Here is a 62626-nt window from a genome sequence, read left to right as displayed (position 1 = left end):
TGTTGGATGTTACAGCAACGCCAGGGCTGCTTGCCAGTGGGGCTGGTGGAGGCAGGTTGGCTGAGCCTGTGAGAAAGAGCAAAGCCTGGAAGTCACATCCCGAGCTGGGGCCGTCAGGCGCTTGGAGGACTGAGGAGGAGGAGGAGGAGGAGGGCGAGGTGCAGGGGAGGAAGGGCTGTGAATGTCCCCACCGTGCACTGCGGGGCTTTCGGGGTCAGGCTCTGTCCTCACCTTTGGTGCCGGAGCTTTGGGGGGAGCGGAAGAGCTGCACGAGCCGGGTCAGGGCTGATCTCCAGCTCACAGAGCGGCGCCACAGAGCTGACAGGGCCATGGTCAGTCACGCTCGGTGGCCGGTCGCTTCTGTTGACTGGACACAGGTCTGGATGCTCCTCTTGGAGCGTCTCCAGGGATGGAATGTTGGGCCTCCCATTGTGCCATAGAGACAGCAGTAATGCTGGGGCTTCCCTGAGGTGCTGTTCAAGGCACGAACCCCACTCTGACACGAACAAGTGCCAGAGCAGAATTACCGTTTATTCAAACGCTCCTTGAGCTCTGGCAGCCTTGGGGCCGTGACCACTGCCCTGGGCAGCCCGTTCCAGTGCCCGACCACCCTCCGGCGAAAGCACCAGGGCAGTTGAAGTCTCCACGAGAAGCAGGGACTGTGACCTGGAGGCTGCTTCAAGCTGCCTGTAGAGGTCTCCTCCCCATCTTGCTCCTGCTCAGGAGGCCTGGAGCAAACCCCCACAGCAGTGTGCCCATTCCCAGCCTGCCCGCCCTTTGATCCTGACCCATCAACTCCTGAGTGGCTCGCCATCCCCCCCAAGACAGAGGTCGAGACCTTCCGAGTGTCACCTCCCCGAGATCTACGGATGTCGTCTCCCTGGGCTCCTGTGAGGCCCCGCATGTGGTTGCCAGCGCATTCTTCCCTCTCCCTTATGGGCCCTGTCCAATGCAGCCCCAGGGCAGCCCGGAGGAGCCCTGTCTGGGGCTGCGCTGGGGTGACCGGGGACACGGTGGGCTCACTGGGAGCAGCCTTCCAAAGCCCCAGAGCGGCAGGATGGTGCCCAGGCTCTGCTCAGGGCTGCTTTGGGCGTGGGGCCGTCTGCGCGAGTCCTGCACGGGACCCATGTGTCCTGGCTGCCACGCCAAAGGGCTGCTTCCCCAGGCGAAGGGGACAGGGGAGTGACCCTGCGTGAGAGCCTGCACCTCTGGCAGTGACTCAGGCCCGGGGTGCCCTTTGGGTGCCCTTGGTGCCCTTTGGGCCTTGCTGGATTTGCTTGCTGCCATTTGCTGGGGCCACCCTGCACTCCCTCCCCATTGCAGGCAGACACAGGCAGGTGTTGGAATAAAATCTTTTCTTCCGTAACCAGAAGAAAACTGTTAACTATATCTACGGAACGGCGGAGGGGGTCAGACAGAAATGCACACAAATCAACAGGATTGGCAAAAATGTCCGCTTTATTAGAGGACAGACAGCTCATATGCTGCCTGCGACACACAGACATGTGGTTCTTCCCCAGGTTACATTGGATACATAAGGCAAACATACTGTGGTGTACAGTACTAATTGGATATCAGCAGGTGTCCATAAGCCTTGTTTTCCTGCCAGAACAACTCCTCCTTCACCTTGGCACAAGGCCTGCGCCATAGAAGTGGCGCAGTATTTTTTACTCTCTGCACCCAGCCATGCCAAGGGGAAGGTCTCAGAAATGCAACTGAAATTGTTCACACAATTTCTGTCCACCGACATCTACGTCTACATCTATCTCTACATCTTCCCTACATCTCTATCTACATCTTCCCCACATAAACACCCTCCCTCCCTCCCGCTGGGATAGATCCCCAAACGATCTATCCCTCCAACTGGCATAGATCCCCAAACGATCTATGCCTCAACCTGGGATAGGTCCCCAAACGACCTATCCCTCAAACAGGGATAGGTCCCCAAACGACCTATCCCTTTAACAGGCCTAAGCCAATCTTCCTGCCCCAGCCCCGGCTGCGGGAGCCTTGATCTTGATGGCAGGCCCTGGCTCAGAGCCCCCCTTCCTCTTCGCCCCGCGCCTTTCCAGCTTGGTGTCTCCGCGGTCCGTGGGCGCGGGGACGCTGCTGCCACCATCCTGGCTGGTCCCTGCAGCCCCCGGGGAGGAAGCCAAGTGCCCCTGAGTCCCCTGCGGCAGGACCTTCCCACTCAGCAGAGCGTGGCTGGTTGGAGTCACCCCAGGCTCCCTGGTGGCTTGGAGCTGGGGTGCGGCTGAGTGGCTGGCGGTGGTGTGCCTGGGCGGGGAGGTGTCCTCCTCCATGGCGACATCGCTGGCCAGCGAGAGGTCGCAGCCTCGGGGGGCGTCCTCCTCCATGGGGACGTCGCTGGCCAGCGAGAGGTCGCAGCCGCGGGCGGTGTCCTCCTCCATGGGGACGTCGGTGGCCAGTGAGAGGTCGCAGCCGCGGGGGGCGTCCTCCTCCATGGAGACGTCACTGGCCAGGCTGATGTTAAGTGCCGGGGTGACGTCCACATCCATGGGGGTGCTCCCGTCTGGGGGGCTGCCACTGCCCAGGGGTGTCCCGGAGGGGTTGGCTGAGCTGGCAGGGCTGCGCTGGCTGTGCCGCGCTGCTGGGACCGGGGCCACTGCTCTCCCCTGATGGTGGTAGGGCTGCAGTTGACCCTGGGGGGCACGTTGGTCTGCCCCAGCCAGGGGCTTCCCACTGCCCTGGGGCCCCCCCCGGGCAGTGTTGGATGGAACAGCAACGCCAGGGCTGCTTGCCAGTGGGGCTGGTGGAGGCAGGTTGGCTGAGCCTGTGAGAAAGAGCAAAGCCTGGAAGTCACATCCCGAGCTGGGGCCGTCAGGCGCTTGGAGGACTGAGGAGGAGGAGGAGGAGGAGGGCGAGGTGCAGGGGAGGAAGGGCTGTGAATGTCCCCACCGTGCACTGCGGGGCTTTCGGGGTCAGGCTCTGTCCTCACCTTTGGTGCCGGAGCTTTGGGGGGAGCGGAAGAGCTGCACGAGCCGGGTCAGGGCTGATCTCCAGCTCACAGAGCGGCGCCACAGAGCTGACAGGGCCATGGTCAGTCACGCTCGGTGGCCGGTCGCTTCTGTTGACTGGACACAGGTCTGGATGCTCCTCTTGGAGCGTCTCCAGGGATGGAATGTTGGGCCTCCCATTGTGCCATAGAGACAGCAGTAATGCTGGGGCTTCCCTGAGGTGCTGTTCAAGGCACGAACCCCACTCTGACACGAACAAGTGCCAGAGCAGAATTACCGTTTATTCAAACTGCCCAGGTTTAAATACCACACCTGAACATGTCACGTGACCCTCTAACCAATGACAATCAAATATTGTCTGAGAACCCGGGAGACCACAACTCCCATGGTTCATTGCTACATTCTTCCTGCCACATCTCCCTCCTCTTTTTATTAACAAGTTGAGAAACACTATGTTTTTAACATTCTTATTAGAACCAATCTTATTTCAACTAATTATAAAAAACAGGGCCTATCGTCACAAGGCCTTTATTGAACTGTTGACAACTTTATTGGTTCGTGCAATATTCAAGCAATCTCAAATTACCCAGGGTTTGTAGGTGTGGATAACCTTTTATCTGAGGGTGACTTTGTGTAATGGCATCATCTTTATTTAAAAGGGAAATGTGTTGGGTTGTAGATGTTGTGTCTGAGGTGGTGTTGTCTGAAGTAGTGTTTAAGATGTCTTGCTATAAAGTGTACTTGCTTTCACACACATATACATGCTTCCACTCAACTTTCTCATTCATACTCCGGTGGCCACCGTTTCATTCTCTCCTTACAATGCACTCTTAAACCCTTTATTGTGTTTGACTCATGGAGTTTTGGTTCTGTATTGGTTACTGTTTATGTGTTTCTTTTGGTTCTGCCTTGGTTACTGTTTATATGTTTCTTTTGGTTCTGTTGTATCATTTACTGCTTCTTTGTGATTATCCCTGTTTTAAGGAAATGTTAATGTAGATTTACACACATAGGGAACAGACCCATATCTCTTTTCCCCTTTTTTTTTTTTTTTTTTTTCTCCCCACTGTGTGATGTGTTTACTATTGTTGGTCGTGTTTCTTCTAATCCAAATCCTTCACTTATTTCTTCTGGTGGTTGCTCCTGTTGTGGTGGAGGGCTAATATAAGGCCTGACACATCTAGAAGGGACCCATTGTAATTTGGTACCCTTGGATACACAGGCATATCCCCTTCCCCATGTTATGAGATCTACTGGTCCTGACCATTGCCCAGATATTAGATCTTTGATCATAACTGGTGGTTTGGAAGATGAAAGTATTTGAGTTTTATCTTGGCGTTCATACTTGCTATGGTCTGTATCATCACAGTTTAAGAAATTTAGAACATATGACGCTTTCCGTAAGCGTTCCTGGGGGCTATATACCGACTCCCCTCTTTTTTGTCTTTGAAGCATTTCTTTTAGTGTACGGTGAGCTCTTTCTACAATCGCTTGTCCTGTGGGTGAATGCGGTATACCTATGGAATGGAGTATTCCCCAATCTGTGAGAAATGTTTTGATTTTTTCAGAACAATAAGCAGGGCCATTGTCGGTTTTTATGGTTTTTGGAATTCCTAGGATTGCGAAACAACTGAGCCAGTGTCTGATAACGTCTTTGGCTTTTTCTCCCGTGTGTGCTGTTGCATTAATGTATCTGGAATACATGTCTACTGTAACATGGACATATTTTAGTTTACCGAATTCAGCTATATGTGTAAGGTCTGTCTGCCAGATTTCATTGGCTGTTATGCCCCTGGGATTAACCCCTTCCTTAGCTGGCATGGGGGTAATTCGCTGGCAGTCAGAGCATGACATAATTATGTCTCTGGTCTGGTTTATTGTAATTTGGAATTGTCTCTTTAATGAACGTGCATTTTGGTGGAAGAACTGGTGTGAGACTTTAGCCTGTTCCAGAATTTTGGGAACTGTAGTTGCCATAGCAGTTGCATCAGCTTTTTGATTGCCCTCTGCTATGGGTCCTGGAAGTTCTGTGTGTGACCGAGTGTGCATTATGTAAAAATCAAATTTTCTGTGGTTGATAAGAAACCATATGGTACGAATTTCTGTAAATAAGTGAGGATTAGTGACATCTCGAAGGAAGGAGGCTTCGAGACGTGAGACCAACCCTGCTGCATAGTGAGAATCTGTGACAACATTCATAGGTTGATCATGGAACAATTCAAATGCCATGCGGATAGCTGCTAGTTCTAAAACCTGTACAGAACCTTGGTCCAAGGTTTGTACCTTATTGTCCCATTGTCCTGTGGCAGGGTTCTTCCATGTCACGATGGCTTTTTTCGATCGTCCAGATGCATCAGTGAAGACTGTGACTCCATTTACTGGTCGTAGTTTGCAGCGACGCGTGGCCATCAGGGGTAGATTTCCTATTTCCGCCCAGAGTTTATGTTTCGGGAAGTGAATGGAAATATTACCGTGGAAGTCCGCTAATGCAGTCTGAAACCCAGCGTCCTCTGCAAGAAGCCAGTCTAAGTTGTCTTTTGTGGCTGGAATGTAGATCGTCTCAGGATCCCTTCCATCCATCTCCTGCAGATGTCCTCTACCTTTCATAATGAGCTTAGCAAGCATGTCATTAACGGTCCAAACAGTCTTAGGTGGAGAGTGGGGAAGAAATAACCATTCTAGAATTCTCAAAGGGTCAGATTCTGCCTGATCCCATTGGAAAAGGACAGCAAAAGGTTGGAACTTGCTGGATATGATGGCGAGGCGAATGTGCAGGTCAGGGGGTTGTCGTCTGCTTTGCCTGTTTTCGACAGCTTGGGAGCATACTTCCAGAGCTTGTTTTGCTTCTGGGGTTAGGGATCGAATAGATGTGAGAGTTGGGTCGCCTTTAAGTAGCTCGAAGAGGGGGTGCAATTCCTCTGTTGTGATGCCCAAGACAGGCCTCAGCCAGTTAATGGCTCCTAAAAGCCCTTGCAAATCATTCAGGGTCATAGTGTCCGTTACTTTGAAAGTCACTGGTTGTGGCATGATTTCCTGTTGAGTGATCCTCCATCCGAGGTAGGTCCAAGGTTGGGTGCGTTGAATTTTTTCTGGGGCAAGCTGCAGACCTGCTTTTTGGATGGCGTCAGTTAAGGCAGTCAAGGTGGATTGTAGTTCAGTCCCGTGTTTTGCTGCTATCAGGATGTTTGATATTCCTGTCTTTGCCTCCCATTCTAATTGTTCAATTTGGGTATAGGTCAATTTATGCATGTTTGTGTTTTGAGTAGATCTAGAGGTGTGTATTGCTGTATGTTGCAACTTTGTGGAGCATCTTTGGGCTTGTGTTGTATGAAGGTTTTGTTTGTTTTGCTTTCTCAAGGCTCTTGCAGTGACTGTGTATAAAGAGTTATGTGTTTCTGCAGTTGAAATTGTAACTGGTTGTTTGTTTGCTACTTGTTTAAGTTTGGCTTTCCATGTTGTGTATGGCATATTGTCTAACAGCATTTTAAAATAGTGAGAAGTAAATACTTGATTTGGGGCCCCTCTTATTATTATTCTTACCCTCTGTAACACAAAAGAACTTTTTATAATAGCAGATCATCTGTCAATTAGTAAAGTTGCCCTTCTGTGACTTAGAAAATTAAACATGGTAGTTGATAGCTGTATGTCTGCTGTGTTTTGCAATGCTACCTCTAGGTTGTTGGTTCTGTCAGGAGGTGGATGGTGTTGTCCCAGCTGAAATTCTCGCAGTACAAAACCAACCACTGTCATTGCCAGCAACGCCGTCAGTACACGTGCTGTCCACTTCAACGTTGGTAGCTTTGACTTTGCTGATGGTCTGGGCTTGGGTAGGCAGATGTTCTGTGTGCTTTCCCAGTCTACATCTTCTTCCTCGAGCTGAAGTAGTAGCTGTAGCCATGTTTGCTGTTCTTCCTCTTTTGCAGGATTCAAAACTGCTTGTCCTTTTTCTGGTTCTCTTGTCTCACTGAATTCAGTTTGCCACAGCTCAGCTAAGCTTTCTAGGGAGTCAATATCTCTTCTTCCTCCTCCATCAGGCCATCTTCGGCATAGAAGCTGTTCTGAGGCTGGTGAGGGCTGTGGGTTGGTTTCTGGGTAGGAGAGCCACAGTGATGCTTTAACTGTTGTGCATTTGTTGTGAGTTGGTTGAACTGGTGGTGACGGAAGAGGCACTTTCACTTCCGCCTCACGGCCGGAGTAAGCTTGCTGCATCCATGTTGCTGCGTGGTTGTTCTGCAGCGGTCTCATGGCCGCTGCGCAGCCAAAGGGTGTTAGTGGAGCGCCCTGGCTAAAGGGAGCTAGCAGATTCTCTTCTGTGTCCTCTATAGACTCGCTGTCTATTTGTCCGTCACAGTCATCCTCCCCCCTTCCCGGCGAAATGCCTGAACCTGGGGGTGGCGGCTTCACTTCCGGCACACGGCAGGGGCAACATGGCGGTGCCTCCGGTGCCACTCTCCTTCAAGGGGGTGCCAGTGCCCAGCCTGCCCGGGCCCTTTGCTGTGCCCTGCCAGCAGCAGCCTCCCCGTGCTGTGCCCAGGCTGCTCCTTTCAGCTGCGGGCACAGACAGGGCCCAGCTGTGCCTGCTGCTGTCCCATCCTGCGCTCAGCACGAGGGACGGGGCAGCCCAAAGAGAAGCCCTGTTGCTGGAGGGAGCCCAGGCCCTCAGGCACAGGGGATCTCCCAGGGCCTGTGCCAGCCAGGGGCCTTGTGCTGGGCTGTCACAGGCCAGGGCAGGGGCAGCTGGAGAGCCCCTGGCCCAGCCCTGAGTCACGGGCTGAGCCATCAACTCCTGCAGAGAGAAGGGACCTCACAGGCCCTTCCCCAGCTTGAGGGCAGAAATGTTCCTCACAGGAACTGCTGTGTTTATCCTGCTGCATTTGACAGCTGCACTTCTGCCTCTCTCTCACTTGGGCCTTCAAAGAGCTCTCCACGGAAAAGCTTCATTGAGTCCCAGAATACCAGAGGCTGGCAGAGCCCCCTGAGCAGCCCTGCCCTGGCTGTGGCTGGGCTGCAGTTCCCTTTGCCCAGAGCAGCCCCTGTCCTGCTGGGTTGGTGCTCGTGGCTGCAGCGCTGTTGGTCCCAGCCCAAGGTTTTGGCTGTCCCTGGGCAGTGCTGGCCCCGCAGGAAGCGTCTCTGCAACCACCCCCACCCAATGGGCTCTGCTGGGCAAGTGTTTCACAGGGGACATGGCTGGGACGGCTGGGCTGGACTGACCCAAGGGATATTCCATTCCATGGGATGGCATGATCAGCAATAAACTGAGAGAAAGGAAGGCAGAAAGGAAGGTGGGCAGGGGGCAGACGTGGATGTCCTTCATTAATACATTTGTCTTCCAAAGAAACCTCTCCATGGACTGAATTCTTGCCTCCCAGGGGTTTTCTTGGTTTCTGCATGTGGCCTTTGCTTTTTGCTTTCCTCTCTCCAGTTAATCTCCCTTTCTGTTGACCAAGGATTTCTTCACCTGCTTTTCTCCTGTTGTCTGACTGAGGAGGGGAAGGGAGAGAGCAACTTGGCTGTCCCTGGATGGCCAGACAGGTTTAACCACAGTCACCTTGCCCAAAGCTTCTCTTCTAGGCACCCCCAGAAATGTCAGGTGTCCACACCTGAGCTTGGTTATGCCCTGCTCACCCCCTGCCCCAGGGCGGTCAAGTGCAGAACCCACGTGGATCTCTGCAGTGACAGGGGGATGCCAGGAATTATCAGGGTTGGAGGTTGAAGGGAGTTGAACAGGGGACAATTGGGAAAAGCCCCCCACGGGGACTGGCCCAGAGCATGCGCAGTCCCTCAGCACCTTCCCGGCCACAGCTCCTCATTGGCTGCCCGTCCGCTCGGGGTCCCATTGGCTGGCTATTGGCTACACTTGGCTCCATCGCACTCTCCCATTGGCTGGCCCTTCGCGCCACCACGCAGCTTCCCCATTGGCTGCCTCTGGGCAGCTCCCCATTGGCTGCTCCCCGGCAACAGGGCTGCTCTCTTAGCAACAGCACCGACCCTTCAACCTGCACTTTAATTCAACTGGGCCAGTTCCAGGGCAACTCCACATCCTCCCCATCCACCGCAGCTTCACATTTTCCCTTAGCAATAGCAGTGGAACATTGGCCCAACAGCAACTTCACCTTTTCCCTTAGCAGAGTTCCAAAGCCTTGGTGCCACAGCCGGGCTGCTGCAGGAGCCGAGCTCCTTGCAAAAGCTCCAGGAGGCACCCATCAAGCCAGCAGAGGCAGGCAGAGGAGCAAACAAGAGAAAAACTTGTTACAATCAAAAAATGGGAGAAGGTGTACCAGGCGGATCTCGCTTGGAGACCGGGGAACCAGCCAAGGGACACTCGGGGCCCATCTCGGTGCCAGGAGACCTTTGCTTGGATCCTGGTGAACGGGCCAGGAGGCATCCAGGGGTCCCACGGTGAGGGGATTTAAGGCCGTGCCCGGGGACTGTGGGGAGCTGTTGCAGGACTGCTGCGGGAGCTGCTGCCACCCCCTTCCCCTGCGGGTTGGGTTCGTTCCTCGGAGGCTACAAGGCGACCAGGGCAGAAGCCCAGCAGAGATCTACCAGCTTGCAAGGCAGCGGCACTTCCTGGTGCTGCTAACTCCTGTCCTGTGCTTTTAACAGTTCCCCTTAGCTTGTCCCACTGCCCTATCTCCCTTCTTTCTCTCTGCTCTTTTGTGTTCCAAAACAAAGTGGAATTCTCGTTTTGGGATCCAGCATCTGGCCTCGTTTGTGCCTTAACCTGGCTTATGGGAGTGTTTTAGAACCTGGTTCCCCTCTGCATCGAAGCGGATCGGAACAGCTGGGGTCCCCAAATGGAGAAGGAGGGGGGTGGGACCCACAAAACTGAGAGAAAGGGGGAGGTAGGACTCCCAGATTTAGTGGGAGCAACTGGGGCAGCTGGAGTTTGGGGGTCTGATGGGAAAGGGCTGGGAGAGGGGGGAAAAGGGACGAGCTTTGCATCGTCAAAGTGAGTGAGAAGGGGCTGAGACCTTGAACTGAGCAGGGGGGGGGAGGGGGCCACCCCCAAACCGAGCTGTGGGGGGAGTAGAGGATTGCAGGGAGGGTGGGAAACAGGTGGGACAGTGAGGGAAAGGGTGAGAAAGGGCATAGGGGGTCCCATGGGGGTCCTGTAGCAGGATGCTCTGCCTGGAACGGGGTAAAACAACTCCAACAAGGCCCTGTTTGCAAAACCCCCGGCAGGAAATGAAGAAGGGGAGTCACGCTGCTTTTGGGTTGAATAATGCTGAAACCAGCCTGACTCCTCAATTCCAAAGGGAAACATCCTGAGAGAGAGGGGAAGATGTGGCAGAGCTGGGAAAATCCCCGGGCAAAGGAACAAAGGTGACACCCCTGAGAACTTCTCCAAGGCTGCTGGGCTGGCACAGCCTGGACACACCTGACTGACAGTCCAGCACTTTATACGAGAAAAGCCCCACATTTTAAGGACAGGGTCTTGTGACGTGTCCCATCAGACCCCCAGGGATGGACAGGGACTCCCCCAGTGTGGATCCAACCCCCCTGAGCTCCAGGGAATCCCTCCAAGCCTCATGTGATGGGGGACACAAAGGGACCCCTCGACCTTCTGTCCCACCTCCCTCTTCCCCCCTCTCCCTCCTCTTTCCCAACGTCCCCCCAATCTCCAGACCCTCCGTGCTCAACCGGGGGCTCCCAACCCCTCCCACTTAGGCTGGGGGTCGCAACCCCCCTCACACTCAGTTTTGGGGATCCCACCCCTTTTCCCTTCTCTCCCACCTCTTTCTGATCATCCCGTCAAACCACAGCTTCCCCGTGCTCTGCTCTGGGGGTCCCACCCCCTCAACCGCTCAGCTGAAGGGGTCTCACCCCCTTTTCCCACCTTTTCTCCCCTTTCCCCTCCCTTTTCCTTGTCACCCCCTGTTGCCGGTGGCAGTGGAAGGCTTAGACAAAGTTCATTAAAGAAGTCCTGCCCTTGAGTCCCGAGGTGCAGAAAGGACTCCCTGGCTTTCTAAACTCCTGCTCAGAGAGGAGCCTGGGGGCAGCTGGATCCAATCTCAGCCCCGGATTATGCCAAGGGTTGGAATTTAAGGAATTACAGAGCTGTGATTGAACCACTTTTGTCCTGCAGGTTTTAATGATGGAAAATCAGATATACTGATATAAAATGAACTATTCATTATCACAGATGAACAGACAAAAGATTTTAATCAGAATTATTTACTACACAATCTAAACACTAAAACTACCAGTAGTACAGGATAAGTACAACATAATTGAAGGAATTATACTAAAGCTGGCAAAAAATGAATAACTATTAAGTTGACATTTGATGTAACTCCCCCAGACCAAGGCTCCTGGGGAGATCTCTTTTGCTCACCCTCGAGGACTGACCTTGAGGGGGGTTCCCCAGCCAAGGGGGGAATCTCCAACCATACACCCCAAGAAGGGTTATGTTGGAAGAACCTGCCCCTGGGAAAGGGGACTGGAACTTTACAGTATAAAGTGATGGACTGACAGCCCTTGGACTCCAGGGGTTGCCTCACCATCAGGATGTTAATTCAGGGTTGAACCCAGACTGGTTCCAACATCTCCTGGCCTGGCCTGGGCCCCTCTCAGCCCAGCACTGATACATTTGCAAATAGGGCATTGTCTTGGTCCCATTCCAGGGGGGAATGTCCTGCCACAGTGTCCCAGTGTGCCTGTAATTCCATCAGGCCCTGCAGTGTCACAATGGTCCCTTGATTCCACAACTTCCCAAATGTTTCCAGGTTCCTTTGGTTCCATGAGGCCCCCATGTCACAAAGGCCCCTGGATTCCAGGAGTTTCCACAGTGTCTCAGGGTCCCTTTTTTCCAGGAGGCCCTGCAGGCTCCCAATTGTCCCTTGATTGCAGGAGGTTCCCAAATGTCTCAGGGTTCTTTGGTTCCAGGAGGCCCTGCAGTGTCACCTTGGCCCCTTCATTCCATGCAGGCCCAGGCAGAGGAACCCCAGCACGGAGCCCCCGACCCCCGTCAGCATCTTGGGGGGCGGCGTCCGACGGCAGCTCGGGGTGGGGGGGCAGCTGGGGGCAACTGGGATATACTGGGAGAGACCAGGAGTGACTGGGATCATCCTGGGACTGACTGGGATCATCCTGGGACTGACTGGGCCCTGTGGAACACCCTGAAAGTTCTGGAGGGGCTGTTTTAAGTGAGCTCTGGAAAACTGTCCTGGCTGTGCAGGGCAGGAAATGCTGATGTTCTGCAGGCCCCCAGCTCTGCTCTCTGGCTCCTGGTTTCCCTCGTGCTGGGCAGTTGGAGCCCAGGCAGGGGCAGCCCTACAGGAGGTTGTGGTGCTGCAGGGCCCAGGGGCTGCACCCCGAGGAGCTCCTGCCCCAGGGGCTCAGGGACCTGGCAGTCTGTGCTGCTGGGGGCAGGATCGTGCCCCGCGTCCCGGGAGCATCGCCCCCCGCATCCCGCAGGTGACCGGGGAGGGGGAGCTCGCCCCAAATATCTTGAGGGGGATGTTTGGGTCTTGCAGGACCCCAAAGCTGAGCCGCAAATGCCCCTTGGGGGGATATTGGGGATCCCCGGGAGGTGTTTTTTGGGGGTCCCGGGGTGGGTTCCTGGCACAGCCCCGACGATGAGCAGGGGGATGTTGGGTCCTCGGAGCCACGTGGCGATCGCCGGATACCGGCGGGGAGTGGGGGGGACACGGGACAAACCCACCGGCTTTGGGGACCCCTGGGACAGGCGGGGGTTGGAATCTGAAACGGGGGCCCGGAGAGGGGGATCTCCCGGCAGTCTGGAGAGGAGGGGGGAGCAGCGAGGGCTGTAGGGGGAGCCGGGACCCCCGGCAGCCTGGAGAGAGGGCTGGACACCTTGGGATCGCCAGCACCCCGAAGGCGAGAGTCAGGGGAGAAGGGACCCTGGGACCCTGAAACCCCCCGACCACCCTAAAAGGGACCCCGGAGAGGGGAGCCCCCGGGACCCCCGGGACCCCCAGCAGCCCAGAGAAGGGGGATCCCCAGAATGGCAAAGTGAGGAGCCCATAAAGGAAGGACCCCTGGGATTCCCGGGATCTCCGGCAGCCCAGAGAGGGCGGGAACCCTGGAGAGGGGGTTCCCCAATACATGTGAGACCTCCAGCAGCCCACACAGCAGGGACCCCAGAACCCCAAAGTGGATGGACCAGCGAGGGGGAACTCCACTGCTGAGAGGGTTGTTTTGGGCTGAATCTTGGTGGTTTGGAGGTGATTCCTGGTGATTCCAGGTGACTTCTAGAGACGGAGCTGGGCAGGAGGGTGTCAGAGACTGGAATAGTTAAGGATTTCTGCATTCTAAGAGACTTCTGCAGGCTTTTGACTTTCTGATGGGCAACTGGGCCCATCCTCCCTCCTCCAGTGCAGAAGATGTCAAGCCCCGAAAAGAAAAGGTGGGAAGAGACCACGAACTCCGCGCCAAAAAGGGAGACAGCACCCTATGGAAACAACTCCCCGCCTTGGGGGAGCTGCAAAGGATATAGATACTGACTGGTGACTTTGGGGGTTTTGACGGGGTTTTTCTTCTTCTTCTCCCTCACCGCCTGCGGATCAAGACGTCGCTGGATCCAGTGGGTGGTGATTATACCACTCTCACCTTTCCTTTTTTTTCTCTTGCTCTCCCTTACTCTTACCCTGTCTTTCTCTCCCCTATGCATTTGTTTTCCTCCTCCCCCGAAAGGTTATGACAGCACCCAAAATGTTAACATCCCTATTGATACAAAATTGTGAAAATAAATCTTGTCAATATATGTTTTCAGACACCGATTATTTAGTGTCGTTTTGCTTTAATCCACCCCAAAGGAATTATTGATAAAACCTGGGTTACCCCCCCTCTTTTCCTGAGGTGGGTTGTAACAGAGGGACCGCCAACCCAATGCACCCACACCTTGTTTTCCCTCCTAAACCAGGAAAAATTCATCCCTTTGGGAAGTCTGTCTCTAAACTCCATGGCATGAGCCTGTAAGTCTGATATATGTGTATTAGTTTGAGTTACTCTGGGCAGAAGGGAATGAGTTTATATAGAATAATTCCTTCCCAAAGCTTGGCCAGATGGAGGAGGAGGCTGCGAGGAAGAGGAAGATGCCCCAGGACCCCCAGGCAGGTGAGGAGGAAGTCAGTGCCCCTTTGCCCTGTCTTGTCCTGTATCTCCCAGCTGAGCATCGCCCCCGGCTGCAGGACAACCCCGCTGCCGCCACCGTCCTGCCGGGGCCGGAGTTGGGGGGATGTCCTTGGCCTTCCCTCTGGGCCGGAGGCAAATCCCCTCCCTGTCCTTCTTCCCTCCTGCCCCAGGTCCCGAGCTGAGGACGGAGAGCCCGGAGGACAAATCCCCCCGGCAGAGCCTGGTGGGAGAGGCAGTTTTGAAGGGCTCCACGGCGCAGGAAGGCAGCGGGGAGGGAAAGCCACGAAGGTACCCCAGGAGGAGGGTCTCCAAAGGCAGCCCAGAGTGCTCTGAGGAGGAAAGACCCACCCTGCGCCAGGAAGGCGACGAGGGCTTGAGCCAGAGCCCTGACCTGGATGTCCATGAGCAGCCTCACACCAGGAAAAAGCCCTCCAAGTGCTTGGACTGTTGGAAGAGTTTCAGCCAGAGCTCCCACCTGATCTGCCACCAGCGCACCCACACTGGGGAACAGCCCTACATGTGTGGGGAATGTGGGAAGAGCTTCATCTGCAGCTCCAACCTGATCTGCCACCAGCGCACCCACACTGGAGAACGGCCCTACAAGTGCTTGGAATGCAAGAAGAGGTTTCAGACCAGCGGGAATCTCCTCCTGCATGAAAGGACACACACAGGGGAGAGGCCCTTCCTCTGCACCCACTGTGGGAAGGGCTTCATCCAGAACTCCCACCTCGTCAGGCACCGGCACATCCACAGCGGGGAGAGGCCCTACAAGTGTGGGGAGTGTGGGAAGAGCTTCAGCCAGAGCTCTGCCTTGACCTCACACCAACGGACCCACCAGTAAGGGAAGCCCTAAAGGTGCCTTGACTGTGGGAAGAGCTTTGTCTGCTGCTCCAACTCCATCACCCACTGGAGGAGTGATGTCTTCCCACATTGGGAAGACACCTGGCTGGTGGTCTCCACATCCTCCTGGTTCCCCTCAGGCACCTGGGTGAACACAGTGGGAGAAACATCCATGGGGTCACAAACTGACCTGGGAAATTCAGTGGGAAGAGCTGATTTGTTGAATTTAAAACAAAGACATTCAACAAAGACATCTAAAGCCCCACCATTTTACTGGCATTTGGGGTCATTTGGAGATCCAGGGGAATATTTGGGAGGATTTGGAGTTTCTGGTGGGATGTGGGGGAGATTACCCCAAAAATGGGGGTTCCCAGGCCGGGCAAACAGGGCCACATTGTCGTAGTTGTGCCAGCAGTTCATGTCCCCTGATCCTGTCTGTTCTCCAGGAACTCCCCTTGGCTGTTCCAGGGCCTGGCCTGGGTCTCCCCACACGGGGTGTCCCCCTCAGGTGCCCAAATCTCTGCTGAAGTGCCTGAGCTGCTCCCAGTTGGAGATGTACCCGGGCAGGAACCTCTCCCGGTCGGGGCCGTTCACTCGGCTTTTCCCAGGACCTGGAACAGCCCTGGGTGTGCAGGGACACAGGTCAGGGGGTGCCCCCCCAGCAGCCCTCAGCCCCCCCAGCAGGTTGGGAGCTCAGGGGGCCACCCCGGAGCCCCCTTTCCCACCCCCCTCTGCCCCACAGCTGCTGCAGCACCAGTTACTGGGTGGGGGAGTCCCCCCATCAGCCCCCCAGGGACGGACAGGGGGCTTGGGCACCTGTGCACAATTGTCACCAGAGCAAGCACACAAAGGGTTACAGATGCAGTGGACATTCCCAGGGCGGATCTGCCCCCTCCCAGAGCCCCAGGGAACCGCTCCAGGGCTCAAGTGATGGGGGGCAGGGGAGACCCATGTGGGAACTCCCTGCCCTCTGTCCCCCTGCCCACTGTCCAACACCCCTTTTCTCCCCTCTCCCACCGCTTTCCCATCATCCCCACCGTCCCCAGCTCCCCCCCAGCTCGGTTTGGGGGTGTTTCTTCCCCCTGCCCTGCTCAGTTTCACAGTCTCAGCCCCCTCCTCGCTCACTTTGGAGGTCCCAGCCCCCCTTTTCTCCCGTTCTCCCCCCTTTTCCCATTGTCCCCTGAAAGGCAGCTGTTAAATATTGGGTGCTGAAAAAGCTGCTCCATCGTGTCCATTCCAAATTAAGCCTGCATTTCTTAGGAGGGACTGGCATCCAAAGGGCAGCAAGAAGAGTCTTCTAATTCTCTTCTGCTTGATCCTCTCTGCAGCCGCCGATTTTCCCTCAAACCAGGCGGGAAAACAGGAAGAGCCCTGGTGTGGTCGGGGAGCAGCGCTGACCCCAAAGGGCTGCATTTCCCCTGCCGATCGTCCTGCTCTGCCCTCCCCCGGGGCTGGCTCTGCCTGGCGCTGGCCGGACGTGCCGGGGCTCCTCACTGAGCAAAGCCCTTGCCAAAGTTGAGGGGCAAGTGCCGAGCCCGGCTGGCCTGGGAGGAAGCGACAGCAGCGCGGGCCGAGCGGGCGGGATGGGGTCCGAGCAGCGGCGGGAAGTTGCAAACTTGGCAGCCAAGAAGTTGAACTAAAGTGAAGCAGCTCCAAAAGGCCGTGGTCTTGGCGTGGGGGCGGGAGGAAGGGGAGCTCCGTGACTGCGGCCGGGGCTGGTTGGGAGCGGAGCGGCCGGGGCTGCCCCCGGGGCTCGCGGGGGCCAACGGGGAACGGACAAACGGACCAACGGACCAACGGCCCCTGCGCTTCGGCAGCAGCAGCGGCAGCAGCAGCGACTGTAGTGACGCGCTCTCGCTCTGACTCTTGTTCGGGCTCTCCTTGCTCGAGCTCTTCGTCCTCCTCTCCCTCTCCCGGTGTCCCGCTGTCCCAGTGTCCCTGTGCCGGTGTCCCATTGCCGGTGTCCCTGTGCCAGTGTCCCACTCCCGCTGTCCCTGTCCCGTTCCCGGTCCCCCCTCCCCTTGCCGGCCCGGGCCATGGCCCCGGCCGTTCCCCTGTGCCGGGCGGGGCCGCCCCGTCCCCGGCCCTGGGCGGCCCGGCGCGGTCTCGCCCTCACCCGGCTCCCGGCGCGCCGGTTGTGGCGCTGCTGGGCGCTCCTGTGGGGCTGGCTGTGGGACGGGCTCGGCCTCGCCGCCCCTTGGCTCCGCCTGGCTCGAGCCCGGCGCCTGCCGGGGCCGGCGGGGGCCGCGGGCGCCGCGGCCGCTGCCGCCTCCTCGGCGGCTTCCCCGGCCAGAGCTCCGCCGCTCGCCAGCCCGGCCGCCGGCAGCGAGCCGCCGCTGCCCGCTGCGGCTGGGGAAGCCCGGCCCGGGCCGCTTGAGGGGCGCTCGGGGGCCGTGCCGGGCCCCGGCCCCAACGCTGACGGCCACGTCTCGCCCGCACCGAAGGCCAAGGAGCCGCTGCACGAGCGCTACCGGCTGCATTCGCTGCTGGGCAGCGGCGGCTTCGGCCGCGTCTACGCGGGGACCTGCCTGGCGGACGGAGCCCCGGTGAGTGCAGCAGGAGGAGGAGGAGGAGGAGGAGGAGGAGGAGGGCGGGACGGGCGGCGAGCTCAACCCGCCCTTCCCCTTGGCTTGCAGGTGGCCATCAAAGCCGTGTCCCGGGATGGCATCCGGCGCTGGGGCGAGCTGGTGAGCGAGCGGGGCCAGCGGCAGAAAGCGGGGCGGGACGGGCGGGGACGAGTCGAGGCCCGGCAGGGTGGAAGCCACCGGGACACCTGGAGGGAGAGTGGCCGTGGGCTCGGTGGGGGACGGGGAGCATCCAGGGCTGGCCGAGGGGGAGCAGGCAGACAGGCACGGCATCAGCCCCACTGACGACCCCGTGGTCCCCCCGCAGCCTGACGGCACCCGGGCCCCCCTGGAGATCGTGCTGCTGGACAAGGTGTCCAATGGCTTTCGTGGTGTCATCCAGCTCCTGGAGTGGTTCGAGCTCCCCAACGGGTTCCTGTTGGTGATGGAGCATCCGGAGCCGTCTCAGGACCTCTCTCGCTTACTGAGGGCGTGGGGGTTCCTGCCGGAGGAGATGGCGTGGGGGCTGTTCCGCCAGGTGCTGCAGGCCGTGCGGCACTGCACCAGCTGCGGCGTCCTGCACCGGGACATCAAGCCCCAGAACATCCTCCTCCACCTGGCCACCGGCGAGGCCAAGCTCCTCGACTTTGGATGTGGCACCTTCCTTAAGGACACGGTCTACACCCAGTTTGCAGGTGAGCCCACAGCCGGGGGATGCTCCTGGTGCCGGGCATCGCATGGCCATGCCCGGGTGTGGCAGTGGAGATTGCCCCTTTGGCTGAGGGGGAACAGGATTAGTTCTTCAGCCAAGTTGCTTTTGGATGGGGCTGGGGGTTACTGTGAGACAGGCCCCGGCCTTGCCGACAGCCTGTGCCACCCACCCTGTCCCGGGCTGGGTCTGGGGCAGGGGGGAGCCAGCCTGACCAAAACCCCCGTGAGGGTAGCAGAGAAGGGGGTCAGAACTGTGCACCAGCTGGCTTGGTGTGCAGGCGAGGAAGGGCTTGGGCTGCTCCGCTCGCCTTGTTTGCCTTGGCTTATGATGAATTGTTGGGGGCAGTGCAGTGGGGCGGGGAGAAGGCACGGCTTTTCCCCACCACTGGGTGGGTTTTTCCCTTGCATGAAATGGTTGGGCCTTGCCAGGGCTTCCGCTGCCCTCTTGGACACCAGCGGCTTCTTCTCCAACCCAGAGTTTGTAACCAAGAGTCAGGGGCCGGCGAGAAGGCAGTGGGTCACAGCGTGTGCCACTGGGGCAGGCCCCACATTGCCAGGGCTGCTGGGGTGAGGCTCTGGGAGCAGGCAGCATCCACCTGCTGAACTGCGTCTGTATTCCGTAGGAACACTGTCATACAGCCCGCCAGAGTGGATCTACCTCAAGCGCTACCACGGCGAGGAGGCGACCATCTGGTCCCTGGGCATCCTGCTCTACCAGATGGTCTGCGGGAAGCACCCTTTCCGCAAAGGCCCCAACACCATCTGGGCCCAGCTCCCGTTCCCAGCACGGGTCTCTCCAGGTGGATACCAATCTTTGTGGCACGGGGGGAATAACGGTGTTGGGAGAGGGCAGCGGGCTCACGAGGATGCCGCTCTTGAAGCTGTTTGTGTCCCATGGGTGGCTGGAGGAGGTGGCCTGTGTCCTGCCATCCTGCTCTCCTCCAAAAGGGAGAATCGATGGAGAAGTTTGGGCACAGCTCTGAGCACAGCCAGCACAGCCTGGGCACGTGGACAGTGGGACAGAGGGGACAGGATCCTTCTCCAACTGACCGGCCATTTTCCCCCCAGGCTGCCAGCACCTTATCAGGTGGTGTTTGTCCATCCGCCCCTCGGACAGGCCAGCACTGGAAGACCTGTTGTGCCATCCTTGGGTGCAGGACATTCCCCTGCCCTAGAAGACGGGAGAGATCCACGTGCTCCCTTTGATCCAGGGGCCTGGCAGGTAACACCTCCACACATCTCTTGGCAATAAGAACCAAAGGAAACCAGACTTTTTTGTCAGCCTGTAGCACTGGGGGGGGGGTCATCCCACGGGAACACGCCCCTCTTTGTGCTGGAGCTGGGCTGCAGACCCGGTCTCCCAAGTGCTGGTGGCCACCATCCAACCTGGTTTTGCTCGTCCCGCTTCACAGACAGCTGGGCCCTCGGCAGAACGCTGACAGCCTGGTCTGGCCCCCAGGGAAGGAGAAGGGGCCTCTGCAGAAGCTGTGCCGGGTGGGCCTGCTGCTGGAGACATCGAGGACGACGTCAGGGATGACAAGCTCTCAGCTGACCTGGACGCCGGCGAGCTGAAGAGGATGGACTTTGATTCTGGCCCCTTCCTCCAAGCCGTGCTCCACACACCGTTTGCAGATGAGTCCACACCCAGGGGGTGCTCCCGGACACGGGCATTGCTCAGCCTGGCTGGGCACCGAAGGTTCCCCCTTTGCTGATGGGGAACCTGAGGAATTCTTCAGCCGGCTGCCAAGCTGCTTCTTGGCAGGAGGGCGGGCGGGTGCTCTGGGCTGGGTGTGAAATGGGAGCCCGGCTCTGCCCCCAGCCTCTGCCACTGCCCCTTTGCTGGGCGGGGCTGGGGCAGGGGCAGCCAGCCTGCCAAAAACAAACCCCCGTGGGGGGAGCAAAGGCGGGGCTGCAGAACACCAGCTGCTTTGGGCTGCAGGCCAGGAAAGGCTTGGGCTGCCTTGGCTTAGGAGCCTTTCTTTGGGCCAGTGCAGCAGGGCAGGGAGAAGGCCTGGGTTTTCCTCAGCTGGAGGAGGGGGGGTTTTCCTTTGGCCTGCAGGGCTTGGGCCTTCCTCAGAACCCTGACAGAAGGTTAACATTTTACCTTTTTTTCTTGTTTCCACTTTTGGTTTGTAATCTCTGTTCATGAATTTGTTGTTTGTTTTCCAGGGAAGAGTTGGAGCTGGTGCCCAGTCCGGGTTGGGAAGGGCTGGGACCATCCCTGGAGAGGATCTGACGTCCCCTCTGAGAAGGCTGAGGACATCCTTTGGGACACGCTCTTCTTGCGGCAGCAGATCTTGGGAGGTAGATGCTCATCTTGCCCATCTTGTCAGCAGCAGTGGGATAATGGCTTTGGGGAGAGGGCAGCAGGCACATGAACATCCCGCTCTTGCAGCTGCTGAGGAGGTTGATCTCCTGGGCTTGGCTGGAGGAGGTGGCACCTGTGTTGAGTAATTGCTGAAATCCAATCGATCTGGGATGACCCCAAATGACAGTTTAGTTTTCAGCTTGCTCGAGCTGTATCTCAGCAGCTTTTGGGTATCATTTTTGGCCCCCAGACAGGACACCTCTGCCTGATCTCCCGCGGATCCGAGGGATCTCTGGATCTTCACGCCAGCACCAGGACTTTGCTGCAGAAGAGCACAGATCCCCAGCCCAGTCTGGGACACAGGTAAGATCCCAGTGGATAACAAGGCATTCTTTTGGGGAATCCTGCCCATGTCAAACGTATGGATCTTTCAGTGCACTGGGGGTTCTTTGGTATTTTGGGAATCCTGCTCATCTGAGACCTGTGGATCTTCCAGCCCTTTGGGTGGGTTCTTTGGAATTCTGGAATTTGGTCTTTGGCTTTGTTTTATCAATCACTATTGTTCTGTACTTGTAAATTCTCCCAGGGAGAATTTAATGGAGTGTTGGAATCAATGGGTGGCTGTTCTGGAACACTGAATTAGAATCCATTGTTGCAGTTGATGCTGTTTGAGAAGGGGAACAGAAGTGGAAGGAGGTTATGTCTGGTGCTGTGTTTTTCCCTTTGCAGAACGTGTGAAAGGGCAGAAAGATTGTGGTGTGAATGCAGCGCCCTCAGAGCCCTTGGTGTGAGCCCGGAAAGGAAAATCAAGCTGAGGGACAAGATCAGTCTAATTTGGGGACATTGTTGGAGGTTGGAGTTGCAGTTCTGGAAGAAATCCCTGAGGAAATGGTGCCCCGGGGAGAGGAAGAGGATGAGAGCGTGGGCAGCCTGCTTCAAACATCCCCCCAGGAGACTTGGGATCAGTCCCTGTGCATCCTGTAAGAAAGATGGACACTGGAAATGGGATTGTCCGCAACTGAAACTTCAGAACCCTCCGAACCCTCTCGTGGCATCACTGAAGACGACTGAGGGGGCACCAGAGGATTCTTCCCCATCAGAACATCTGGTTCCAGCCAAGCTAAGCACAATTGTTTGTGGCTGTGGGAACTTGTTCCTCTGTGTTAAATCCAGGGAAATGAAACTCAAGGGACAATTCTAGAACAATTGTCTGGTGTGCCAGGGAATTGGGAAACTGGGCCATTTTTAATGCTGTGGCTTTGAAATTGGGAAAACAGTGGTTGGCTCCCCAGTTTTTGTATTTCCCCAATTCCCCAAAGCCTCTGCTTGGGAGAGATCTCTTGGCAAAATGAAATGCCACAATCCAATTGAAAAATGGTCCAATATAGGTTATTATTGCAGAGCCTAATTCTGTGGAAGTTTCTAGTTTTGCATGAGAGTCTCCCAAAGCAGAAGTAATCCATCTGCCACCATCACTTGGGGATGCAGTGGTTCCAACAGGATGGGCTGGAGAGGTGCCTCCATGATCCAAGAGAGCAGAACCCGTGAGAATTCCAGAGAAACCTGGAGTGGGGTTGGTGAGGCCAAAGCAATGTCCTTTGCAAATAGAAAGTTGTAAGGGATTCTCACCCTTTGTAGAACAATTGATGAAATTTTGCTTGTGAAAAGAAGGTGAATCTAAATGGAATGCTCCAGTTTTGCCAGTCAAGCAGGCAAATGGAAGGCTATGCCAGTTAGTCCAAGACCTTAGAGCTGTAAAGAACAGAGTAGAAGATATACAAGCAGTCATAGTGAATCCTTACACTTTGCTAACTCCCCTAAATGAGGGTTTAATATGTTTCACAGCATTAGGTTTGAAAACTGCCTTTTTGTGTCTCCCTTTGAGTTGGGAAAGTCAAGAGCTTTTTGCTTTCCAATGGGAAAATGCAAAGCTGGGGAGGAAAACCCATCTGACTTTGGTGGTCCTCTTGCAGGGGTTTAAAAATAGCCCCCCAATATCTGGAACTCAATTGGCAAAGGGACTGGAGGAATGGAGAAGTCCAAACCCACCCTCTTGGAGCCTTATTGCAGTGTGGGGATGATCTTTTGATGCCACTGATGCTGAGCAGCAACGTTGGGGTCAGACTGTGGCCCTGTGGAATTTCCTTGGGCTGAGTGGATATGGGGTATCCCAAACACAAAGTGCAAGTAGTCCAGAGCCCAGGAGCCTCCGTGGGCTTTGGAATTCTCCAAGGACAAGGGAGGCTGGGCCAGGAAGGAAAGAAGCAACCTGTCAACTGCCCCAGCCCCAGCAAAGGAAGCCCAGAGCGGGATTGCTTCCAGACTAGAGGAGAAGTGTATTGGCAGAGCTGACTTAGGAGACAGCCCCTTGGAAAGTCCTGGTTGGGAATTGTTTCCCAGTGGGGGCAGCTTTGTCCGGCATGGAAAACAATTCTCTGGATGCACAGAACTCCCCACCACCAGGTCAGAGATCCTGACAGAGATCCTTCTCCCAGTAGAAGAAAATGAGTCTAGTGCTAAGGATTGTCAACTCCTTGAAACCTTAGAGCAAACTTTGCTCCAGGAGGCTGGGCAGTTCCCCCAAGTGGGCAAATAATAGTCCCTGAGCCAATCTCCTGTGACCTGGTGGATGGGGAACATGAGGGGATTCCTTGGAGTGAAGCAAATTATTGAAACATTTGCACAAGTGGGTTCTTGGTCCAAAACTGACCCCAGTTGTACAAGCAGTGAGTCAGCAGTGTGGTGTGTGGAAGAGAAATAATCCAAACCCTGCCACTGGAGTGGGAACAGGTGATGGAAAATGCAGAAATGCTGCAGGTGAATGTTGGCAGATGGATGTGACTGAATTGCCCAGACAAGGGGGGTGTAAAGATCTCCTGGTCTTGGGGGATACCTTCTCTGGGTGGCCAGAGGCTGTTCCTTGTTGCACTAAGCAGGTTGGGAAAGAGACTGCAATCCTGTTCAGTGCAATCCTCCCTGTATTTGGGATGCCTTTGGGAATGTCATCAGACAGAGGTTCCCACTTGACTGCAGAAACAAAATGCTTCACTCTTGTTTTGCTCTTCTGACAACAGTTCAAACACTGTTGACGTGGGAGGAAAATTTACATGTCTTTTTAGTGCCAAAGGTGATCCAAGTGTTGCCCACAAGTGTCTGTATTAAGTAAGCAAGACTCTGTAAGGAATCTGGAAACTGTGTGTGTAATGTAAAGCCCTGTGTGGCTGTCACTGAAGTGCTGAGGCTGAACAACAGCCCCTGAGCCAAAGCTGAGCTCTAGATGAACCTTCCAACCTAATGGGCTGTGTCTCCATGTATCTGCTCCTGAGCTAAAACTGGGTCTATTTGTTGGTACAAATGTGGTGGGATGGGACTCCACCTGTGTATCTGCTCCTGAACCAAACAGGTGTGCTTCTTAGGAAGATCTGTTAGTCTGGGCTCATCAGTGAATCCTGTTTGTATCTGTTCCTTAACAAAAGATGTCTGATTGTGAGCAAAATCTGATCTTTCTGTATCTGGAGAGTGGTGGAGGCCATGGCAGTCGATGTCTGGCCTTGTTTGGCAGTGGCTGGTGCAGGGGGAGCCTTGGTTTGGGAGAAGTAGAACATTGCTCCCAAGATTCTGCTCTGGCCAAATAAGGAACAACAGAATCTTAGAGAAGTCCTGGAGAATTGGATCAGGGCTGGAACTCAAGCAAACAGGATGTGAGCTGAGCTCTGGGGACCCAGAGAAGATCAAACCAAACATGACGGTCTCTGTGGGGAAAAGCAGTGATGCTGAGAACCGAGGTCAAGAAGCAGACACCTGAGCTTTGGGGGGCACCAGATGCCAAAAAACCCACCAGAGACCCCCAGAGAAGACCCCAAATGACCAAGTAGGGACTTGCAATAGGGGTGTGACTGTGTAAAGCACAGTAATGGACATGTGTTCAGTAAGGGGGAATATCCAATGCCTCTGGAATCAGTGTGTGTAATCCCAAGCCCTGCCTGTGTCCCTGAGCAGGCTGGATTAGAAGAACTCTCCTGCAGGCGTCCAGCACGCTGCCCTAAAGAATGCCTGCTTCTTAACACCTCCCAGCTGGGGTTAAGGACTTGCTTTCTGCTGCTTTTGGGCACCATTTCTGGCCCCAGATGGGACCCTCTGCCTGATCTCCCGTGGATCCGAGGGATCTCTGGATCTTCACGCCGGCCCCAGGACTTTCCTGGAGAAGACCACAGATCCCTGGACTGGTCTGGGATGGGGGAAGATCCCATTGGATAATAAGGCATTCTTTTGGGGAATCCTGTCCCTCTAAGACATGTGGATCTTCCAGCTCTTTGGGTGGGTTATTTGGTGTTCCCCCATTTGGTCTCTGGCTTTGTTTTCTCCACTGATCCTTGTTTTGTGTTTGTATTTGTTTCTGCACTGTAACATTTGTCCAAGTGGGTTCTTGGTCCAAAACTGACCCCAGCTGTACAAGCAGTGAGTCAGCAGTGTGGTGTGTGGAAGAGAAATAATCCAAACCCTGCCACTGGAGTGGGAACAGGTGATGGAAAATGTAGAAATGCTGCAGGTGAATGTTGGCAGATGGATGTGACTGAATTGCCCAGAAAATGGGGGTGTAAAGATCTCCTGGTCTTGGGGGATACCTTCTCTGGGTGGCCAGAGGCTGTTCCTTGTCACACCAACTGGGCTGGGGAAGTGAGTGGAATACTGTTGAATCCAAGAATCCCTGGATTCGAGGTACATTTGGGAATGTCATCAGACAGAGGAGCTCACTTGATTGTAGAAGTGGTACAGCAAGTCAAATCAGGGATGCATTATTGCAGAATTCCAAAGGCCAGAGCCCCTTGGGTAATTGAGAGGTTGTCTGAGAAGAAACCAAATGCTTAAGTCTGCTTTGGCTCTCCTGACAATAGTTAATTGGGTCTTGACTTGGGAGCAAAATTTACATCTCCTTTTAGTCTCAAACGTGACCCAAGTGTTGCCTCCAAGGGATTGCTGGGTGTGCACTCCTTTACCTGAAAAGACAAGGAAGCCATTCACCATTTCTGCCTTCCCTGTTCTGGCAGAAATGATTCCTGGTCACTGGGTGAGCACTTGTGTTCCCCAAAAAGTAGACCAGCAGTCAGTGTGCAAGTACCCCCCACCACCTCTGACAATCCTGCCTGTGTCCAAAGCTGTAACCCCCACTAAAGGAACAGGACAAGTGGATTGTGTTAATGAGAGTGGCCCGTTTGTGGGAAATCACCCCAATGTCCTCAAACCCTTCCTGCTGGGGAAATGACTGATCCTTGGCCGGTCCCCAAAGGAACGGGGTGGGATTGGTGTGTGGAAATAACACCTGGGAAGGGTTGCCCCAAAGCTGGAAGGGCATTTGTATTTCAGCTTGCATCAGGATTCAGTGCTGTAGCTGTTCTAATGCCTTGAGCTGTAAAATGAAATAAAGCTCCTAAGACACTCCATCCCTTCAGGAGCTTAGTCTGAAAAAAGGGGGATTTGATGTGGGATATAGAAGACTGCTCCCAACATTTCTCTATGGCCAAGGAAGGAGAACTGTAATCTTGGAGAGGTCCTGGAGAACTGGATCAGGGATGTAACTAAGCAAACAGGATGGAAGCTGAGCTCTGTGGGCCCAGAGAAGATCAAACCCAAACGTTCCAGTCTTTGTGGTGAAAGGTAATGACACTGTGTCTGCTCAGAACCGAGGTCAAGAAGTGGACACCTCAACTTTGGGGGGCACCAGATGCCAAAAAACCCACCAGAGAGCCCTGAAGGAGACCCCAAAGGACCAACTAAGGACTTGCAATAGGGGGGGTGATTGTGTAAAGCAAAGTAACATCTATGTCTTAAGTAAGGGAGAATATCTAATGAATCTGGAAACTGTGTGTGTCATGTAAAGCCCTGTGTGGCTGTCACTGAAGTGCTGAGGCTGAACAACAGGCCCTGAGCCAAAGCTGAGCTCTAGATGAACCTTCCAACCTAACAGTCTGTTTATCCCTGTATTTGCTCCTTAGCTAAAACTGTGTATGTTTGTTGGTCAAAGATGTAGTGTGGAAAGACTCCCCATGTACCTGCCCCTGAACAAAATAAATGTGCTTATTAGTGAGATCTGTGAGTCTCAGCTCATTAGTGAATGATATTTGTATGTGTTCCTTAATCAAATCTTATGTCTGATTGTGAGCAAAATGTGATCTTTATCTTCCTGTCTTTAGAGAGTGGTCAAGGCCCTGGCAGTGGATGTGTGGCCTTGTTTGGCAGCAGATGGGGCAGGTTGACTGCCTGGGTTTTCCCCTTAAGCCCTGGCCAGGCTGTGGGTGGAACCCAGGAGGAGAAGGGAGCCAGATGGTTTTGCACACTCGTAGCTCTGTGAGCTTGTTTCTGCAAGGCCAGAAAAGCTGGACCCCCTCCCAGCAGAGGTGGAGCCCTCCCCTATGAGTGGACGCCCTGGGTGGGATTTCCCGGGCCCGGGAGGGGTTCTCCAACCCTTGGCTGCGACCGGGGCTCCCCCGCTGCCGGGCGGGCCTGGCTGAGGGGAACAGATGAGGGCAACTGGGCAGGGAGCTTTTCTACTCACTCCAGGCACTCTTGGTAGGAACGATGAGGTGCGTTACTGAGCTCAGCCTTTTGTCATTCTTTGCTGCTCTGCACTGCAGGAAAATTACACACTTGTTCTCCAAAGTTGGTGTCGGTGTCTCTTGTGCTGACCCTCGTCGCAGGCAAAAGAGTTCCCTGGGGCCCTGCAGTGTCACAACGGTCCCCTAATTCCATGGGACAACATTCCTAATTCACCCCTGAGAACTTCTCCAAGGCTGCTGGGCTGGCACAGCCTGGACACACCTGACTGACAGTCCAGCACTTTATACGAGAAAAGCCCCACATTTTAAGGGCAGGGTCTTGTGACGTGTCCCATCAGACTCCCAGGGATGGACAGGGACACCCCCAGTGTGGATCCAACCCCCCCGAGCTCCAGGGAATCCCTCCAAGCCTCATGTGATGGGGGACACAAAGGGACCCCTCGACCTTCTGTCCCACCTCCCTCTTCCCCACTCTCCCTCCTCTTTCCCAACGTCCCCCCAGTTTCCAGACCCCCTCCGTGCTCAGCCAGGGGCTCCCAACCCCTCCCACTTAGGCTGGGGGTCGCAACCCCCCTCACACTCAGTTTTGGGGATCCCACCCCTTTTCCCTTCTCTCCCACCCCTTTCTGATCATCCCATCAAACCACAGCTTCCCCGTGCTCTGCTCTGGGGGTCCCACCCCCTCAACCGCTCAGCTGAAGGGGTCCCACCCCCTTTTCCCACCTTTTCTCCCCTTTCCCCTCCCTTTTCCCTGTCATCCCCTGTTGCCGGGGGGAGTGGAAGGCTTAGACAAAGTTCATTAAAGAAGTCCTGCCCTTGAGTCCCGAGGTGCAGAAAGGACTCCCTGGCTTTCTAAACTCCTGCTCAGAGAGGAGCCTGGGGGCGGCTGGATCCAATCTCAGTCCTGGATTATGCCAAGGGTTGGAATTTAAGGAATTACAGAGCTGTGATTGAACCACTTTTGTCCTGCAGGTTTTAATGATGGAAAATCAGATATATTGATATAAAATGAACTCATCATTATCACAGATGAACAGACAAAAAATTTTAATCAGAATTATTTACTACACAATATAAACACTAAAACTACCAGTAGTACAGGATAAGTACAATATAATTGAAGGAATTATACTAAAACTGGCAAAAAATAAATGATTATTAAGTAGACATGTGATGTAACTCCCCCAGACCAAGGCTCCTGGGGAGATCTCTTTTGCTCACCCTCGAGGACTGACCTTGAGGGGGGTTCCCCAGCCAAGGGGGGAATCTCCAACCATACACCCCAAGAGGGGTTATGTTGGAAGAACCTGCCCCTGGGAAAGGGGACTGGAACTTTATAGTATAAAGTGATGGACTGACAGCCCTTGGACTCCAGGGGTTGCCTCACCATCAGGATGTTAATTCAGGGTTGAACCCAGACTGGTTCCAACATCTCCTGGCCTGGCCTGGGCCCCTCTCAGCTCAGCACTGATACATTTGCAAATAGGGCATTGTCTTGGTCCCATTCCAGGGGGGAATGTCCTGCCACAGTGTCCCAGTGTGCCTGTAATTCCATCAGGCCCTGCAGTGTCACAATGGTCCCTTGATTCCACAACTTCCCAAATGTTTCCAGGTTCCTTTGGTTCCATGAGGCCCCCATGTCACAAAGGCCCCTGGATTCCAGGAGTTTCCACAGTGTCTCAGGGTCCCTTTTTTCCAGGAGGCCCTGCAGGCTCCCAATTGTCCCTTGATTGCAGGAGGTTCCCAAATGTCTCAGGGTTCTTTGGTTCCAGGAGGCCCTGCAGTGTCACCTTGGCCCCTTCATTCCATGCAGGCCCAGGCAGAGGAACCCCAGCACGGAGCCCCCGACCCCCGTCAGCATCTTGGGGGGCGGCGTCCGACGGCAGCTCGGGGTGGGGGGGCAGCTGGGGGCAACTGGGATATACTGGGAGAGACCAGGAGTGACTGGGGTCGTCCTGGGACTGACTGGGATCATCCTGGGACTGACTGGGATCATCCTGGGACTGACTGGGCCCTGTGGAACACCCTGAAAGTTCTGGAGGGGCTGTTTTAAGTGAGCTCTGGAAAACTGTCCTGGCTGTGCAGGGCAGGAAATGCTGATGTTCTGCAGGCCCCCAGCTCTGCTCTCTGGCTCCTGGTTTCCCTCGTGCTGGGCAGTTGGAGCCCAGGCAGGGGCAGCCCTACAGGAGGTTGTGGTGCTGCAGGGCCCAGGGGCTGCACCCCGAGGAGCTCCTGCCCCAGGGGCTCAGGGACCTGGCAGTCTGTGCTGCTGGGGGCAGGATCGTGCCCCGGGCTGTGGCTCCTGGGTGCAGAGGAGGAAGGAGAAGCACAGCTTTGGTCCCCACTCTTGTGGCCGGAGGTGCAATAGGCTGGGCTGGGGGTGGTGGCCTGGCTGGTCTCTCTTTGGCCTCAGTTGTGGGGTCTGCAGGGCCAAGTTTTGCCCTGCCCTGTTTGCAGCCTGGTGCTGACCCACTGCTGGGGCCCCCGGGCAGGTGGGTGTTTCTGCACTCACACCACATGTATGTGAGGGGGCACTAAGGTGTGTTCCTGCCCCAAATCCTGTGTCTTGGACCCTGTTGGTCCTTTCCTGGAGCATCTTCTCCCAAGCTGGGTCCTTGCCTGTTCCTCCCTGGAGCACAAACCAGGCCATTTGCAGTGGGACCTGCTGGGGGACCTGCCCTGGTCCCCGTGGCTCTGCTCTCTGGGGACAGGGAGAGTTTGGGGACTCCCTCACAAGCCACCCCCACTCATGTCCTGCTGGTCACCCAGGTGGCCCTGGCAGCGCTTGGGAACATGACTGGATGGGGGGTGTGCCCACCCGTGCCAGCAGGGAAGGGCACAAGTTCCAGGGGGGATGTCCAGGGAGACAGGACACTGCAGAGGAAGGGCCTGGGGGGTGCAGAGTGACAATAGAGAGGGGAGGGCGGATCTTTGGCATCCCCTCCTCTGCTTGCTTCAGGCTTCAAGAAGACACCACAGGAGAAATCACATGGAGAAATATTTATTGATCAAAGACTATTAAAAGCCTCAGAAACAGGGGGGAAAACGTCCTTCCTGGGGGACACCAGTCCAAGGAAACTCCTGGTTTCTGTCCAGGCAGGAGCAGGTGCCCGTGGGCTCCAGGGGGTCAATGCAGATAAAATCACTGGGGGGGCTCCTTCAGTAGCAGCATTTAATGCATTTGGACAAGCCAGGGACCATCTCCATGTCCTGCACAGAAGGGCTTCACCCTCCTCAGGATCCCTGAGTGACACAATGACACCAAAACCCAGGAATGACAGAGCAGCTGCACCCACTAACTTGGATTTTCCCTTTTTCAAATGTCATTTAACTCACTAAATCCATCTCTTGCCTAGGAATGGTACAGCACAGTCAGGCACAGAAAGAATTTGAAGGGCCAACACCCATTTACCAATTCCAAATTTTAATGGTTGAAAGAAAGGCCCATTTTCCTTTTGCCCTGTGCCACCAACAACAGGAATCGTTTCTGACTAAATTGTCCTTTCCTCCTCTTTCAAACCCAACATGCCACTCCAGGATCTCCCAAGAAATCCATGTTCTCCCTCCCCAGTGTCCATGGAGCAGAGGTTCAGCTGGGGATGACACCTCTGGGCCCTCCCACACACCTTCCAAGGGCAGGAGCCTTCCTGCCTGGCCGGGAGCCCTGGGGGGAGTCCAGGCTGTGGCAGCTCCTGTTTGTCCCTTCCCCACGCACATTCCAAATCCCTGCTCTCACACTAAACCCTCCAAAGCTTTCCAAACCCAAATCCTTTCCTCTGCTCCTCTCTCACTGGGACCATTTCTGCCTCCTTCCCCTGCAGCTGGAGGAACCTCCCCAGCTGCTGCTGCTCCCTGGCATCAAACCACACCTTCCCAAACCCTGACTATTGCTCAGTTCAAAGAACAAATCTAGAGATTTCAGTTCACTTCTCTTTTCTCTGACAAAACAACAGCAACTGAAAAAACGTATTATAATCCCCAAACTGAATCTCTAATTCACTAATCACTAATTGGATATCGGCACAATTAACACAAATCCAACCCCTGCAAACACTAAAGCTGACACTAAAGAATGCTCTGAACACACAATCCCAGCTTAACAGCTGCTGTGGCAATTTACCTTCCTTCAAATATTTAATGTGCATCAAATGCTTTAAAATGCACCCAAGAACAAACTACTGCATTTAACACTTACAGCAAGTGAATTTTTTCTTTTTTATATCTATTATGGGCATCCCCGAGTCAGACAGGATTCTAATACTATAACACACACTCCCAGTAACACACACTCCCCAAACACTTCACTTTCTCCAGCACTGACCATTGGCTTTGACAAACACAGTTCCCTGAGCAAAGCCCTCCCCAAAGCAGCTCTATGGGCAAGAGCTCTGTGTGTGACTGATCTGTGGGCAAAGCACACGTGGGGCCTGGAACCCACCCCCTGACCCACACCTGGGGCCTGGAACCCACCCCCTGACCCACACCTGGGGCCTGGAACCCACCCCCTGAACCACACCTGGGGCCTGGAACCCACCCCCTGACCCACACCTGGGGCCTGGAACCCACCCCCTGACCCACACCTGGGGCCTGGAACCCACCCCCTGAACCACACCTGGGGCCTGGAACCCACCCCCTGACCCACACCTGGGGCCTGGAACCCACCCCTTTCACTCAGTCAGTAGGGATTTCTTCTCATAAGCCAAATATCACACTCCTCCTTTTACAGTTCTAGCATCACTTTCACAACCCAATTCTATTCTATTCTGTTCTAGAGCTCCATTTCTAGGATGCTTAGGTATACCTTTTCTATGCTCAGCAATGCCTTAATAAAATTCCAGGGATCTTGCTTTGAACTCACCAGATCCAGGGACTGAGATCTCCCAGAAGAATATTTTCACTGCTCGCTGGAGTCCTCAGGGTCCTGGAATCCCTGGAGGGTCGACAGCATTGTCCCACCTGGCTCACCAAGAATTGTCCCTGAAAATCGTTGGGAAGAAATGAAACCCTCCAACGCCCCTGGGAAGTGTTGGTGAGCCAGGCACTGCTTTGTTCTGGCTCCCAGAGACAGGGAGCCAATCATTCCAGCCCCACCTGTCCCTTTCCAGACTTTTCACACATTTCTACATTTGAACAAACAAACAAATTCATGTTCATTGCTTCTAATTTACCCCAATTAATGAACTAATGAATTCTCTTCATTAATTAAGACTCTAATTAGTAGTCTATCCTTAACTGGCTAATTTGGTCCACCTTCTTTGGTCCTCTTAGCACTCCTCCTCAGACACAGAGTCTCCAACTCTCAGGCTGCAATGTCTTTGTTAATCCCCTTTGGACCTTCTGGTTCCTCCAACAGGTCCTTGAAGGACCAGGAATTTAAGATCCCAGATGTCCAATCTTCAGCTCCCTCGGGCTTTGTTTATGGAAGCTCATCAGAGCCAGTGCAGAGAAACTCCAAGTTTGGGTGCTTTAAAGATCAAAGCGACAAGAGCCCGTGAAAAGAAACCCGGTCAGCTGCTGCCACTGACGAAAATTTTGGGCAAGTTGGATCATTTCCAACAAGACCAACCCCCACCGCGGGGGGGACCCCACATCCCCCCGCCCACCGCCGGGGCTCTGCCGGGAACCGCCACCGGGACACCCCCAAAACCAAATCACCTCCCGCGGACCCCCCCCGATCCCCCCCAGGGGCATTTGCGGCTCAGCTTTGGAGTCCTTCCAGCTCCAAATATCTTCCCCTGCAAAGAACCCCCTTTCCTGCAGCCCCACCCCCAAAGCAGTGCTCAGCCAATCCGAGCGCGCAGCGCTGATGACTCATTGCCAGAGTCAGCCAGACCCGCAGCGCCCAGCGCTCCCCCCGGACCCCCCCAGGGTCCCCCCTCGGCCCCAGCGCCCCCCGGGACGGGAATTTGGGCAAAGGGGAGGTGGGGGGTGCCCAGGCCGGGCCCCCCCGCGCCGTCCCGGCCGTGGCGGCTGCGGCGGGGGCCGAGTGCGGGCGGGAGCGGCCAAGAGCCCAGCGCTGCCCCATCCCGACCTGCCCCAGCTCCCACGGGAATGGGAGGAGTGGGAATAGGAGGGGAGGAGAAAGAGAAGGAGGGAGAGGAGGAGGGAGAGGGGGAGGAGGGGAAGGAGGAGGAGGAGAAAGAACGCACGTGGATGCACGGCCCGCTGTATCCGCAGCCCCCGCGTCCCGGGAGCATCGCCCCCCGCATCCCGCAGGTGACCGGGGAGGGGGAGCTCGCCCCAAATATCTTGAGGCACTCTGGCATTTTTTTTTGGGGGGGCGGGGGGATGTTTGGATCTTGCAGGACCCCAAAGCTGAGCCGCAAATGCCCCTTGGGGGGATATTGGGGATCCCCGGGAGGTGTTTTTTGGGGTCCCGGGGTGGGTTCCCGGCACAGCCCCGACGATGAGCAGGGGGATGTTGGGTCCCCGGAGCCACGTGGCGATCGCCGGATACCGGCGGGGAGTGGGGGGGACACGGGACAAACCCACCGGCTTTGGGGACCCCTGGGACAGGCGGGGGTTGGAATCTGAAACTGGGGCCCGGAGAGGGGGAGCTCCCGGCAGTCTGGAGAGGAGGGGGGAGCAGCGAGGGCTGTGGGGGGAGCCGGGACCCCCGGCAGCCTGGAGAGAGGGCTGGACACCTTGGGATCGCCAGCACCTCGAAGGCGAGAGTCAGGGGAGAAGGGACCCTGGGACCCCGAAACCCCCCGACCACCCTAAAAGGGACCCCGGAGAGGGGAGCCCCCGGGACCCCCGGGACCCCCAGCAGCCCAGAGAAGGGGGATCCCCAGAATGGCAAAGTGAGGAGCCCATAAAGGAAGGACCCCTGGGATTCCCGGGATCTCCGGCAGCCCAGAGAGGGCGGGAACCCTGGAGAGGGGGTTCCCCAATGCATGTGAGACCTCCAGCAGCCCACCCAGGAGGGACCCCAGAACCCCAAAGTGGATGGACCAGCGAGGGGGAACTCCACTGCTGAGAGGGTTGTTTTGGGCTGAATCTTGGTGGTTTGGAGGTTTTCTTGGCCAGAAGCCGCCCAGTAACATCTAGAGATGGCCTTGGGCAGGAGGAACCCCCAGCCAAAGCACTCATCCTTTGTTTTTCCCCACACAGCAGGATTTCTCCTTCCCAAAGCTTGGCCGAATAGAGGAGGAGGCTGCGAGGAAGAGGAAGATGCCCCAGGACCCCCAGGCAGGTGAGGAGGAAGTCAGTGCCCCTTTGCCCTGTCTTGTCCTGTATCTCCCAGCTGAGCATCGCCCCCGGCTGCAGGACAACCCCGCTGCCGCCACCGTCCTGCCGGGGCCGGAGTTGGGGGGATGTCCTTGGCCTTCCCTCTGGGCCGGAGGCAAATCCCCTCCCTGTCCTTCTTCCCTCCTGCCCCAGGTCCCGAGCTGAGGACGGAGAGCCCGGAGGACAAATCCCCCCGGCAGAGCCTGGTGGGAGAGGCAGTTTTGAAGGGCTCCACGGCGCAGGAAGGCAGCGGGGAGGGAAAGCCACGAAGGTACCCCAGGAGGAGGGTCTCCAAAGGCAGCCCAGGGTGCTCTGAGGAGGAAAGACCCACCCTGTGCCAGGAAGGCGACGAGAGCTTGAGCCAGAGCCCTGACCTGGATGTCCATGAGCAGCCTCACACCAGGAAAAAGCCCTTCAAGTGCTTGGACTGTTGGAAGAGCTTCAGCCAGAGCTCCCACCTGATCTGCCACCAGCGCACCCACACCGGGGAACGGCCCTACATGTGTGGGGAATGTGGGAAGAGCTTCATCTGCAGCTCCAACCTGATCTGCCACCAGCGCACCCACACTGGAGAACGGCCCTACAAGTGCTTGGAATGCAAGAAGAGGTTTCAGACCAGCGGGAATCTCCTCCTGCATGAGCGGACACACACAGGGGAGAGGCCCTTCCTCTGCACCCACTGTGGGAAGGGCTTCATCCAGAACTCCCACCTCGTCAGGCACCGGCACATCCACAGCGGGGAGAGGCCCTACAAGTGTGGGGAGTGTGGGAAGAGCTTCAGCCAGAGCTCTGCCTTGACCTCACACCAACGGACCCACCAGTAAGGGAAGCCCTAAAGGTGCCTTGACTGTGGGAAGAGCTTTGTCTGCTGCTCCAACTCCATCACCCACTGGAGGAGTGATGTCTTCCCACATTGGGAAGACACCTGGCTGGTGGTCTCCACATCCTCCTGGTTCCCCACAGGCACCTGGGTGAACACAGTGGGAGAAACATCCATGGGGTCACAAACTGACCTGGAAAATTCAGTGGGAAGAGCTGATTTGTTGAATTTAAAACAAAGACATTCAACAAAGACATCTAAAGCCCCACCATTTTACTGGCATTTGGGGTCATTTGGAGATCCAGGGGAATATTTGGGAGGATTTGGAGTTTCTGGTGGGATGTGGGGGAGATTACCCCAAAAATGGGGGTTCCCAGGCCGGGCAAACAGGGCCACATTGTCGTAGTTGTGCCAGCAGTTCATGTCCCCTGATCCTGTCTGTTCTCCAGGAACTCCCCTTGGCTGTTCCAGGGCCTGGCCTGGGTCTCCCCACACGGGGTGTCCCCCCAGGTGCCCAAATCTCTGCTGAAGTGCCTGAGCTGCTCCCAGTTGGAGATGTACCCGGGCAGGAACCTCTCCCGGTCGGGGCCGTTCACTCGGCTTTTCCCAGGACCTGGAACAGCCCTGGGTGTGCAGGGACACAGGTCAGGGGGTGCCCCCCCAGCAGCCCTCAGCCCCCCCAGCAGGTTGGGAGCTCAGGGGGCCACCCCGGACCCCCCTTTCCCACCCCCCTCTGCCCCACAGCTGCTGCAGCACCAGTTACTGAGTGGGGGAGTCCCCCCATCAGCCCCCCAGGGACGGACAGGGGGCTTGGGCACCTGTGCACAATTGTCACCAGAGCAAGCACACAAAGGGTTACAGAAGCAGTGGACATTCCCAGGGCGGATCTGCCCCCTCCCAGAGCCCCAGGGAACCGCTCCAGGGCTCAAGTGATGGGGGGCAGGGGAGACCCATGTGGGAACTCCCTGCCCTCTGTCCCCCTGCCCACTGTCCAACACCCCTTTTCTCCCCTCTCCCACCCCTTTCCCATCATCCCCACCGTCCCCAGCTCCCCCCCAGCTTGGTTTGGGGGTGTTTCTTCCCCCTGCCCTGCTCGGTTTCACAGTCTCAGCCCCCTCCTCGCTCACTTTGGAGGTCCCAGCCCCCCTTTTCTCCCGTTCTCCCCCCTTTTCCCATTGTCCCCTGAAAGGCAGCTGTTAAGTATTGGGTGCTGAAAAAGCTGCTCCATCGTGTCCATTCCAAATTAAGCCTGCATTTCTTAGGAGGGACTGGCATCCAAAGGGCAGCAAGAAGAGTCTTCTAATTCTCTTCTGCTTGATCCTCTCTGCAGCCGCCGATTTTCCCTCAAACCAGGCGGGAAAACAGGAAGAGCCCTGGTGTGGTCGGGGAGCAGCGCTGACCCCAAAGGGCTGCATTTCCCCTGCCGATCGTCCTGCTCTGCCCTCCCCCGGGGCTGGCTCTGCCTGGCGCTGGCCGGACGTGCCGGGGCTCCTCACTGAGCAAAGCCCTTGCCAAAGTTGAGGGGCAAGTGCCGAGCCCGGCTGGCCTGGGAGGAAGCGACAGCAGCGCGGGCCGAGCGGGCGGGATGGGGTCCGAGCAGCGGCGGGAAGTTGCAAACTTGGCAGCCAAGAAGTTGAACTAAAGTGAAGCAGCTCCAAAAGGCCGTGGTCTTGGCGTGGGGGCGGGAGGAAGGGGAGCTCCGTGACTGCGGCCGGGGCTGGTTGGGAGCGGAGCGGCCGGGGCTGCCCCCGGGGCTCGCGGGGGCCAACGGGGAACGGACAAACGGACCAACGGACCAACGGCCCCTGCGCTTCGGCAGCAGCAGCGACTGTAGCGACACGCTCTCGCTCTGACTCTTGTTCGGGCTCTCCTTGCTCGAGCTCTTCGTCCTCCTCTCCCTCTCCCGGTGTCCCGCTGTCCCAGTGTCCCTGTGCCGGTGTCCCTGTGCCGGTGTCCCATTGCCGGTGTCCCTGTGCCAGTGTCCCACTCCCGCTGTCCCTGTCCCGTTCCCGGTCCCCCCTCCCCTTGCCGGCCCGGGCCATGGCCCCGGCCGTTCCCCTGTGCCGGGCGGGGCCGCCCCGTCCCCGGCCCTGGGCGGCCCGGCGCGGTCTCGCCCTCGCCCGGCTCCCGGCGCGCCGGCTGTGGCGCTGCTGGGCGCTCCTGTGGGGCTGGCTGTGGGACGGGCTCGGCCTCGCCGCCCCTTGGCTCCGCCTGGCTCGAGCCCGGCGCCTGCCGGGGCCGGCGGGGGCCGCGGGCGCCGCGGCCGCTGCCGCCTCCTCGGCGGCTTCCCCGGCCAGAGCTCCGCCGCTCGCCAGCCCGGCCGCCGGCAGCGAGCCGCCGCTGCCCGCTGCGGCTGGGGAAGCCCGGCCCGGGCCGCTTGAGGGGCGCTCGGGGGCCGTGCCGGGCCCCGGCCCCAACGCTGACGGCCACGTCTCGCCCGCACCGAAGGCCAAGGAGCCGCTGCACGAGCGCTACCGGCTGCATTCGCTGCTGGGCAGCGGCGGCTTCGGCCGCGTCTACGCGGGGACCTGCCTGGCGGACGGAGCCCCGGTGAGTGCAGCAGGAGGAGGAGGAGGAGGAGGAGGAGGAGGGCGGGACGGGCGGCGAGCTCAACCCGCCCTTCCCCTTGGCTTGCAGGTGGCCATCAAAGCCGTGTCCCGGGATGGCATTTATTTTTTTAGAAAAATAAAAAAAAAAGGGGCAAAGGTGTGGGAACCCAAACCCAGCTTTCAGCAAAGGAAAACAAGGGCTGACAAAAACCTCGTGATCTGAAGGAGCTGGACCCTTCTCAGAAGACCTGTTAAAGTTCTACCTCATGGATCAAGCTTGGCTCCAGCAGAAATCAGAAAGGACGTTTCAGATGATTGTATCAAACCATGTCTAAACCCCTGTAATCCCTCTGTCCCCCATGTAATCCTACTAGAAGAAAAATTAACTGTTTGGAAATTGCAGTAAAAATTTGTGTAACTCCCCAATTAACATAGGTTGTCCCCTTCATTAACATACAGCCCCAGATGCCTTTACAATAGTGTTCTCGTGTTCAATAAACTATTCCAGTTCCCCATACTGGGATTGTGTCTAGCTTTTATTTTTCAGACCGCCACTCAAAGGGGCTAAAAGGGGGCTGCGACCTGCACTGAGCTGAGCCACCTCACTGCGGTTTGTCCAGTGAAGTCTCCCTTTTATTGCAATAAAAGTTTATTTTTTTTCGTCGGCTCCTCGATCTCCTGGCTATTTCTGTGTTTCCCACTGGCTGGAATTTCAGACGACCACAATCCCATGGTCTCTACAGCCCCGGCTGTCCCGCACCTTCCCATCTCCAACAAGGTCTTTGCTGTGTGTTAGGAAGAGGTGGAGCAGCACAGCGTTCCTTTGGCTTGTCAGAGGCTCCAGCCCCCTGGGCCAGGAAGTTGTCGTCACCGCTTTCCGGGAACCTGCTGGACTCTTGGTGCTTGGCTGTGTGGCTTCTCCAGCTGCCGCCAGGGCAGTTGAAGTCTCCACGAGAAGCAGGGACTGTGACCTGGAGGCTGCTTCAAGCTGCCTGTAGAGGTCTCCTCCCCATCTTGCTCCTGCTCAGGAGGCCTGGAGCAAACCCCCACAGCAGTGTGCCCATTCCCAGCCTGCCCGCCCTTTGATCCTGACCCATCAACTCCTGAGTGGCTCGCCATCCCCCCCAAGACAGAGGTCGAGACCTTCCGAGTGTCACCTCCCCGAGATCTACGGATGTCGTCTCCCTGGGCTCCTGTGAGGCCCCGCATGTGGTTGCCAGCGCATTCTTCCCTCTCCCTTATGGGCCCTGTCCAATGCAGCCCCAGGGCAGCCCGGAGGAGCCCTGTCTGGGGCTGCGCTGGGGTGACCGGGGACACGGTGGGCTCACTGGGAGCAGCCTTCCAAAGCCCCAGAGCGGCAGGATGGTGCCCAGGCTCTGCTCAGGGCTGCTTTGGGCGTGGGGCCGTCTGCGCGAGTCCTGCACGGGACCCATGTGTCCTGGCTGCCACGCCAAAGGGCTGCTTCCCCAGGCGAAGGGGACAGGGGAGTGACCCTGCGTGAGAGCCTGCACCTCTGGCAGTGACTCAGGCCCGGGGTGCCCTTTGGGTGCCCTTGGTGCCCTTTGGGCCTTGCTGGATCTGCTTGCTGCCATTTGCTGGGGCCACCCTGCACTCCCTCCCCATTGCAGGCAGACACAGGCAGGTGTTGGAATAAAATCTTTTCTTCCGTAACCAGAAGAAAACTGTTAACTATATCTATGGAACGGCGGAGGGGGTCAGACAGAAATGCACACAAATCAGCAGGATTGGCAAAAATGTCCGCTTTATTAGAGGACAGACAGCTCATATGCTGCCTGCGACACACAGACATGTGGTTCTTCCCCAGGTTACATTGGATACATAAGGCAAACATACTGTGGTGTACAGTACTAATTGGATATCAGCAGGTGTCCATAAGCCTTGTTTTCCTGCCAGAACAACTCCTCCTTCACCTTGGCACAAGGCCTGCGCCATAGAAGTGGCGCAGTATTTTTTACTCTCTGCACCCAGCCATGCCAAGGGGAAGGTCTCAGAAATGCAACTGAAATTGTTCACACAATTTCTGTCCACCGACATCTACGTCTACATCTATCTCTACATCTTCCCTACATCTCTATCTACATCTTCCCCACATAAACACCCTCCCTCCCTCCCGCTGGGATAGATCCCCAAACGATCTATCCCTCCAACTGGCATAGATCCCCAAACGATCTATGCCTCAACCTGGGATAGGTCCCCAAACGACCTATCCCTCAAACAGGGATAGGTCCCCAAACGACCTATCCCTTTAATAGGCCTAAGCCAATCTTCCTGCCCCAGCCCCGGCTGCGGGAGCCTTGATCTTGATGGCAGGCCCTGGCTCAGAGCCCCCCTTCCTCTTCGCCCCGCGCCTTTCCAGCTTGGTGTCTCCGCGGTCCGTGGGCGCGGGGACGCTGCTGCCACCATCCTGGCTGGTCCCTGCAGCCCCCGGGGAGGAAGCCAAGTGCCCCTGAGTCCCCTGCGGCAGGACCTTCCCACTCAGCAGAGCGCGGCTGGTTGGAGTCACCCCAGGCTCCCTGGTGGCTTGGAGCTGGGGTGCGGCTGAGTGGCTGGCGGTGGTGTGCCTGGGCGGGGAGGTGTCCTCCTCCATGGCGACATCGCTGGCCAGCGAGAGGTCGCAGCCTCGGGGGGCGTCCTCCTCCATGGAGACGTCGCTGGCCAGCGAGAGGTCGCAGCCGCGGGCGGTGTCCTCCTCCATGGAGACGTCACTGGCCAGGCTGATGTTAAGTGCCGGGGTGACGTCCACATCCATGGGGGTGCTCCCGTCTGGGGGGCTGCCACTGCCCAGGGGTGTCCCGGAGGGGTTGGCTGAGCTGGCAGGGCTGCGCTGGCTGTGCCGCGCTGCTGGGACCGGGGCCACTGCTCTCCCCTGATGGTGGTAGGGCTGCAGTTGACCCTGGGGGGCACGTTGGTCTGCCCCAGCCAGGGGCTTCCCACTGCCCTGGGGCCCCCCCCGGGCAGTGTTGGATGTTACAGCAACGCCAGGGCTGCTTGCCAGTGGGGCTGGTGGAGGCAGGTTGGCTGAGCCTGTGAGAAAGAGCAAAGCCTGGAAGTCACATCCCGAGCTGGGGCCGTCAGGCGCTTGGAGGACTGAGGAGGAGGAGGAGGAGGAGGGCGAGGTGCAGGGGAGGAAGGGCTGTGAATGTCCCCACCGTGCACTGCGGGGCTTTCGGGGTCAGGCTTTGTCCTCACCTTTGGTGCCGGAGCTTTGGGGGGAGCGGAAGAGCTGCACGAGCCGGGTCAGGGCTGATCTCCAGCTCACAGAGCGGCGCCACAGAGCTGACAGGGCCATGGTCAGTCACGCTCGGTGGCCAGTCGCTTCTGTTGACTGGACACAGGTCTGGATGCTCCTCTTGGAGCGTCTCCAGGGATGGAATGTCGGGCCTCCCATTGTGCCATAGAGACAGCAGTAATGCTGGGGCTTCCCTGAGGTGCTGTTCAAGGCACGAACCCCACTCTGACACGAACAAGTGCCAGAGCAGAATTACCGTTTATTCAAACTGCCCAGGTTTAAATACCACGCCTGAACATGTCACGTGACCCTCTAACCAATGACAATCAAATATTGTCTGAGAACCCGGGAGACCACAACTCCCATGGTTCATTGCTACATTCTTCCTGCCACATCTCCCTCCTCTTTTTATTAACAAGTTGAGAAACACTATGTTTTTAACATTCTTATTAGAACCAATCTTATTTCAACTAATTATAAAAAACAGGGTCTATCGTCACAAGGCCTTTATTGAACTGTTGACAACTTTATTGGTTCGTGCAATATTCAAGCAATCTCAAATTACCCAGGGTTTGTAGGTGTGGATAACCTTTTATCTGAGGGTGACTTTGTGTAATGGCATCATCTTTATTTAAAAGGGAAATGTGTTGGGTTGTAGATGTTGTGTCTGAGGTGGTGTTGTCTGAAGTAGTGTTTAAGATGTCTTGCTATAAAGTGTACTTGCTTTCACACACATATACATGCGTCCACTCAACTTTCTCATTCATACTCCGGTGGCCACCGTTTCATTCTCTCCTTACAATGCACTCTTAAACCCTTTATTGTGTTTGACTCATGGAGTTTTGATTCTGTATTGGTTACTGTTTATGTGTTTCTTTTGGTTCTGCATTGGTTACTGTTTATATGTTTCTTTTGGTTCTGTTGTATCATTTACTGCTTCTTTGTGATTATCCCTGTTTTAAGGAAATGTTAATGTAGATTTACACACATAGGGAACAGACCCATATCTCTTTTCCCCTTTTTTTTTTTTTTTTTTTCTCCCCACTGTGTGATGTGTTTACTATTGTTGGTCGTGTTTCTTCTAATCCAAATCCTTCACTTATTTCTTCTGGTGGTTGTTCCTGTTGTGGTGGAGGGCTAATATAAGGCCTGACACATCTAGAAGGGACCCATTGTAATTTGGTACCCTTGGATACACAGGCATATCCCCTTCCCCATGTTATGAGATCTACTGGTCCTGACCATTGCCCAGATATTAGATCTTTGATCATAACTGGTGGTTTGGAAGATGAAAGTATTTGAGTTTTATCTTGGCGTTCATACTTGCTATGGTCTGTATCATCACAGTTTAAGAAATTTAGAACATATGACGCTTTCCGTAAGCGTTCCTGGGGGCTATATACCGACTCCCCTCTTTTTTGTCTTTGAAGCATTTCTTTTAGTGTACGGTGAGCTCTTTCTACAATCGCTTGTCCTGTGGGTGAATGCGGTATACCTATGGAATGGAGTATTCCCCAATCTGTGAGAAATGTTTTGATTTTTTCAGAACAATAAGCAGGGCCATTGTCGGTTTTTATGGTTTTTGGAATTCCTAGGATTGCGAAACAACTGAGCCAGTGTCTGATAACGTCTTTGGCTTTTTCTCCCGTGTGTGCTGTTGCATTAATGTATCTGGAATACATGTCTACTGTAACATGGACATATTTTAGTTTACCGAATTCAGCTATATGTGTAACGTCTGTCTGCCAGATTTCATTGGCTGTTATGCCCCTGGGATTAACCCCTTCCTTAGCTGGCATGGGGGTAATTCGCTGGCAGTCAGAGCATGACATAATTATGTCTCTGGTCTGGTTTATTGTAATTTGGAATTGTCTCTTTAATGAACGTGCATTTTGGTGGAAGAACTGGTGTGAGACTTTAGCCTGTTCCAGAATTTTGGGAACTGTAGTTGCCATAGCAGTTGCATCAGCTTTTTGATTGCCCTCTGCTATGGGTCCTGGAAGTTCTGTGTGTGACCGAGTGTGCATTATGTAAAAATCAAATTTTCTGTGGTTGATAAGAAACCATATGGTACGAATTTCTGTAAATAAGTGAGGATTAGTGACATCTCGAAGGAAGGAGGCTTCGAGACGTGAGACCAACCCTGCTGCATAGTGAGAATCTGTGACAACATTCATAGGTTGATCATGGAACAATTCAAATGCCATGCGGATAGCTGCTAGTTCTAAAACCTGTACAGAACCTTGGTCCAAGGTTTGTACCTTATTGTCCCATTGTCCTGTGGCAGGGTTCTTCCATGTCACGATGGCTTTTTTCGATCGTCCAGATGCATCAGTGAAGACTGTGACTCCATTTACTGGTCGTAGTTTGCAGCGACGCGTGGCCATCAGGGGTAGATTTCCTATTTCCGCCCAGAGTTTATGTTTCGGGAAGTGAATGGAAATATTACCGTGGAAGTCCGCTAATGCAGTCTGAAACCCAGCGTCCTCTGCAAGAAGCCAGTCTAAGTTGTCTTTTGTGGCTGGAATGTAGATCGTCTCAGGATCCCTTCCATCCATCTCCTGCAGATGTCCTCTACCTTTCATAATGAGCTTAGCAAGCATGTCATTAACGGTCCAAACAGTCTTAGGTGGAGAGTGGGGAAGAAATAACCATTCTAGAATTCTCAAAGGGTCAGATTCTGCCTGATCCCATTGGAAAAGGACAGCAAAAGGTTGGAACTTGCTGGATATGATGGCGAGGCGAATGTGCAGGTCAGGGGGTTGTCGTCTGCTTTGCCTGTTTTCGACAGCTTGGGAGCATACTTCCAGAGCTTGTTTTGCTTCTGGGGTTAGGGATCGAATAGATGTGAGAGTTGGGTCACCTTTAAGTAGCTCGAAGAGGGGGTGCAATTCCTCTGTTGTGATCCCCAAGACAGGCCTCAGCCAGTTAATGGCTCCTAAAAGCCCTTGCAAATCATTCAGGGTCATAGTGTCCGTTACTTTGAAAGTCACTGGTTGTGGTATGATTTCCTGTTGAGTGATCCTCCATCCGAGGTAGGTCCAAGGTTGGGTGCGTTGAATTTTTTCTGGGGCAAGCTGCAGACCTGCTTTTTGGATGGCGTCAGTTAAGGCAGTCAAGGTGGATTGTAGTTCAGTCCCGTGTTTTGCTGCTATCAGGATGTTTGATATTCCTGTCTTTGCCTCCCATTCTAATTGTTCAATTTGGGTATAGGTCAATTTATGCATGTTTGTGTTTTGAGTAGATCTAGAGGTGTGTATTGCTGTATGTTGCAACTTTGTGGAGCATCTTTGGGCTTGTGTTGTGTGAAGGTTTTGTTTGTTTTGCTTTCTCAAGGCTCTTGCAGTGACTGTGTATAAAGAGTTATGTGTTTCTGCAGTTGAAATTGTAACTGGTTGTTTGTTTGCTACTTGTTTAAGTTTGGCTTTCCATGTTGTGTATGGCATATTGTCTAACAGCATTTTAAAATAGTGAGAAGTAAATACTTGATTTGGGGCCCCTCTTATTATTATTCTTACCCTCTGTAACACAAAAGAACTTTTTATAATAGCAGATCATCTGTCAATTAGTAAAGTTGCCCTTCTGTGACTTAGAAAATTAAACATGGTAGTTGATAGCTGTATGTCTGCTGTGTTTTGCAATGCTACCTCTAGGTTGTTGGTTCTGTCAGGAGGTGGATGGTGTTGTCCCAGCTGAAATTCTCGCAGTACAAAACCAACCACTGTCATTGCCAGCAACGCAGTCAGTACACGTGCTGTCCACTTCAACGTTGGTAGCTTTGACTTTGCTGATGGTCTGGGCTTGGGTAGGCAGATGTTCTGTGTGCTTTCCCAGTCTACATCTTCTTCCTCGAGCTGAAGTAGTAGCTGTAGCCATGTTTGCTGTTCTTCCTCTTTTGCAGGATTCAAAACTGCTTGTCCTTTTTCTGGTTCTCTTGTCTCACTGAATTCAGTTTGCCACAGCTCAGCTAAGTTTTCTAGGGAGTCAATATCTCTTCTTCCTCCTCCATCAGGCCATCTTCGGCATAGAAGCTGTTCTGAGGCTGGTGAGGGCTGTGGGTTGGTTTCTGGGTAGGAGAGCCACAGTGATGCTTTAACTGTTGTGCATTTGTTGTGAGTTGGTTGAACTGGTGGTGACGGAAGAGGCACTTTCACTTCCGCCTCACGGCCGGAGTAAGCTTGCTGCATCCATGTTGCTGCGTGGTTGTTCTGCAGCGGTCTCATGGCCGCTGCGCAGCCAAAGGGTGTTAGTGGAGCGCCCTGGCTAAAGGGAGCTAGCAGATTCTCTTCTGTGTCCTCTATAGACTCGCTGTCTATTTGTCCGTCACAGTCATCCTCCCCCCTTCCCGGCGAAATGCCTGAACCTGGGGGTGGCGGCTTCACTTCCGGCACACGGCAGGGGCAACATGGCGGTGCCTCCGGTGCCACTCTCCTTCTGCACGTTGACTGTGCAACCACCGTGTCACGGTCGCCCCGTAACGGTCCAGGGGTCGGCGCTGCTCTGTAATGGTCCTCGGCTCCAGCAGCACTGCTTGCTGCTCTGTATGGCATGGTCTCAGCTGCAGCCATGGGCGCTGGCATAAAGCCAGCATCCCCCCCGGCTGCCATGCTCATGCTGCCAGCCCCCAAGCCATGCTCCTTCACACCACACGCTGCCACTGCACTGTTCCCCCCAAGGGCTCCCCCTCCCCCTCATCCCCCCTGACCAACGTGCATTCCCCCCCTGCCCCACTCGGTCGGTGGGGGGGCTGGGGTTGAAGGGGGGGGGGTTGAGGGGAAAGGAGTGAAGGGGGGGGAAGTCCACTCTCCCGGGTGCATTTGCCTTTCTGTAGTGCTTATTCAAGGCTATCATAATGTCTTTCCATGTAGCCAAATTCTTGAGGGCGTCTGTTTTTCCCTCACTGGCTTTTTCAATAATTTTGTTCCCTATTTTCCTCCAAGATGACACTTGACAAGGTCCAGTCAGAGGGAATGCAGGTTCAGGCAACGAAATCCAATATAACAAGTCCCATAACTTACTTTCTTCTATGGTTGTTCTTGTAAAAGTTGAGAGACAGCTTCTGCTGTTTGTTTGATTTTTGGAGTAATTCCCTCCTGACGGGTAAACCACCCTCCCATATTCGCCAATTTTTGGTTACCTCTGTGCGGAAGCTCTATTGTCCTTTCTTCTGGTCCTTTTTTCTTCCTTTTTTGTTCCTTTTTGCAGAGGTAACCCAGCGCGCTGAATTCTTTCTTTTCTTCCTTTTGGTTTTGGCGATATGGACACCCCCGGACAGGTTCCCCAGAGCTTCTGCTCCTGGTTGCCGGTAACCTGCTGAAGTCCCTGTTCGGGCGCCATTTGAGGTGCTGTTCAAGGCACGAACCCCACTCTGACACGAACAAGTGCCAGAGCAGAAATACCATTTATTCAAACTGCCCAGGTTTAAATACCACGCCTGAACATGTCACGTGACCCTCTAACCAATGACAATCAAATATTGTCTGAGAACCCGGGAGACCACAACTCCCATGGTTCATTGCTACATTCTTCCTGCCACACTTCCCTTCTTCTGCCCCACCCCCAACAGCTCTGCCAGCTCTTCCTGGGCAGAGGAAGGCTTAACCAAAGAGCTCGAATCACATAACATCCTGCCTTGGAAGGGACCCACAAGGGTCGCCCAGTCCAACTCCTGGCCCTGTGCAGGACAGCACAGCCATCCCACCGTGTGCCTGAGAGCGTTGTCCAAACGCTCCTTGAGCTCTGGCAGCCTTGGGGCCGTGACCACTGCCCTGGGCAGCCCGTTCCAGTGCCCGACCACCCTCCGGGGAAAGCACCAGGGCAGTTGAAGTCTCCACGAGAAGCAGGGACTGTGACCTGGAGGCTGCTTCAAGCTGCCTGTAGAGGTCTCCTCCCCATCTTGCTCCTGCTCAGGAGGCCTGGAGCAAACCCCCACAGCAGTGTGCCCATTCCCAGCCTGCCCGCCCTTTGATCCTGACCCATCAACTCCTGAGTGGCTCGCCATCCCCCCCAAGACAGAGGTCGAGACCTTCCGAGTGTCACCTCCCCGAGATCTACGGATGTCGTCTCCCTGGGCTCCTGTGAGGCCCCGCATGTGGTTGCCAGCGCATTCTTCCCTCTCCCTTATGGGCCCTGTCCAATGCAGCCCCAGGGCAGCCCGGAGGAGCCCTGTCTGGGGCTGCGCTGGGGTGACCGGGGACACGGTGGGCTCACTGGGAGCAGCCTTCCAAAGCCCCAGAGCGGCAGGATGGTGCCCAGGCTCTGCTCAGGGCTGCTTTGGGCGTGGGGCCGTCTGCGCGAGTCCTGCACGGGACCCATGTGTCCTGGCTGCCACGCCAAAGGGCTGCTTCCCCAGGCGAAGGGGACAGGGGAGTGACCCTGCGTGAGAGCCTGCACCTCTGGCAGTGAGTCAGGCCCGGGGTGCCCTTTGGGTGCCCTTGGTGCCCTTTGGGCCTTGCTGGATCTGCTTGCTGCCATTTGCTGGGGCCACCCTGCACTCCCTCCCCATTGCAGGCAGACACAGGCAGGTGTTGGAATAAAATCTTTTCTTCCGTAACCAGAAGAAAACTGTTAACTATATCTACGGAACGGCGGACGGGGTCAGACAGAAATGCACACAAATCAACAGGATTGGCAAAAATGTCCACTTTATTAGAGGACAGACAGCTCATATGCTGCCTGCGACACACAGACATGTGGTTCTTCCCCAGGTTACATTGGATACATAAGGCAAACATACTGTGGTGTACAGTACTAATTGGATATCAGCAGGTGTCCATAAGCCTTGTTTTCCTGCCAGAACAACTCCTCCTTTACCTTGGCACAAGGCCTGCAGCCATAGAAGTGGCGCAGTATTTTTTTACTCTCTGCACCCAGCCATGCCAAGGGGAAGGTCTCAGAAATGCAACTGAAATTGTTCACACAATTTCTGTCCACCGACATCTACGTCTACATCTATCTCTACATCTTCCCTACATCTCTATCTACATCTTCCCCACATAAACACCCTCCCTCCCTCCCGCTGGGATAGATCCCCAAACGATCTATCCCTCCAACTGGCATAGATCCCCAAACGATCTATGCCTCAACCTGGGATAGGTCCCCAAACGACCTATCCCTCAAACAGGGATAGGTCCCCAAACGACCTATCCCTTTAACAGGCCTAAGCCAATCTTACTGCCCCAGCCCCGGCTGCGGGAGCCTTGATCTTCATGGTAGGTCCTGGCTCAGAGCCCCCCTTCCTCTTCGCCCCCCGCCTTTCCAGCTTGGCGTCTCCACTGTTCGTGGGCGCGGGGACGCTGCTGCCACCATCCTGGCTGGTCCCTGCAGCCCCCGGGGAGGAAGCCAAGTGCCCCTGAGTCCCCTGCGGCAGGACCTTCCCACTCAGCAGAGCGCGGCTGGTTGGAGTCACCCCAGGCTCCCTGGTGGCTTGGAGCTGGGGTGCGGCTGAGTGGCTGGCGGTGGTGTGCCTGGGCGGGGAGGTGTCCTCCTCCATGGCGACATCGCTGGCCAGCGAGAGGTCGCAGCCTCTGGGGGCGTCCTCCTCCATGGAGACGTCGCTGGCCAGCGAGAGGTCGCAGCCGCGGGCGGTGTCCTCCTCCATGGGGACGTCGGTGGCCAGTGAGAGGTCGCAGCCGCGGGGGGTGTCCTCCTCCATGGAGACGTCACTGGCCAGGCTGATGTTAAGTGCCGGGGTGACGTCCACATCCATGGGGGTGCTCCCGTCTGGGGGGCTGCCACTGCCCAGGGGTGTCCCGGAGGGGTTGGCTGAGCTGGCAGGGCTGCGCTGGCTGTGCCGCGCTGCTGGGACCGGGGCCACTGCTCTCCCCTGATGGTGGTAGGGCTGCAGTTGACCCTGGGGGGCACGTTGGTCTGCCCCAGCCAGGGGCTTCCCACTGCCCTGGGGCCCCCCCTGGGCATTGTTGGATGGAACAGGAACGCCAGGGCTGCTTGCCAGTGGGGCTGGTGGAGGCAGGTTGGCTGAGCCTGTGAGAAAGAGCAAAGCCTGGAAGTCACATCCCGAGCTGGGGCCATCAGGCGCTGAGAGGACTGAGGAGGAGGAGGAGGAGGGCGAGGTGCAGGGGAGGAAGGGCTGTGAATGTCCCCACCGTGCACTGCGGGGCTTTCGGGGTCAGGCTCTGTCCTCACCTTTGGTGCCGGAGCTTTGGGGGGAGCGGAAGAGCTGCACGAGCCGGGTCAGGGCTGATCTCCAGCTCACAGAGCGGCGCCACAGAGCTGACAGGGCCATGGTCAGTCACGCTCGGTGGCCGGTCGCTTCTGTTGACTGGACACAGGTGTGGATGCTCCTCTTGGAGCGTCTCCAGGGATGGAATGTCGGGCCTCCCATTGTGTCATAGAGACAGCAGTAATGCTGGGGCTTCCCTTCTTCTGCCCCACCCCCAACAGCTTTGCCAGCTCTTCCTGGGCAGAGGAAGCCTTAACCAAAGAGCTCGAATCACATAACATCCTGCCTTGGAAGGGACCCACAAGGGTAGCCCAGTCCAACTCCTGGCCCTGTGCAGGACAGCTCAGCCATCCCACCGTGTGCCTGAGAGCATTGTCCAAACGCTCCTTGAGCTCTGGCAGCCTTGGGGCCGTGACCACTGCCCTGGGCAGCCCGTTCCAGTGCCCGACCACCCTCCGGGGAAAGCACCTTTTCCTAATGTCCAACCTAAGCCTCCGCTGACACAGCTCCGGCCGTTCCCTCGGCTCCTGTCCCTGGTCCCACAGAGCAGAAATGGTCGCTGCCCCTTGGCAGGAAGCTGCAGCCCCCCAGGAGATCTGACCTCAGTCTCCTCTTCTCCAGGCTCAACAGCCCCAGTGACCTCAGACCTCAAGTGCAAGGTCCTGCACCTGGCTCAGGGCTTGGCTGGTGCCACCTGGCACAACATCAGCTTGCAAATTTTGCAACACAACAGGGAGGACCAAGAAGGCTTTGGCTAAGAGAGACTGTTTCCAAGGGACTGGAGCGACAGACCAAGGGGTAATGGCTTGGCGCTGGCAGAGGGCAGGCTTAGATGGCATATGGGAAAGAAAGCCTTCCCGGGGAGAGTGGTGGGGCCCTGGCACAGGTTGTCCAGAGAAGCTGTGGCTGCCCCATCCCTGGAATTGTTCAGGGCCAGGTTGGACGCGGCTTGGAGCAAGCTGGTTGTCATGGTTTGAGATAGTCCCCAAATCCAATTCCCTAGGTCCATCCCCCCTCCCACATCTCAACCCAATGTGAGATGGGTTTTTCCAGACAGAACATGCCAGACTCAAAGTGGGGGAAAAGGGAATATATTACAATGACTGTACATATAAATACCATATCACATTATACACACGATCACAACTATCTCTACTATGACATATAGTATTTACAATGGATCAGATCTCTTCTCCCCTCCGAATAAAAGTCTAGGAGGGAAAGAAGGATAGATCCCTTCCAGTCTCTGAGCAGCAGCATCTTCTGAGGCAGCAGTCTGTCTGTCTTCTCCACATGCAGCAGCTGATAGCTGGCTTTCTGCCAGCACTCAACGAGGGAGATATCCAACCTCCCTCGGCCCCATCGCCTCAACTGAGGGTTCTTCCGTGGGCTTCGTAACCCCAGACAAGGTCGTTTCACCACGTCATATCACGAAGACACAGGGGGGTCTTCGTGACGGTCTGGTATCTTTTGCAGGGCCTCTGTGCCCTGTCTCTCAGGCTGCCACCGTGGCAGCAGTGCGAGGGGGGGAGCCAAGGTCACTCCCCCCTGCATTCCATCTGGCCGTCCCGGTCCAGCTCCAGGACGTCTCTGAGCTTCTCAGCTCCTCTCTCTCTCTCTCTCTAGTGCTGCTGTCCTCCAAGGCTCCTCTAAAATAGGAGTCCGTCTACTCCTCCTTTCTCGGAGGTCTCAAAGGAGTTTGAGGGGCTGGTACAGTCTTACCCCAAACTCTCTCTCTCTGCTGCTGGCTCTCTTTCTCCTCCCTTTCCAGAAGTCTTCTCTCCGGCGCTGCATGTTGTTTCTGCTGCTCCTTCAGTTCAGGTCTTATCAGTCCTGGCTCTCTGCCACCGTTTCTCTGGTCAGCGTCAGTTGCTGCTCTGTGCCCATGGAGAAAAGCATCTTCCGGCATAACTACAGGCACCTAGCCCAGCTTATGCTGTTCCAGGTCCCTGCAGCCCCCCAGCCGGGGCTGGGAGGGGGCCAGAGGCCCCAAGGGGCACAGAGCCCCTACCTCGTGGATCACAACATGGCCACCTCTCCTACTACAACCCAAACTACAACTCATCTCTTCCGGTCTGGTTGTGATATGTTTACATTTCTGCAGGAGCGCCCATTGGACAGAACTTCAAAACTTCCAAGGGTTTCCACCCCTTGGGGTCTACCACTTTTTCTCAGCCCTCTGGGGGAAAACAAGGTTCAAACCACGACACTGGTCTAGCGGAAGGTGTCCCTGCCCGTGGCAGAGGGGTGGTTGGAAGCAGATGAGCTTTCAGGTCCCTTCCTTCCAACACCAACTGCTCTAGGAGTCTAGGAGTCTTGAAAAACAGGAGACTTCTGCAGAAGCCAGGAGGTGAATAAAAACATTTGCCACTTAAACACAAAGTCTTGTTACCAAGGGGCATCACCCGATTCTGGGGACTACTCTCATGACTTCTCACCACTGGAAGCTGACATTGCTGAAAGCCATAGAAATTGACCTAAAATTGACCAAACAATCCGACAAAAGCTCCCTGATGGAAGGATCCTGGAGCAAGCATATCATCCTGGAGGCAATGACAGGGCAATTTCTGCCCCTCTGCCGTAAACCTGTCAGTTCTGGCCCTACCCTGGAGAGGTTTTTTTCGGCTCTCCATTCCATGGGAAGACAAGTGCGGACAAGAAGAACAGGGTTCTGTCCGCTCGGGGTCAAAGGCGCTTTATAGGTCTGTGCTGTGATCTGTTGGAGTTGAGCTCCTGTCTAGAAAACGAGGGCTTTCGGGACTGCTCAGCATCTGGCTCCTCCCGTGGAATCAGATGTTCCAAGCAGGGAAGGGGATGTCCAAGAGGGGTTCTGCCCACTTGAACTTCTGAACTTGTGGAGCTCTCCTGGCGCTTCTGGGCGTAGTGATTCCGTGGATGTCAATTGGCTGTTCTGGAGAAAAGCTGGGGATTAAAAGAAGTAGTGAGAGAACCAGACTGAAAATGGGTGAAGGTGTTGCAGGAAGTGAGGCTGGGCAGCAAGAGCAGTGAGTGAGGGGAAAAAAGGATTTCAGGCAAGAAGGAAGAAGATCCCTGAAGAGGCTCAAGGCCTACTAGAAGAAAAATTAACTATTTGGAAATTGCAGTAAAAATTTGTGTAACTCCCCAATTAACATAGGTTGTCCCCTTCATTAACATACAACCCCAGATGCCTTTAAAATAGTGTTCTCGTGTTCAATAAACTATTCCAGTTCCCCATACTGGGATCGTGTCTAGCTTTTATTTTTCAGACCGCCACTCAAAGGGGCTAAAAGGGGGCTGCGACCTCCACTGAGCTGAGCCACCTCACTGAGGTTTGTCCAGTGAAGTCTCCCTTTTATTGCAATAAAAGTTTATTTTTTTTTCGTCGGCTCCTCAATCTCCTGGCTATTTCTGTGTTTCCCACTGGCTGGAATTTCAGACGACCACAATCCCATGGTCCCTACAGCCCCGGCTGTCCCGGACCTTCCCGTCTCCAACAAACCTCAGCAGCTGCTCCCCGGGACGGGCCCCAGCCCCTGAGCGGAGCGCACAAGCACACTGCAGCCCGACACACGCTGCCCGGAGAGAGCCGTGTGAGACAGAACCATGGCCACCGCCGCTGCAGCCACCCCGGGCAGGGTCAGGGTGGAAGCCAGCGCCAGCGAACTGCCGCGCTGCCTCGGCAAGTTCCTGTATCGCCGCCCGCTACCGCGCTCAGCAGCAGCAGCCAAGCAGCGGCCAGAGGCGCGAGGTCAACACCCAGGAGCAGGTCCCTGAGGAAGGACCACCACCTCCGGCGCCCCAGCAAACAACGAGATCGAGAGACCCGCGCCGGCGGAAGCAGCAGCGGGACCCCAGCGGGAACCACTCAGAAGGCAGGAAGGACCCGGAATCGAAAGAGGCACCGGGAAAAACAAAGACAAGCAGAGCAGGAGGTATGCAAAAACCGGGGCTATGGAGCGTGAGCGGAGAAGAGGATCCCACAGAATCCCTGGGGGGCTCCGGGAAAGGTCCGAGGGAGGAAAGAGCCCGAGCGGGACCGTCGGCGAAGGAGGGAGCGAGCGGAAGCCCAGCGGCAGCAGCACGAGAGAAACCCAGGAACAGAGGGACCCGAGAGACAAACGGAGTGGGGCAGACACAAAGCTGCCGACTTCAGCAGTAGTCGAGGCAGCAAAAACCCCCTTCCTTGACTTTTTTCCTTTTTCTTTGCAGCCTAAACTAAGAACTGGTCTTTTTTTAGAAACCCTTTTGTTTATTAATCTAACTGTTTCAGTTTAACAGTGTGAGTAAGGCGAACAAAACGCTACCAATGGAGAGATTGTCCCCCTGCGCAAAAACAAAGAAAGAAAAAAAAAAAGGGAAAAGCGAAGGAAAGCAAAGACCCTTTGCTGAATGAAGATACCCTTCCATAGCTAATAGCCAAAATTGTTTTTAAATGTATGCATAGCTGTATTTTTGAAAATTTTAAAGTTCTCACAATAACAATTTTCCTTAAGTCCAAAAGCCAAATTAACGCAGAAAGACATATATTTGCCTTAAAAATAGAAGAAGTATATATTTTATCCTTGAACTATAGGAATGTTCATATGTATTTGAAATTTAAATTAAACATGAAGTAAAATATGCTTATGTTTTTACAGGTTATACTATCATAAAAAACAGAAAACATATATTACTAATCTAAGGGTGAGAAACAAAAAACGCCAATTTCTCAGTTCATAACCAAAAGACACTGTAAAATGAAACCCAAAAGTATGTTTGTATGATGTGTGTTCGATGGCCATCGAGTATGAATGTGTGAATGTATGCATGCGTGCGAAAATACAATAATTAATATGTTCTGATTTATACACAAATGCACATTACCTCACACATGCACAAACACCCTTAGATAAAGAACAGAAAACATATCATCCTGAGTTGAATAGAATTTCATTTGCAGAAATGTTTTAGGTTAAATAAAAGTTTTCAAAAACAAACACTAAAAAACACTTTCAGGTAAAAGTCAGGAGCACACGAACCCTGAAGTCATCAAGTTATTAAGTTTGGTTCAAAATCAATCGCTTATAAGTCAACAGAATCTTTAGAGAATAGCTTAAAAAAGATTTTATAAGAGTAATTTCTAATAAGAAATAATAGAAATAAGTTAAGTTGTTTAAACAAGTTTTATATTAATCCAGAGTTATTTAGTTTAGCATTGTTGGGAATTCTTCCTTCTTGCATTTTGTTCCTTGTTTACTTTTCTATATCCAAAAGTATCTAATAGTCTTTTTGATTGGTTTAATGCTTTTAATGTTAGTGCTAAGTTTAAGAAAATAATTTATGTAGCAATATGCAGAATGCCTTAAAACAGCTATGATTCCTTCACATGCCTTTATAATGCCAAACCTTGTGGCCCAAACTATTCTGACACACAATCCCTTTACATAATCATACTTTCCATCTCAGGTATATAAAAGGCTGTACATTGCCTTGAAAAAGGAGCTTCCATGTTAAAATTAATTTCACTTGTGGTATGAAAAGTAAGACTGCAATATTTCTTGTTAGATCCATTTAAGAATACATTTGCTTCTAAAATGCAGCTATAGAATTTGTTATTACCTCACTCTGAACCGATAGATCAAAGCATTGATAGTTGCAGAAAAAAATAGTAATCAAAACTTAGATTACATGTTTAGTTAGCATGATAAATTTAATACTCTAGTTAAAGAAAACATTTATGGTAATATTTGTATTCCCTTGTATTTTGCCTTGCATTAGCAAACGTTTGATCAAAGTTTTTTCCAAGTTTTTTTGTTTTTTAGAAAAATAAAAAAAAAAGGGGCAAAGGTGTGGGAAACCAAACCCAGCTTTCAGCAAAGGAAAACAAGGGCTGACAAAAACCTCGTGATCTGAAGGAGCTGGACCCTTCTCAGAAGACCTGTTAAAGTTCTACCTCATGGATCAAGCTTGGCTCCAGCAGAAATCAGAAAGGACTTTTGAGATGATTGTATCAAACCATGTCTAAACCCCTGTAATCCCTCTGTCCCCCATGTAATCCTACTAGAAGAAAAATTAACTATTTGGAAATTGCAGTAAAAATTTGTGTAACTCCCCAATTAACATAGGTTGTCCCCTTCATTAACATACAGCCCCAGATGCCTTTACAATAGTGTTCTCGTGTTCAATAAACTATTCCAGTTCCCCATATTGGGATCGTGTCTAACTTTTATTTTTCAGACCGCCACTCAAAAAGGGGCTAAAAGGGGGCTGCGACCTCCACTGAGCTGAGCCACCTCACTGCGGTTTGTCCAGTGAAGTCTCCCTTTTATTGCAATAAAAGTTTATTTTTTTTCGTCGGCTCCTCGATCTCCTGGCTATTTCTGTGTTTCCCACTGGCTGGAATTTCAGACGACCACAATCCCATGGTCTCTACAGCCCCGGCTGTCCCGCACCTTCCCATCTCCAACAAGGTCTTTGCTGTGTGTTAGGAAGAGGTGGAGCAGCAGAGCATTCCTTTGGCTTGTCAGAGGCTCCAGCCCCCTGGGCCAGGAAGTTGTCGTCACCGCTTTCCGGGAACTTGCTGGACTCTTGGTGCTTGGCTGTGTGGCTTTTCCAGCTGCCGCCAGGGCAGTTGAAGTCTCCACGAGAAGCAGGGACTGTGACCTGGAGGTTGCTTCAAGCTGCCTGTAGAGGTCTCCTCCCCATCTTGCTCCTGCTCAGGAGGCCTGGAGCAAACCCCCACAGCAGTGTGCCCATTCCCAGCCTGCCCGCCCTTTGATCCTGACCCATCAACTCCTGAGTGGCTCGCCATCCCCCCCAAGACAGAGGTCGAGACCTTCCGAGTGTCACCTCCCCGAGATCTACGGATGTCGTCTCCCTGGGCTCCTGTGAGGCCCCGCATGTGGTTGCCAGCGCATTCTTCCCTCTCCCTTATGGGCCCTGTCCAATGCAGCCCCAGGGCAGCCCGGAGGAGCCCTGTCTGGGGCTGCGCTGGGGTGACCGGGGACACGGTGGGCTCACTGGGAGCAGCCTTCCAAAGCCCCAGAGCGGCAGGATGGTGCCCAGGCTCTGCTCAGGGCTGCTTTGGGCGTGGGGCCGTCTGCACGAGTCCTGCACGGGACCCGTGTGTCCTGGCTGCCACGCCAAAGGGCTGCTTCCCCAGGCGAAGGGGACAGGGGAGTGACCCTGCGTGAGAGCCTGCACCTCTGGCAGTGACTCAGGCCCGGGGTGCCCTTTGGGTGCCCTTGGTGCCCTTTGGGCCTTGCTGGATCTGCTTGCTGCCATTTGCTGAGGCCACCCTGCACTCCCTCCCCATTCCAGGCAGACACAGGCAGGTGTTGGAATAAAATCTTTTCTTCCGTAACCAGAAGAAAACTGTTAACTATATCTACGGAACGGCGGAGGGGGTCAGACAGAAATGCACACAAATCCACGGGATTGGCAAAAATGTCCGCTTTATTAGAGGACAGACAGCTCATATGCTGCCTGTGACACACAGACATGTGATTCTTCCCCAGGTTACATTGGATACATAAGGAAAACATACTGTGGTGTACAGTACTAGCTGGATATCAGCAGGTGTCCATAAGACTTGTTTTCCTGCCAGAACAACTCCTCCTGCACCTTGGCACAAGGCCTGCAGCCATAGAAGTGGCGCAGTAGTTTTTTACTCTCTGCACCCAGTCATGCCAAGGGGAAGGTCTCAGAAATGCAACTGAAATTGTTCACACAATTTCTGTCCACCGACAAATCCCCCGTTGATGTTTGAACAATTTAAATTGCATTTCTGTAACATTCCTTACTGTATCCATAACATCTCAATAAGCTCAAACATGCAACAACACCACCATCACCAATAAACTCAACAACCTATTGACCCTAAGATGTGTGCTCTCAAAGTGTGCCTAAAAGTGCTTCTTTAAATATAGGGTTTATTCTTAAAACTTCCACTCTGTCCAGAACATCCTTGGAAATGGAACTCCATTAAACTCTGGGCCATATGTCTTCTGTTATTCTTTTTCACACCTTGGCCCTTGAATAACACAATGACATGATCGTATATTAACACTGGATCTTCCGTTTCTATTGCACTCTTTGCATACCATTCTATTGCAGCCCGGAGAGTTTGTTCAGGATTTCTTGCCATTTTATGGAAAGGTATCGGTGTATTTGTTTATCCAAAAGTGTTTGTGTAAGTGAATATTCACACATATACATGCATACATTTTCATTCATTCTCTTTCACACGGTGGCCACCATCATTCAAACACACATCACACAAACATATTTTTGAATCTCATTTCACTGTGTCTCATGAGTAATGAAACCATACTAATTCTCTAGTACCTTATGGTGTTAAAGCTTCTCCACCAAACAGGTAAACTTTCCTCCACCAGTACCCAGTGAATAATCTAAGATCTTAACCTTCTATAATCATATGCTTAAACATACTAAAAAATTGTGCTCCAACAAAACTAAAAATACTGTGCCTTAACAACACTAAAATGTGCTCATAATGCTGACAAATTGTGCTCCTGTAATACTTACTTTAAAGTTCGTACACTCTCTTAAATCCTTAATTTCATGTGCTTAAAAAAAACACTAAAAAGGTGTATATGACTAAGAAAAACTATGCTTATAATACCAAAAAGAATTGTGCTCCAAAAACTGTGTTCTAACAATATTGAGGAAACTGTTAGCCACAACAGCTCCTGATGTTACCATTGTTACCTGCAGAAAACAGCATCAACCTTGTTCTTTCTTTCCAAGGTTTCATTCATCATGCAGGCAGCTACAAACACCTGTGTACAAAAAAGACCTTAACATATGAAACAACTTTTGCAAATGAACTGAGGGGGTTGTCACCTGTTCTCTCCCCGTTTCTGTCTTGCAAAAGTGTTTTACAAATTCTTAAATCACTGACCCCTATACCAAATACATAGCATTGTCTGGCAACTTGGTAGTAGTTTTCAAAGTGGACAAGCAATTCACCCTTTCAAAGTTTTTCTCGTTTGGATATGATATAGAATTTTACCTCAAAAATTGTTATTGCACAGCCACATATAATTTTGGGAAGACTCGTAAGCCAAAAGGTTTCTGTCATATGATGATTCCAAATAAATCTTGCTACCCACTGTAACACTACTGAGATGAAACACAGAAAAATACAAGCACTACAAAATAGTTAATGTCTGATGTAGAGTTCCCAAACCACACCAGTCTGCCTGATCTTCACAAACATCACTGATGTGACATGAGCAGCACAGAAACAGATCGTTGTATACAGTGACAACCCTTAGGCCTCAGGATGTTAAAAGTTCTATAGTTTTCCATTGTCTTCCTTTCCCCTTAGTGACACGTCTGCCCTATCTCAGTCAAGAAATCATCTTCTAAATCCGCATCTAAACAGACATTCCTCTGCTCCACAATTTGCACAGGCAACACGGAGAAAAAAGGGGTTTTTCGCAGAGTGTGATCTTTTGGCAGCTCTGGATGAGTTGTGGGGAGAGAATCCTCCTCTTTCCTAGATACCAGTGACAAGCAGTCTGCAGTGGAGCTGCTTTCCAAACAGCTGAATGTTTGTGTACATTCAGTGGTAGACCTATTTCTGTTTTCTCACTTTTTTCTCCTTGGCAAAGGCTGTTTGGTTCAAGTTGGCTGCCAGAATGCAGGAGCGCTTTTGATTCCTGAGTATGTTCTACCTCAGTGCTGGCTTCCTGCAGTTCATCTTTGTCCACTTCTTCATGCATCAGGCACAGATTTGTATTAAACTCACATTGAACTTCACAAGCTACAATATTAGTAGGTTTCTTTGGATTCTGAGATACACTAATGTCTTTAAAATCCTTTCCACTGCTGTCTTCAGTCACACTTTGGACTTTGGCTTCTGGATTGTCAGGTAAACTTTCAATCTGTCCATGTTTAATTTCCAATATATTTTTTTTTTCTAAGTTGATTGCACTACTGGTTAATTGGTTAATTATTTCTGCATCACTGTATGTTTGAATTCATAATGCTTCAGTGAAGACAAGTCTTCATCCTTGGATTCATATTCTTTGTGAGATATGAATGAAAGCACCTCTGGCATAACCTCTGCCAAACTATCTGTGCTTGTTTCCATACAGATTATCTCTTTTTCAGACATCTCTACTGGTGTTGCAGATTGGCTGTAACTTGCACTGGCAGCAACAGCTAAAGGGTGACATCGATATGTTGTCTCCCGTGAGGAAAAATCTGTCTCTGTTGTTATGCCTTCTGCAGATATTTGGTCATAATCCGTTTCTTGCATTGTTTCCAAATTACTCTCCCCAGACCTGAGGAGACATTCTGTAACAGTTGATTCTGCTCCATGTCCAGCCAGTGTCTGAAACTCATAGCTGCTTACTAGAGAGCAGTTCTTATTTGCTAAGTCACTGAGAAAGAAACCCTCATCAGGTGTTGGTATTTTTTTGTATTGGCAAAAGCTGCCCATGGTTTCCAAATTGGATGTGTTTTACTGCAGATGTCTGTGTTGAGGTCATATTATGAGCAAGTCCCATAGAAGATTCAGCAGTAGATGCACTGACAGATGCACTTCCCCTGCCTGAATCTGTCACACTTGATTGTGCCATCAAGTTATTATAGTCATTGTCAAGCTCATCTTTTGAAAAAGTTCGCATTTAAGTCTATGACAGTGAAAAAATACTGTTTGATCATTCTGTTTAATACTCAGCCTTAAGCTACATGTGCAGTTCAGAAGGATATAGAAGGCCAGATTCCAGCTTGCAGCCAGTTCCTTAGATGTGATCTACATCATCTCCTCGTGTTTTTAGTTCTTTTATCTATGAAATTTCGGTAAGAGAACAAAATTCACAACATAAGCAGCACAAAGGAAAACAAATAACTAGTTGTAAGAACATGTAACTCCATAATTGTGGAACAACAGCACAGAACAGGTAAAAACCACACCCATTATACTAAAATCCTAAATCACTCACAGGTTTTAATTAATTTCCCGAATGTAAAGCTAACTAAATCTAGCTTTGAGATCGTTATATTGGGAGGCAAACTAGAAAAATTTTACTAAATTCAACCTGACTCTAGTAGCTTTATTGCAATCTCTACTGATTTCCTGACAGATTATCATGTGGTCTCCAGACATTTCTGCTTTATAAATCAAATGGGCATAAAAAGTTCTAATTCACGCATCAATAGTTTTGCAAAGTGTAATTTAGCAATCTGCTCTTTTATTGGTATAAAGTAAACACACACATTTTGCATCTTGTTAGGTTATTTTAAAAATAATCTGAAATTCATGTAGTATAACTGTTGACATAACATCAGTGCCAAGAGAGATAAGTCAAACTTCACAGCATAGTGTGTGCCTGAGTAGTGTTTTTAGAAAAGCAATGAGGCTGTATGCTATATCAGCAGTTATAAAACATTTAAAAACATATAATACGTTTTGTTTGACCAAACTGCTCTGTACATACTGTACGAATCCACGACAGAAGATATATATTAAAATCTGAAAAAAAATGTACTTGCTGCTATGTTATAAATAGAATATTAACAATTGCTTAAACAGTACATGAAATGCAACTCAAAGTTGCAACTCTGTCATAAACACAGAAGAAAAAAAAAAGGAAAAAATAATGAATTCACTAAACTTGACCAAGGAAAAGAAATAATATCAGACAGGAATGTAAATTAACATCCAAATGTTAAAATCAGCTGAGTAAACCTTTTTAAATACAATTCTAAAGATGTGATTTCCACTGTCACAATAACTTCTCAGTTTATAACAGGAAGATAGAGAGATGTTTTACCTAAGAATCAAGGAAATCCTCAGCCTGCCAGCTTTCCATTTATCTTATTTGCAGATTTGTAGTTTTTGGTGTATAAGTTCTACTCTCTCCCTAGTTCTGAGAAACTGCTGGAGGTGGTTTGAGTCCCACCCAGTTGCTAAGCAACAAATGATCTCTATTGTGTGAACCTTATGTCTCCTCCTGCTAAGACTGAACACGAAATTTGGGCAGAAGTTCTTTACAGGGGTAAAATGTGACTAAAACCAAGGCAACTCACTAAAGCTTTTATATAAAGATTCATTCTCTGGGAAACTCTTAAAATTTCTTGCATGCTAACTTTTAGTAAAACACAATCTTTTAGTTTTAAGTTATCCACAAGTGAGCAGAAGGACTAAAGAGAGAGAGATTCTGCTTTCTGTTCTCAGTTACCGACATGCCTGGATTCTGCGGGGCAACTCCCCCGCAAGTCAGTCACCGCCGAGCTGCTGTTCCCCGGGCTGCTCCGTGCGCCGTGCAGCTCCCGGGGATGCCCGCAGAAGTCTGGCTGGCTCTGCAGAAGTAGCTGTCGGCATTGCCTCTGTCGCTGAGGTGCCTCTGCCGCCGAGGTGCCCCTGCCGCCTTTTGCCGTGGCTGCCAGCGCCGCCTCCCCCACGGCCGAGCCGGCGCAGCGGCAGCCCCAGCGCGCAGCCCCCAGCCCTGGAGCGCGGCCTCAGCACCCGCACGCCGGACTCTGGTTTGAGTAATCCTAAAGAGAATTTTTATGCTTTTATGTGTACCCGAGACACTCTAACGGGAGGAAATTCTCCCGGACTCTCACCTCTGGCTTTTAACAGTTACTAACAAACGTATGGCCGCTTCTCCACACACACACAAGCACGGTACCGTTAACAATACAGTGAGCTCACAACAACGTTGGACACACAACACTAACACGAGAGTTAACAAAAATACGGAAAGGCAGTTCTCTAGCCTGCCTCTCCTGTCAACGAGAAGTGGCACTTTTTCGGTGTTGCTCGTTGTGCTAATATAGCATCTTCTAATGCAAGGCACAATAGCTGCTACTTTCTTTCATATGTACCGTACCTGGTTCTGCTTTTTTTTTTTTTTTTTTTTCCGAAAACAGCGTCTGTTGCCATGGCAGCGATCCACAGTGGCTTTCTTCCGGGTTGCATGGTGGCTTCAGGCGCCAGCGATGCAGCGCCATCTAGGGACGCGGAGGCTCCCAGCAGTGTCGGTCCAGTTGACACATGCGCAGTAGCAGGCACAGTGAGGAGCGACAGTGCCGACTGCGCAGCCGCAAGAGAGAGCGGTGCCGCGGGCTCGGCTCCAGCTTCATTCGCCGCCGCTAGTGATGTTCCTGCAGCCCCTACACATCCTGCTGCTACATGCACGGCGCTAAACGGAGGTGATCCCGCTGCTCCTAAGGGTCCTAGCATTCGCAACTTCCACGTGGGGAGCCAGATGCTGAGCAGTCCCGAAAGCCCTCGTTTTCTAGACAGGAGCTCAACTCCAACAGATCACAGCACAGACCTAAAGTGCCTTTGACCCCGAGCGGACAGAACCCCGTTCTTCTTGTCCGCACTTGTCTTCCCATGGAATGGAGAGCCGAAAAAAACCTCTCCAGGGCAGGGCCAGAACTGACAGGTTTACGGCAGAGGCGCAGAAATTGCCCTGTCATTGCCTCCGGGATGATATGCTTGCTCCAGGATCCTTCCCTCAGGGAGCTTTTGTCAGATTGTTTGGTCAATTTTAGGTCAATTTCTATGGCTTTTCAGCAATGTCAGCTTCCAGTG

General features: G+C 53.6%; 2 protein-coding genes and 1 long non-coding RNA gene across 3 annotated transcripts; 2 read left to right on the top strand and 1 right to left on the bottom strand.

Moving 5' to 3' along the window:
- Positions 1–16765: 16765 nt before the first annotated feature.
- On the top strand, positions 16766–26588 carry LOC135408971 (serine/threonine-protein kinase pim-1-like; the record flags this gene model as incomplete). The annotated part of the gene is made up of 8 exons (XM_064643892.1): positions 16766–17464; positions 17555–17605; positions 17811–18177; positions 18817–18993; positions 19262–19415; positions 19606–20497; positions 20752–20864; positions 21231–26588. Coding segments are annotated over 5 exons (1401 nt in total), but the record flags the coding sequence as incomplete, so codon positions are not given.
- A 7562-nt stretch (positions 26589–34150) lies between these two features.
- LOC135408970 (zinc finger protein 239-like) lies at positions 34151–35376 on the top strand. Its single transcript, XM_064643890.1, has 2 exons — positions 34151–34250; positions 34439–35376. The coding sequence occupies exons 1-2, from the start codon at positions 34229–34231 to the stop codon at positions 35107–35109; spliced, it is 693 nt and encodes a 230-aa protein (XP_064499960.1). The 5' UTR covers positions 34151–34228; the 3' UTR covers positions 35110–35376.
- A 24352-nt stretch (positions 35377–59728) lies between these two features.
- Positions 59729–61925, bottom strand: LOC135408969 (uncharacterized). The gene is made up of 2 exons (XR_010427959.1): positions 60855–61925; positions 59729–59867 (listed from the first exon to the last, which is right to left on the bottom strand). It is a non-coding gene; the product is annotated as an uncharacterized LOC135408969 (long non-coding RNA).
- Between the last annotated feature and the right edge of the window lie 701 nt (positions 61926–62626).

Source organism: Pseudopipra pipra, unplaced genomic scaffold, assembly GCF_036250125.1.
Source record: "Pseudopipra pipra isolate bDixPip1 unplaced genomic scaffold, bDixPip1.hap1 HAP1_SCAFFOLD_96, whole genome shotgun sequence".
NCBI classification, from domain to species: domain Eukaryota; kingdom Metazoa; phylum Chordata; class Aves; order Passeriformes; family Pipridae; genus Pseudopipra; species Pseudopipra pipra.
The sequence above is the reverse complement of the archived record's forward strand: the minus strand, read 5'-3'. Positions and strand labels throughout refer to the sequence as shown.

Bases quoted from the DNA above. Each gene is read 5' to 3' on its own strand.
- LOC135408970 (XM_064643890.1), top strand. From the start codon at position 34,229: ATGCCCCAGGACCCCCAGGCAG. The intron at 34,251-34,438 runs GTGAGGAGGAAG...CTCCTGCCCCAG, and splicing joins GCCCCAGGACCCCCAGGCAG to GTCCCGAGCTGAGGACGGAG.